The 72,089-nt window shown below is 36.9% G+C and overlaps 1 protein-coding gene across 2 annotated transcripts; it reads left to right on the top strand.

The window, feature by feature from the left end:
* Positions 1–52,446: 52,446 nt before the first annotated feature.
* LOC113925293 (bolA-like protein 2) lies at positions 52,447–52,734 on the top strand. Of its 2 annotated transcripts, XM_027599939.1 has the most exons (2): positions 52,447–52,500; positions 52,536–52,734. In XM_027599939.1, exons 1-2 carry the CDS (start codon positions 52,447–52,449, stop codon positions 52,644–52,646), a joined length of 165 nt encoding a protein of 54 aa, XP_027455740.1. In that variant the 3' UTR covers positions 52,647–52,734. The 2 variants fall into 2 exon arrangements, with proteins under 2 accessions (XP_027455740.1, XP_027455739.1); XM_027599938.1 differs by having other exon boundaries at positions 52,447–52,734.
* The last annotated feature ends 19,355 nt before the right edge of the window (positions 52,735–72,089 follow it).

Below are 72,089 nucleotides of genomic sequence, written 5' to 3'. Positions count from 1 at the left end.
GATTTGTAAATATTTTTTTCTCATTCTCAAGATTGTCTTTTCACTTTATTAATGGTATCGCAGCATAATATTTTTTACTTTTGATGTAGTCAAATTATTTTTTCTTTTGTTTCTTGTGCTTTTTTTGAAGATTAATCTGCTATTATTTTGTTTTTTATTATTTTAACTTTTCATTAATTAGTTAATTTATTATTTTATGTAGAGTTCCATGATTCATTGTTTGGGTATAACACCCAGTGCTCCATGCAATATGTGCCCTCCTTAATACCCATCACAGGCTATTGGTGACATATTTAAAACACCATTATTTAGGGTACCTGGGTGGCTCAGTAGGTTAAGTGTCTGCCTTCGGTTCAGGTCACGATCCTGGGGTCCTGGGATGGAGTTCCACCTTGGGCTCCCTGCTCGCAGGGAACCTGCTTCTCCCTTTCTTCCCCGCTCCTGCTCTCTCTCTCCCCCTCTCTAAATAAATAAATAAATAAATAAATAAATAAATAAATAAATAAATAAAATCTTTAATTAAAAAAAAACAAAACACTGTTGTTTACTCCAGCACTATGAAAATTAAAACTTCACTCATATGTCTTTCTCTAAGAGTTTTATAGTTTTAGCCCCTATAATTAAGTTTATGATCCATTTTTTTAGTTAATATTTTAATATTTCTTATAATGTGAGATTGGAGTTTAACTACATTGAACGTGGATATTCACTTGGCTCAGTAGCATTTGTTGAAAACACTTCTTTCCTCATTGAATTGCCTTGGAACCCTTATAGGAAATCTATTGCCCATCAATGCATGGGTTTATTTCTAGACTCTCAATTCTAAGTACCATACTGTATTAATTACTGTAGTTATGTAGCAAGTTTTGAGATCATAAAGTGTGAGACCTTCAACTTTCTTCTTCTTTTTAAAGACTTTTTGTCTGGTTGATTTTTTTTGCTGTTCTAGATCCTTTGCATTTCCATATGAATTTTGGTATTGCTGTCTCAATTTCTGCAAGAAAGGTAGTGGGTAATTTGATAGAGATTGTATTGAATTTGTAAATTAATTTATAAAGTATTGCTATCTTAACAATGCACGGGAAGTTTTTGTTTTTATTTTTTACTTTGTTTTTTATTTCTAAAGATTTTCTTCATTTATTCATGAGAGACAGAGAGAGAGAGAGGGAGGCAGAGGGAGAAGCAGGCTCTCCATGGAGCAGGGAGCCCAATGTGGGACTTGATCTCAGGACACTAGGGTCATGACCTGAGCTGAAGGCAGATGGTTAACAGACTGAGCCACCCAGGCACCCCAATGGGAAGTTTTTAAATACTAATTCAATCTTTACTTGTTATAGTCTTTCAGGTTTTTCTATTTCTTCTTGAGTTAGTTTTGGTAATTTGTGTGTTTCTAGGATTTTCTTTTCCTTTTTATTTAGAGTCTTTAATTTGCTGGCATACATTTTTATGGTATTCTCTCCATTTCTGTTAGGTTGGTAGTGATATTCCCTATTTTATCCTTGATTTTAATAATTTGTTCCTTTTCTTTCATGGCCAGTGTAGTTAAGTATTTGTCAATTTTCTTGATATTTTCAAAGAACCAAGTTTTAGTTTTGATTTTTTTCTGTTTATTTTTGCTTCTCTATTTCATTTATTTCCTCTCTAATCTTTATTTCCTTCCTTTTACTTGCTTTGGGTTTAACTTTCTCTTCTTTTTCTAGTTCTTGAAGGTGGAAGTTTAGATTTTTGAATTGAGATCTTTCTTCTTTTTTTGTTTCTCTTTTTTTAAATATAGGCATTTATAGCTCTAATATCTCCCTGGGTAGTTACATCCCTCAGTTGTTTATGTGTGTTTTCATTTTCATTTATTTCAAGGTATTTTTGAATTTCACTTGTGATTTCTTCTTTGACCCATTGGCTATTTAGGAGCAGTGTGCTGTTTAATTTCCACATATTTGTCAATTTCCAAACCTTCTTTTGGTATTTATTTATAATTTAATTCCAGTGTGCTTGGAGAACATAAGTTTTATGATTTAAATCCATTTAAATTACTGAGGTTTGTTTTATGTCGTAGCATATTGTTTATCCCAAGAATGTTCCATAGGCAATTGAGAAAGATGATGACATGTTGTATAGATACCTGCTGAGTATAGGTACTTCACAGCATTGCTCAGGTCTTCTGTTCGTTATTCATCTTCTACCTAATTGCTTTATCTATGATTGAAAGTGGGGTATTGAAGCCTTTATTATTTTTGAATTATTTATTTGTTCCTTCAATTCTGTCAGTTTTTGCTTCATGTATTTTGGTGCCCTTTGTTAGGTGCATATATGTTTATAATTATTATATATTAGTGATGAATTGACCCTCTATTCATTATGGAATACCACACTTTTTTGTTTTATTTTTGTTTTGTTTTACCATATCTTTTTTGTTTTAAAGTCTATTTTTCTGTATAGCTATTTCTGTTTTATTTTTTCCTATTTATTTATTTAATTTTATTATGTTATGTTAATCACCATACATTACATCATTAGTTTTTGATGTAGTGTTCCATGATTCATTGTTTGCATATAACACCCAGTGCTCCATGAAGAATGTGCCCTCTTTAATACCCATCACCAAGCTAACCCATCTCCCCAGCCCCCTCCCCTCTAGAACCCTCAGTTTGATTTTCAGAGTCCATAGTCTCTCATGGTTCGTCTCCCCCTACAATTTCCCCCCCTTCATTGTTCCCCTCCTGCTATCTTCTTCTTCTTCTTCTTTTTTTTTAACATATAATGTATTATTTGTTTCAGAGGTACAGGTCTGTGATTCAACGGTCTTACACAATTCACAGAGCTCACCATAGCACAAACCCTCTCCAATGTCTATTACCCAGCCACCCCATCCCTCTCAACCCCCACCACTCCAGCAACCCTCAGTTCGTTTCCTGAGATTAAGAATTCCTTATATCAGTGAGGTCATATGATACATGTCTTTCTCTAATTGACTTATTTCACTCAGCATAATACCCTCCAGTTCCATCCACGTCATTGCAAATGGCAAGAGCTCATTCCTTTTGATGGCTGCATAATATTCCATTGTGTGTGTGTGTGTGTGTGTGTGTGTGTGTGTGTGTGTGTGTGTGTGTGTATACCACATCTTCTTTATCCATTCATCTGTTGACAGACATCTTGGCTCTTTCCACAGTTTGGCTATTGTGGATATTGCTGCTATAAACGTTGGGGTGCACATACCCCTTCGGATCCCTACATTTGTATCTTTGGGGTAAATACCCAGTAGTGCAATTGCTGGGTCATAAGGTAGCTCTATTTTCAACTTTTTGAGGAACCTCCACACTGTTTTCCAGAGTGGCTGCACCAGCTTACATTCCCACAGGAGTGTTGGAGGGTTCCTCTTTCTCCACATCCCCGCCAACATCTGTCATTTCCTGACTTGTTAAATTTAGCCATTCTGACTGGTGTGAGGTGATATCTCATTGAGGTTTTGATTTTGATTTGGATTTCCCTGATGCTGAGTGATGTTGAGCACTTTTTCATGTCTGTTGGCCATTTGGATGTCTTCTTTGGAAAAATGTCTGTTCATGTCTTCTGCCCATTTCTTGATTGGATTATTTGTTCTTTGGGTGTTGAGTTTGATAAGTTCTTTATAGATTTTGGATACTAGCCCTTTATCTGATATGTCATTTGCAAATATCGTCTCCCATTCTATTGGTTGTCTTTTGGTTTTGTGGACGATTTCTTTCGCCTTTTATCTTGATGAAGTCCCAATAGTTCATTTTTGCCCTTGCTTCCCCTGCCTTTGGTGATGTTTCTAGGAAGAAGTTTCTGCGGCTGAGGTCGAAGAGGTTGCTGCCTGTGTTCTCCTTTAGGATTTTGTTGGATTCCTGTTTCACAATGAAGGTCTTTCATCCATTTTGAGTCTTTTTCTGTGTGTGGTGTAAGGAAATGGTCCAGTTTCATTCTTCTGCATGTGGCTGTCCAATTTTCCCAACACCATTTGTTGAAGAGACTGTCTTTTTTCCATTGGACATTCTTTCCTGCTTTGTTGAAGTATAGTTGGCCATAGAGTTGAGGGTCCATTTCTGGGCTCTCTATTCTGTTCCATTGATCTATGTGTCTGTTTTTGTGCCAGTACCATACTGTCTTGATGATGACAGCTTTGTAATAGAGCTTGAAGTTCGGAATTGTGATGCCTCCAGCTTTGCTTTTCTTTTTCAACATTCCTCTGGCTATTCGGGGTCTTTTTTGGTTCCATACAAATTTTAGGATTATTTGTTCCATTTCTTTGAAAAAAGTGGATGGTATTTTGATAGGGATTGCATTGAATGTGTAGATTGCTGTAGGTAACATTGACGTCGTCACAATATTTGTTCTTCCAATCCATGAGCATGGAATGTTTTTCCATTTCTTTGTGTCTTCCTCAATTTCTTTCATGAGTATTTTATAGTTTTCTGAGTACAGATCCTTTGCCTCTTTGGTTAGATTTATTCCTAGGTATCTTATGGTTTTGGGGGCGATTGTAAATGGGATCGACTCCTTAATTTCTCTTTCTTCTGTCTTGTTGTTGGTGTATAGGAATGCCACTGATTTCTGTGCATTGATTTTATATCCTGCCACTTTACTGAATTCCTGTATGAGTTCAAGCAGTTTTGGGGTGGAGTTTTTTGGGTTTTCCACATAAAGTATCATATTAGCTGCAAAGAGTGAGAGTTTGACTTCTTTGCCGATTTGGATGCCTTTTTTTTTTTTTTTTTGTTCTCTGATTGTCTGATTGTTGTGGCTAATACTATGTTGAATAGCAGTGGTGATCGTGGACATCCCTTCTGTGTTCCTGACCTTAGTGGGAAAGCTCTCAGTTTTTCCCCATTGAGAATGATGTTCGCTGTGGGTTTTTCATATATAGCTTTTATGATTTTGAGGTATGTGCCCTCTATCCCTATACTCTGAAGAGTTTTGATCAAGAAAGGATGCTGTACTTTGCCAAATGCTTTTTCTGCATCTATTGAGAGGATCATATGGTTCTTGTTCTTTCATTTATTAATGTATTGTATCACATTGATTGATTTGTGGATGTTGAACCAGCCTTGCAGCCCAGGGATAAATCCCACTTGGTCGTGATGAATAATCCTTTTAATGTACTGTTGGATCCTATTGGCTAGTATATTGGTGAGAATTTTTGCCTCTATGTTCATCAGGGATATTGGTCTGTAATTCTCCTTTTTGATGGGGTCCCTGTCTGGTTTGGGGGTTGAGGTAATGGGTGGCCTCATAAAACGAGTTTGGACGTTTTCCTTCCATTTCTATTTTTTGGAACAGTTTCAGGAGAATAGGTATTAATTCTTCTTTGAATGTTTGGTAGAATTCCCCTGGGAAGCCATCTGGCCCTGGGCTCTTATTTATTGGGAGATTTTTGATGACTGCTTCAATTTCCTTAGTGGTTATAGGTCTGTTCAGGTTTTCTATTTCTTCCTGGTTCAGTTTTGGTGGTTGATACATCTCTAGGAATGCATCCGTTTCTTCCAGATTATCTAATTATCTGACATATAGTTGCTCATAATATGTTCTTACAATTGTTTGTATTTCTTTGGTGTTGATTGTAATCTCTCCTCTTTCATTCATGATTTTATTTATTTGGGTCATTTCTCTTTTCTTTTTGAAAAGTTTGGCCAGGAGTTTATCAATCTTGTTAATTCTTTCAAAGAACCAGCTCCTAGTTATGTTGATCTGTTCTACTGTTCTTCTGGTTTCTAGTTCATTGATTTCTGCTCTGATCTTTATTGTTTCTCTTCTCCTGCTGGGCTTAAGCTTTATTTGCTGTGTTTTCTCCAGCTTCTTTAGGTGTAGGGTTAGGTTGTGTATTTGAGACCTTTCTTGTTTCTTGAGAAAGGCTTGTATTGTTATATACATTCCTCTTGGGACTGCCTTTGCTGCATCCTAAAGATTTGGAACATTTGTATTTTCATTTTCATTTGTTTCCATGAATTTTTAAAATTCTTCTTTAATTTCCTGGTTGACCTATTCACTCTTTAGTAGGATGCTCCTTAGCCTCCACGTATTTGAGTTCTTTCCAACTTTCCTCTTGTGATTGAGTTCTAGTTTCAAAGCACTGTGGTCTGAAAATATGCAGGGAATGATCCCAATCTTTTGGTACCAGTTGAAACCTGATTTGTGACGTAGGATGTGATCTATATTGGAGAATGTTCCTGGGGCACTAGAGAAGAATGTGTATTCTGTTGCTTTGGGATGGAATGTTCTGAATATATCTGTGAAGTCCATTTGTTCCAGTGTGTCATTTAAAGTCTTTATTTCCTTGTTGATCTTTTGCTTAGATGATCTGTCCATTTCAGTCAGGGGGTTGTTAAAGTCCCCCACTATTACTGTATTGTGGATGTGTTTCTTTGCTTTTGTTATTAATTGGCTTATATAATTGGTTGCTCCCATGTTCGGGGCATAGATATTTACAATTGTTAGATCTTCTTGTTGGATAGACCCTTTAAGTAGGATATAGTGTCCTTCCTCATCTCTTATTACAGTCTTTGGCTTAAAATATAATTTGTCTGATATAAGGATTGCCACCCCAGCTTTCTTTTGGTGTCCATTAGCAAGGTAAATGGTTTTCCACCCCCTCACTTTCAATCTGGGGGTGTCTTTGGGTCTAAAATGAGTCTCTTGCAGACAGCATATCGATGGGTCTTGTTTTTTTACCCAATCTGATAGCCTGTGTCTTTTGATTGGGGCATTTAGCCCATTTACATTCAGGGTAACTATTGAAAGATAGGAATTTAGTGCCGTTGTATTGCCTGTAAAGTGATTGTGACTGTATATTGTCTGTGTTCCTTTCTGGTCTATGCTGCTTTTAGGCTCTCTCTTTGCTTAGAGGCTCCCTTTCAATATTTCTTGTAGGGCTGGTTTTGTGTTTGCAAATTCCTTTAGTTTTTATTTGTCCTGGAAGCTTTTTATCTCTCCTTCTATTTTCAATGACAACCTAGCTGGATATAGTATTCTTGGCTGCATATTTTTCTCATTTAGTGCTCTAAAGATATCATGCCAGTCCTTTCTGGCCTGCCAGGTCTCTGTGGATAGGTCTGTTGCCAATGTAATGTTTCTACCATTGTAGGTTACAGATCTCTTCTCCCAAGCTGCTTTCAGGATTCTGTCTTTGTCTCTGAGACGCATACATTTTACTATTAGATGTCAGGGTGTTGACCTATTTTTATTGATTTTGAGAGGGGTTCTCTGTGCCTCCTGGATTTTGATGCCTTTTTCCTTCCCCAAATTATGGAAGTTCTCTGCTATAATTTGCTCCAATATACCTTCTGCCCCCGTCTCTCTTCTTCTCCTGTGATCCCAATTATTCTAATGTTGTTTTATCTTATGGTTTCCCTTATCTCTGGAATTCTGCTGTCATGATCCAGGAGTTGTTTATCTCTTTTTCTCAGCTTCTTTATTTTCCACCGTTTGGTCTTCTATATCAGTAATTCTCTCTTCTGCCTCATTTGTCCTAGCAGTTAGAGCCTCCATTTTTTTATTGCACCTCATTAATAGCCTTTTTGATTTCTTTGACTTGGTTAGATTTTAGTTCTTTTATTTCTCCAGAAAGGGTTTCTCTAATAATTTCCATGCTTTTTTCAAGCCCAGCTATTATCTTTAGAATCATCATTCTGAATTCTAGTTCTGACATCTTAGTAGTGTCCGAATTGATTAGGTCCCTGGCAGTTGGTACTGCCTCTTTTTCTTTTTGTTGAGGTGATTTTTTCCATCTTGTCATTTTATCCAGAGGAGAATAGATGAAAGAGAGAACAAAATGCTAATAGGGTAACAACGTCCCCAGAAAACATACACTAAACAAATCAGAAAAGACCTGAAACCGGGGGAAAAGAAAGGGAAAGAAAGAAAAAAGAAAAAGAAAAGAAAAAGATAAAAGCAAACAAACAAAAAAAACTAAACAAAACAGAATATGATCAAATATGATCAGGCTGGTGCATTGATCAGTGCCACACACTAGATTTTGGGTGTATTTTGGTCTGTTAGAAGAAAGCGCCTCCCAAAATTTTGAGAAAGAAAAACTCATATATGTACAAAACTAAGGGTTAATAAGATGAAGGGATGGAATATGACTGTAAAAATGAAAAATATAAAAGGTTTTATAAAAGGAATTGATAAGAAGTTGGTTGAAAAAAGAAAGAAGAGGATTTAAAAGAAAAAGGGAGAGAATGTGATCAGGCAGGAGACTAGAACAAAGCCATACACTAGAGATTTAGGGTATATTTTGATCTGTTAGAAGAAACTGTAACCCAAAATTTTAAAGAGAGAACAACTTATATATGTATACCAAAAATAAGGGTAACTACTATGAAGGGATAGAATATGACTCTAAAAATGAAAAATAAAAAAGATTTTTTTAAAAAAAGGATCGATAGGGGCGCCTGGGTGGCTTAGTTGGTTAAGCGACTGCCTTCGGCTCAGGTCATGATCCTGGAGTCCCAGGATCGAGTCCCGCATCGGGCTCCCTGCTCAGCGGGGAGTCTGCTTCTCCCTCTGACCCTCTTCCCTCTCGTGCTCTCTATCTCTCATTCTCTCTCTCTCAAATAAATAAATAAAATTAAAAAAAAGGATTGATAAAATGTTGGTTGAAAAAGGGAAAAAGAAAAATTAAAAAAAAAAAGATGGTTAAAAAAAATTAACTTTGAAAGACTAAAGAATCATAGTAAAAAAGCCATGAATTCTATGTGCAGTATTCCCCTAGTGCTGGAGTTCTGCCGTTCTCATTGATCGGTAAACTTGGTCTTGGATGGCTGTTGTGGCTGATCTTCTGGGTGAGGGGCCTGTTGCCATGGTTTCCGGACCCTATGACTGAGCATTTCTATCTCTGGCACCCAACCCCGTTTGGAGTCTCCAAACCCAGCAGATCCCTGTGGTGCTTCCTGCACCACTCCTCCCGGGGGAGGAAGGGGAGTCTCCCTGGATCTGCCGCTTGTTGGGGCCCTGCTGGAGGAGCAGTGGACCGACTGTGCTGCGGATCATGGGTTATGGCAACCCCCGAGCTGAGAGCCCACTCCTCGGCTCCGTCTCTGCAGCCGGCTTCCCTGCTCCTATACCTGGGAGCTCTGATGCACTCAGGAACCCCCAGTCTTCCTGTGGTCTTCCTGTGACCCTGAGGGTCCTGAGACCACACTGTCCCAGAGAGGGTTCCACCCCCCCCCCCGCTTAGCCACTGGAACGATGTGCCTCAGTGGAGCAGACTTCTAAAAGTTCTGATTTTGTGCTCTGCAGCTCTATCACTTGCTGGTAGCAGCTGACAGGGCTCCCTTCCCCCTGCGGTCTAGCTTCCCGAATATCACCTCAGATTCACTTCTCCGCATGTCCTACCTTCTAGAAAGTGGTCACTTTTCTGTTCAGAGAGTTGCTGCTATTCTTTTCTTCAATCTCCTGTTGAGTTCGTAGGTGTTCAGAATCATTTGATCCCTATCCAGGTGAATTCCTGGGACCAGACAAAGTCCAGGTCTCATACTCCTCTGCCATTTTACTCCTCCCCCCTATTTCTGTTCTATTTTGGTTGCTGTTTTCCTCATGTGTCTTTTCCTATCCTTTTACTTTCAAACTTTTCATTTATTTGAGTCAAGAGTTGTCTTCTATTAACAGCATATAGTTGGAATAGATTTATTTTCAATCTGATAATCTCTGATTTTTTATCAGATTTTTTAATTCATTCACATTTAATGTTATTATTGATATGATTGGATTTATATCTTTTTTTGTGTTCTATATGTCTCATATCTTTCTTGTTTTGATACTTCTCTATTGCCTCCTTTATTATCTTTTTTTAAAGATTTTACTCATTTATGTCAGAGAGAGAGAGAGAGAGAGCACAAGCACGGGGGAGTGTCAGGCAGAGGCAGAGGGAGGAGCAGGCTCCCTGCTGAGCAAGGAGCCTGATGGGGGACTCAATCCCAGGACCCTGAGGTCATGACCTGAGCTGAAGGCAGACACTTAACCAGCTGAGCCACCCAGGCATCTCTGACTTCTTTATTATTAAGTGGATACTTCTAGCATGTAATTTTAATTTCTTTAATTATTTTTATATTTTTGAACTGTCTTCTTTGTGATTGTTCTAGGGATTACAACATACATAACAATTTACCAGAGTCTACTTCAGATTTGAAATGCTATTCCAATGAAAGATAGGAACTTTCTCTGTTATATCTCCACTTTCTTCCCCTCCTTTCTTGATACTATTTTTGTTATAAATATTGTGTTACATACAGTAAAACACAACCATAAATTGTTATTTTTACATTATGTAAGCTTATGTCTCCTAAAGAAGCTGAGAGAAGAAAGGAGTATAAGTATGTATTTATAGAATTTGTTATATTAACATTTTAATTTCCCATTTTTCATTCTCTTTATTTCTCCCCCTGGATTCCAGTTATTTCCTTATTCTATTACAGCTTTGTTTCCACCTTACTTCCTACTGCATTTGTTGTCTATATTTCAATTTTGTTTTTTTTAAGTCCAACAACACAATAATATTCATATTGTTTTATGCAGTTATGTTAAAATCAGTTAAGAGAAGAATAGAGAAAAAATATGCAATTATATTGTCTTTTAAAATTACCTGTATAATTATCTTTACTGACACTTTTTTTTTCAATGTGAATCTTAATTACTGCCTGGTATCATTTGCTTTTAGCCAAAATTTCCATCAGTATTTCTTGGAAGGCAGGTCTGCTAACAACATATTCTTTCAGCTTTGGTTTATAGGGGAATTATTTTATTTCACTTACACTGTCAAAAGAGTTTGGTTATATGTCAAATTCTTGGTTAATTGTTTTTGTTTTTAATTTCAGCACTTAGAACATGTCATCTCACTGGATTCTGTCCTCCATTTTTTCTAAAGAAAAATCAGCAGTTAATCTTATTGAAGGGGGGTGGTCTTTTATAAATGATGAAACATTTTTCTCTTACTGATTCTAAGATTTTCCCTTTATCTTTGGCTTTCAACATTTTGGCTGTGATAAGTCTGGGTGTGGGTGTCCTTATATTTATCATGCTTATAGTTCTTTGGGTTTCTTGGATATGTAGATTAGTGTTTTTAATTAGCTATGGGGAGTTTTCAGTCATTATTTCTTCACATATTTTTCCCCCTTTCTCCTTTCCTTCTGATAATCTAATTACATTTATGGTGTCGTACTTGTGTGCCACATTTTTCTGAGGCTCTGCTCATTTTTCTTTATTATTTTTACTCACTGCTCTTAAATTGCATCATCTCTATTTATCAATCTTCATGTTTGCTGATTCTTTCTGTTAAAACCTCAAATCTACTGTTGAGTTCCTCTAATAAATATTTTATTTTGGTTATTGTACTTTCCACTCTAGAATTTCTACATGAGTGGTTGTTAACCAAAAGGAAACTTGACATTACATATTTATTTCCATTTAGAAAATTATTCATATTTGATAAGAAATGACACTTTAATTACATGATCATATATATGGAGAATGAAAATGTTTTCAGTCAATAGCCAAATTATGGAACCAACCCAAATGTCTATTGATAAATGAAAATAGAAAGAAGGTGTGGTATATGGTATATATAATGGAATATTATTCAGTCAGAAAAACAAATGAAATCTTGCCATTTGCAACAACATGGATGGATCTAGAGAGTATAATGCTGAGTGAAATAAGTCAGCAAAAGAAAAATACCATATGATTTCAGTCCTATGTGTAATTTAAGAACCAAAACAAATGAACAAAGGGGAAAAAAAGAGACAAACAAAAAAAGACTCTTAACTATAGAGAACAGATGATTACCAGAGGGAAGGTGGAGGGGGTAGGATATGGGTGAAATAGATGAAGGGGATTAAAAGTACATTTATCTTGATGAGCACTGAGTAATATATGGAATTGTTGAATCACTATATTGTACACCTGAAACTAATATAACACTATATGTTAACTGCACTGGAATTAAAATTAAAAAAAATATTTGAAATAATGAAATGAGGTATTTCTATTCACTCCTCTCATTGTATTTGTTTTCCTGTGTGTGTGTGTGTGTGTGTGTGACATATCTAGCTGTTTTAATAATAGTTGGCTATAGCATTTGTTAAATTTGATAGAATTATTAAGAATGATTTAACTAATAGACAAAATGTTTTTACATTATTATAAATGGTTCATGACATATACATATTTCTTTCTAATTTGTTAATATTCTTCAGCAAAATTGTAGGTCTTCTGCAATATTACTTTGTTTTAATTAAAGGCAAATACTCCCATTTTAATTAAAATTCTGAAGCAAAAGATTTGAAGAAAAACTTCCTGTCACCGTAAATAGAATGAGGATCATGTAACATTACATAAGCAATCATAACTCATAGCCATTACCACAGAATTATCCTATATAATCATAAATTATTTTTATAAGTCTCAATAACAACATACAGGTATTTTATACTAACTACTTTTGATGCATTGCTTTCTGTGCTTACAAAATCTGCTGTGCAGAAATCTCAAGGGAGAACATTATTATATATAGATCATGTATCTAGTGGTTAAAAATATTGATTAAAAAAGAGGAAACTTCTATTTCTTTATAAAGCTGCAGTTTATACTCTAATTTTTAATAATCTCTTCTGAATTGTTCATAGTTTCCACTGAAATACACAAAAGATTTAAGTGATAAGTAAATGTTAATTGACAATTTATAATATATTGTTTTTTTTAAAGATTTTATTTATTCATTTGAGAGAGAGAATGAGAGAGAGAGAGAGAGCACATGAGAGGGAGGAGGGTCAGAGGGAGAAGCAGACTCCCTGCTGAGCAGGGAGCCTGATGCGGGACTCAGTCCTGGGACTCCAGGATCATGACCTGAGCTGAAGGCAGTCGCTTAACCAACTGAGCCACCCAGGCGCCCAATTTATAATATATTGTAAAAAATCACAACTATCATGTATTTGTTTTATTGACATTTTCAGATATTGAAAATATAAATATCTGCAATTAAGACTTTTTTCAAAGGCATACTTAATATATACCAAATAAACTTCTTCTTTAATCTGGAACATTTTTAGCTTTTAACATTTGTTCTTTTCTATACTTCTTTCTTAATGAGTTTACTGTAGTACCTGAAACTTAAAAAAAAATCTCAGAATAAATGTTTATTAGAGCTAACTCCCTAATTAATGTCAAATAACTGGTATAAAACTGAGAGAAAGATTCTTACAGCTCTCTTCCCTGGGGCCATGTAACAGGTGGTGAATGGCATGAAAAATGAACTATCATAACGTGATTTTCTGCTTTTATTTATATCTGTAATAGCAGTGTGACCTTGGAAATGATCAACCTCCTTAGAATTCTCTTAACCTCATCTGCCAAAGAAGGGAGAGGTCTCGACTTGATAATTCCTATAGTCGCTTTTCATCTCAAATATAAGGTGCCTCAACAAACTACTCAGTTGTGAGTGAGCATGTGTGTCTGTCTCTGTGTGCATATTTGTGTATCATGGCATATGCGTGTATGTGCGTCTATATTTACATGTGTAAGCAGACACAGTAAAAAGCATTCTCTACTTGATTACGGTAAAAAGCAACTGTACTCGAAATTGTTCCTGTTGTCCTGATTTCTCTGTAAGCATTTCTTAAACTGTATGACAAGAGTCTTGAAGGAAAGGGAAAGACTATACTTCTGGAGTTGGAGATGTATATTTACTGTATATTCCCTACACTAAGGACTATATCGGTATTTCACTGTGTTGCATCACTGAATATCACAGGAGCCCCAAGAGGAAGGTTTTCTGATCCTCACTTTACAGATGAGGGAGCTGAGTTTCACTGAGATCAGGTAAGTTGACCAAGGTCATATAATTAAGTGATAGAGAACAAGTGAAGAGGGGAACAGAAAATGATAGATGGGAGAGGCATCATCTGGATGTCAAAGAGGTAATGGGGAATAGAAGGTAATGGGGAATAGAAGCAAGGCAGAGTGACCTAACCAGGTGTTTAATTAAAAATCTGATTAGTTGGAAAAGTTAAATCCATCAAAAGGAAAGTGGCCCGGTGTGGTCTACAGTTTTCCCAATGGTAACTGCAACTCAGCAGATCTGCCAGCCTCCCCCGAAGGAAAGAAAACTGGATTAGGAAGGCAAAAAGATACTGGTGTTCTGGACTTGTTCAGCACTTATTAATAGCATTCACTAATTCTTACTAAGTTTTAATATGTCTGGCACTGTTCTGTATTCTTAAACACTAACTCAACTCCAGTAACAACCATATGAGGTTATTTTGCATAGAAGGAAACTAATCATAGAGATTTCTGGTAACTTACTCACTCTTACATGCCCCATCAGTGATGGAGCTGGGATGAGAGTTCTGGCATTTTCTCTGTAGAATGGCACTGTGTAGGATGACAGACAATAGCCCCATATACCTACTGAGCACTCGAAATGGAGTGAATCTGAACTACAGTGAGCATTAAAAGTGTAATATAAACACTAAATTTTGAAGACTTAATATAAAAAAAATGCTTAACAATTGGTTACATATTAAAGCAGTCCTACTTTGTCTAAATTGGGTTAAATGAGATATATTACTGTTTATTTTTTCTTTTGTAAAATGTGGCTACTTTAAAAGTTTAAAATGACCTCTGTGGCTAGCATTCTATTTTTTTTTTTTTTTTTTTTTGGACAATGTTGCTCTAGAAACTGATGTCTTTATCACCATCCAATACTCCCTCCTTTTATCTGTGTGTAATAAGATAGATTTATGTTTCTGTTGTTGTTTTAGTTCAGTGAATGAACTTCCAGATACACTTGGTGAAAGTGAGATCAGTTCACACTTTTAACTATGCAAATGTAAGGCAACTGGGCCTTCTTTGAGCTAGAGTTTGTTTAAAAAATGGAATGGTTTGGGGGTGCCTGGGCGGCTCAGTCAGTTTTGTGTCCAACTCTTGATCTTGGCTCAGGTTTAGCCCCGTGTCAGGGTCCCCACTCAGTGGGGAATCTGCTTGGGGTTCTCTCTCTTTCTCCCTCTGCTCCCTGACACCCCCACTGGCGCCCTCTCTCTTAAACAAATACATAAATAAAATCTTAAAAAAAGGAATGGTTTAGCAAAACCTGCTCGATTGAGATAAAGAGTTAGCTGTTAGGTGAAAAGTAATAAATTTGCATAAGGAACTCGGGACATTTGGGGAGGCAAGCAACCACTATCTCAGCCTCCATAGTCCAGGAGTCTAATTGAGCGAATCCGTTGGGGGTAAGAGAAAATGGTAAAGATTATGGCCTGAAGTAGGGAGAGGAATAGACCTTGAAATTGAGTGACCTTGAGGAACTGGGAAGACTCGACTCACGAAAAGAACTAAGATCTTGTGTAAGGTAATTGTTTTGAGCATAGGCTATTGCTTTTAAGATGTAGCCAACTTTGAGGCACCCTGGGGGACAACAGATGAGAAGGTGAATGTGAGGAACTCTGAGCTGGGTTTTTGCTCCTCACTGTGGGGACCACTGCAATGCACTATCAGCAGGGAGTTGGAGGAGAAAGGCATCACTCAAGATACCAAGCACTCCTTCTGCCCTTCTTCCTTGGGAGCAGTCCGAGCGTGTGGCAGGATGAAGCGAGGGCAGCAGTGAACTGAACAGATTTCAGTGTTCTCTCTGTTCCACTTTTGGACTCTGTCCCTGAGGCTTCTGGTTATTTTTTCAGGGGAGGCCCCTGCAGGTGTTCCAATCCCCTCTTGTTTACCCTGTTAATGAGGGAAGGATCCCACACCCTAAATAGTACAAGATGGCTAAACACACGACACCTGACACAGGATAGGTGCCCAGACAACTTATTAATCATGCGCAGTCTCAGCCCAGGGGAGAAGGATACTGTACACCATGCAGGGCTATGTAGGGACTACACTGGGGAACAGGGTAAACAAATAGCAGCTGTGGGAGGCAGACTTTGTGGTAACAAGAGGATGAGGTGCCCCTGGTTTCTGCTGAAAGATACAGTTACCTTGTTTGAATAATTTCTTGCACTGGCAGGAAAGCAAAACCTGCCGGGCTGAGAACCAGGTAGGGTTACGGCTGATACAGGAACTGGCCTTTCCCACTGTTGGGGCAGCATATCTGGCCGGAGCTGGAACACTCATAGTTAGGCTCTGGGGCCCTGTGACACTCAACGATGTCAGGGTAGCAACATTTAATTTTAGGCTTTATAATACAGCTGGAAAATTTTAGGCTCCTGTGATTGGCCAGGTGAGCACTAGAGCAATTAATTGGAAGAGGTATGAGTTGTGACTGTGTTTAGATACATGGCAAAGATAGTTCTATTTTCTACAATATGGTGCAATTTTTCCATTTTGCTCTAGAGCATGTGAAAGAGCTTCAGAAATCACAATCTGCTAAACAATTGTATTTTTGTGGAGAAATGTGTTGGAATGCCATTTTGGATTGTTTTCACTCGAATTGTTCAAGCTTGAAATGGCATTCCAGAATCTCATTTTAAAATAAGAATAAATTCAGATGTTATATAAAGAAATACATGCTACATAAAAATGAGGGTTATTATTTGAATCAAATACAATATTTATATGCATTTGCACAGTTTATCTTCCTCGTTTACTTAGGGACCATTTGGTTCCCCAAACAAAAAGTCAGATTAGTTTATATGAAAGACGTAATTGTATTGGAAGGAAACAAGGGTATTTTCTAAAGGTAATAAGTAAGAAGTGTAATGAAGTCCAATGAAAAAAACAAAGAGTGGGAACTCTAAGTACAAACCTCAGAAGTGACGATTTAGCAGAAACTTGAAGAAAGTGAAATAGAATTAAGATTTATTCCTTAATTATTTACTCTCATGTGATAATTTGTGCTTTTTCTAGCAATTAAACTTATGGTTGTTAATATTGAATTAAAAATGTCTGTTTCAGAAGTGTTGGTGTGGAGGTGGATTTGGAGGATGTGGAGAAAAAGGAACACTCATGTACTGTTGGTGGGACTATAAATTAGTGCAGCCACTGTGGAAAATGGTGTGAAGGTTCCTCAAAAAATTAAAATAGAACTACCATATGATCCAGCAATTCCATTCCTGGGTACTTATCCAAAGAAAATGAAAACACTAATTTGAAAGGTATCTGTACCCCTATATTCATTGCAGTATTATTTATGATAGTCAAGACATGGAAACAACCTAAGTGTCCATCAATTGATGAATGGATAAAGAAGTGGTCTAAGTACAATGGGATATTATTCAGCCATAAAAAATAATGAAATCTGGCCACTTATCACAAGATGGATGGGCCTTGAGGGCATTATTCTAAGTGAAATAAGTCAGGCAGAGAAAGACAAAACCATACAATCTTATTTATAGGTGGAATCTAAGAAAAAAAAGATAAAGGAACTCATTGATGGTTGCTAGAGGTAAAGGCTGGGGGGGTGGTGGGTGAAACCATAAAAGGAGGTCAAATGGTACAAAATTACAGTTATAAAATAAGTCCGGGGAATGTAATGTACAGTATAGTGACTATGGTAAATAGTAGTGTGTATTGTATATTTGAGAGCTGGTAAGAGAGTAGATCTTAAAAGTTCTCATCACAAGAAAAAAAAATCTACCCTTTTGTGGTGATGGGTGTTAACTAGACTTATTGTGATCCTTTGGCATTATATACGAATATTGATTCACTATGTTGTATACCTGAAACTAATATGTTATATGTCAGTTGTATCTCATTACAAAAATCTGTTTTAGTGCAGGGTTGAAGCTTCATGAGAGCAACTTTTCATTACTATTGCAGCTCCACCATCTGCCTTGGGGCCAGGCATAGGATAGGTACGTGCTAAAATCTCCAGCATATGGATATGCAATAATTTGTTTATTCATTCCCCAACAGGTGGATCTTTCATTGTAATTTGTACTTTTTGAAAGTTCTCAGGTAGTTTTAAGCAGCTTACCTGACATCTTTTCATGAAATAGCAATTGAGACGAATTAAGAGGAGAAGTGAGAATAAAACAGGGTTAAAGAAAGAGAAGATGGAGAGGGCAGTTAAAGGATTAGGCGTATGTGATTTAGGCACATCTTATCTTTGTATATTGTAGTGCAGCGTTAAAAGCATTGTCAACATATGCTAATGAGGTGCTGACTGTATATCCAGCCAAATCCTAGGCATAACAGAAACAGTGAATAAAAAAGAAGAAATGGTGTCTCCTTGGACCAGAGAGATCTTTGGTTCTGCTGACTTCACAGTAGGGTAGTCAAAGAAGTATTTGTAGTGCTATTGAACAGGTAAAAAACTGACAAATTAATAGCAGATGAGCAGGTTTAGAATCTAGCCCTCCTGACTCCCAGTACAGGTTCTTTTTCCCCCTTCACATTACACTGTCTCACAGGAGACCCATAGTTGAGCAGCATCACTTGTATGTACACAGTCAACCACATGTTTAACATTCAGACCAATGAAACTGAGCAACTATCAATAATAGTTTATTTTGGTGGGATACCTCGAATTGAGGAGAGTTGTAAGAAGAAACAAGTGGGTAGCATGTGTTTCCCAGTACAAAGAAGCTTCCTATACTCCAGAACAGCCAGCAAATAGGACCTCTTAACTATCCTTTCTGCTGGAGCAACCGTTCTCACCTCGATGAAATAAACAAGAATGAAACTGCAAGCGATAGCAGTTGGGACGCCATGCTGGGGTGTTTACCGTCATTAAGGCTCAAACACAAGGGCTATAATTATTGTGAGCATTATGTGAAGAGAACAGATCTACTTGTTGAGACCCTAAGAAGTTTCTTCCACTCCATCAAATTGAGTTCAGACTAAGGTCACTTCTCAGATAAGAGAACTTTGGATAAACTGAGGAAAGACTCAATACTGAAATTTTTTATGCCAGTATAAACTCGATGATATATTTAGTGGTTTACATAGCTCAGCGTCTGTTCGTGGTCTGATGACCCTCACAAGATATTGGTAAAATTACGTTGCCTGTGTCTAGATTTGTTTCCACTGAAATATGACAGCTAATGCAAGAAGATTTTTTTCCCTGTAAATCACTAAATGACAGTTTTTTCCCTTCCTATTGATACAGACTATGCCCTTTCAAATGATTCTCATCAATTTTGATCTTAAGCTAGTTTCACACTTTCCTCCTAGATTGGTTAAGCAGATACTGCTATCCTGATTTTACAAATGAGCTAAGTGGGTATCAGAAGTTGAAACTCTTCAAATAAGTGGTGTAAGAGTAGAGAAGACAAACAGTGGGTCTGTCTCCACAGTCAGTAATCTCTCCTTTACCCTAGAAAATCTGGTAGCTGGCTCACAAACTCTTGCTTATCGCATTCTAACTCCTAATCCTTCGTGGCAATGTAGTGTGTGGGCTGTTCGAAATCAATTTGCTAAGAAATGGCCATTTGTTGAGCCCTTACTGCATGCTGCACATAGTGTCAAGCATATTAAAGGCATAATTAATCTTCACAGACACCTTTTGACTTAAGTGTTCTTATCCCTATTTTATAAATAAATAAAAGTGGGGCTTAACGAAGTGAAATAACTAGCCTAGGATACATGGCTACCCTCAAAGGAATGCTAGAAAATCTTCAGCTTCTCGGGAGAGAAAGACTAAGCCCTCACTGTATTCTTTAAGAGTAAGGCTAATTTTAAATTTTTAGTCCTGCTGCTATTTGGAGAGTGGGAATTATGGAGAGGAAGGAGGAAAGAAAGAAGTCTGAGAGTTAAGGCAACCTTGCCGACACTCTACTTCCAGGTAGGCTGTTAGCTAATTGAATGGAAAAGCCATGCCTGATACATATTTTAATTCCTATTTATTGAAAGATTTAAGAAGAATATGCTTCTTAAATATTTTTGGAGAGAATACTTTCTGAAAAAGGATTCTGAACAAGTTGCTTATGTGTCATCAACCTCTTCAGGGATCCGCCTGCATCCTCTTGGCTCTCATCCATCCTGAGCACAGCTTCGTCTTCTATGATGAATTCCTGCAGTTCTCTGTCTCACAGCTCTCTCCTGCCACAGGCATGGCTCTGTGCAAGGCAGCCTGAGAATACCAGAGGCTTGAGAGCTTCCAGAGCCATGACAGATGGGAGTTGTTGGAAAAATACCCCACGGGTGGGACAACTCCAAGGAACTCTAGCGTTACTGGGAGGTCCCTGGTTGGGCTGAGTTCCAGGTGCCTATATTCACAACCTGCTCATTACCATAACTCCGTTCAGCTTCCACTGCACTCCTTTCCTGTCCCAATTCACCACAACTGATCTGTGCTTCTTGGAATTACTTTGCAAATAAACTCCTTGCACTATGATCCTCATTTTGGGGAACCTGAACTAAGACATCTTCCTCAGAGTTTTAAAATAAGCCATACAAAAGGCTGTATGCCTAATAGGTAATAATAGCTAGCATTCATTCACGAGCATTTAGTATGTGCAAGACCTAGATCATTTAAGTTTTACCATCCTGCCAGGTAGGGACTAGCCAACATTGCCATTTTACAAATGAGAACACTGAGGTACTGCAAGATTAAGGAACATGTTTCAAATCACAGATCTTAATGGTCAGTGTTAAGACTGAAACCCAAAAAGCCAATTAGCTCTTTGGTCTTAGAAAATGTCTTTCCCTGATCATGACCAAACGTGATTGATTTCCTATCAGAATACTTGCTAAAGATATTACTTGGGAGACTTGAGTATTGATACTTGGGGATTATCTTTTGCTTAAATGATGCCGATTACTCAATGTATGCGATCATAACATTTATTACAAAAGCAACTTGCATGTCAGAATGTTGCCAAATATCTGGCCAACCTGCACTGTGAACAACTAGGTTGTATCATTTTGGCTTCCCCCAAAAGTACAATGGGACATGAATGATTACAGCTGATGTAAGACAGAGGGATCTGTCTTTATTTCTTAGAGGCTTTTCAGTTCTATAATTATCAGTTTTGTCCCCTTCTTTTCTTCCTGTTCTTCATTTTTCCCTCCTTTGTTTCTCCCTCTGCTCCTAGTCCTCCTGCTTCTCTCTTATATGCTTTGGTTTTTTAATGGCCCCAAAGAACTTTTTTTTTTTTTTTAATTTGAAGCATTGAGATTTTAATGGTTAAAATCCGACAATTAATTATAAAACCAAGGAAAGAGTTGGATAGCTATTAATCACCATTGATTCAGATTGCAAAAAGGACTGCTGTACACCGTGGTTTTATTGAATGATGTGCCTGAATTGGTTTTTCTTTTATTTTGCTAAAGTAAGTAGAAAGGAAATGCATCATTAGCTACAAGAAAATCATATAAGCACAAAATGATAAACTAGTCGACTGTAGACAAACACTGCACATTGAAAATATTACATTTTCAGAGCCAGCAGGAAAGATGTTTTTGTAAATGCCAGAAAGTCAAATGTGAATATAAGCCAAATAAGTATAAAAATTGTGGGGTTGAAGGTAAGAGAAGCAGTGTGACAGCACTCTTAAAATAGTGAATATCTATTCCTAGAAATAAATGTTTTGAAATTTCAGTGAGTGCAATATTAAGTGAAAGATTTTTATTAAAATAGTAGCTATTTAAATATTATACATATTATTAAAACACAGAGGTTATGAAGAAGTTAATGTATTCCTAGATTTAAAATAGGTCCACTTGAGAATTAAAATGTAACCCATCATAGAACAAAGAACCCTGCTCTTCAATCTGGACTGTTGAACTTTCCCTAAGTACCTAAGCATTCTGAAAAGTGTTTCTACACTGTTTCCTTATTCAATAACCATTCTTATGTTAATGAAACTGTGAGATATTTTTAATGAAATGTCATTTATAGGGAATTTCTCATCACATGAAGTAAAATTATGTAATTGTTTATTACACCTCAAGATTAATTTGTCTCTACATGTATATTTTTGTTTTTTTGTTTTTGTTTGTTGGAAGAATATTTCTATATTACTTGTTGATATTTTCAAGTTTCCCAATATAGGGAATCTTATTTTCAAGTTTCCCAGTATAGACACTGATATGTCACAGTTGGGGGTTTGTAGAGGATCCACATTCATCCTTGCGGTATTTCAGCCTTCTTGGTTAAATTTCTTTGGAGATGGAATAGAGTGGCTTAAAAGATATCTTCTAATTACAAAAGAGAAAAATAACCTTCCACCACATGGTTAAGTGTAGTTGGTATCCCTGAAACCTTGACTGGGAAATTGACTCTTGGGTTCCTAGTTGAGGTTTGCCTTAGAAAGGGATCATATATATTTATATTATACACACATATAAATACATATATTTATAATATATATTCTATATACACATTAAGAATCATACTATATATACTATATATTGCATGTATAGAGACATATAGTCTGTTCTTTTTCATTCAGAGGTATACTTTATGGAGTCTACTACATTTTCAGTTTGCATAGTCTCTCAAACAGTTTTCCAAAGGATTTATTTTTCTGTGTCTTCATTCTTCTTTGATTTCTTCTCTTCTCAGAGAAACTTCCTCTTAAGACCCTTAGCATTTTTTTTTTTTTTTTTTGAGAGAAAGAAAGAGAACATGGGTGAGGTTTGGGGAGGGGCAAAGGGACAGGGAGAGAGAGAATCTTAAGCAGGCTCCATGCCAAGCATGGAGACGGATGTGGGGCTCAGTCCCACAACCCTGAGATCATGACCTGAGCTGAAATCAAGAGTTGGTTGCTTATCTGACTGAGCCACCCAGGTGCCCCAGGATTTATTTTTTTAATTAATTAATTTATTTGAGAGACAGAGAGAAGGAGAGAGAGAGAGCAGGGGAGAGGCAGAGGGAGAGGGAGACTATTTCAAGCAGACTCCCTACTGAGCATGGAGTCCCATGCAGGACTTGATGCCACAACCCTTAGATCATGACCTGAGCAGAAATCAAGAGTCAGATGCTTAACTGATAGAGCTACCAGGTGCCCGATCTTAGATATTTTTTACATGATATTATATTTCTTTGTGAACCTGTATCAATGTTTCTATAAGACATTTGTCCTTATATATTCCACAGCATGTTAGCAGTTTCTTGTAAATATTAAAAGCACTCAATGAATGTATGTTTAAATAATGAAAAAGCAAAAGATTTGCTGAATGGGTTACATAGTTCAGAGTACATAGAGTGGGGTCCCAGTCCTTGCTCTGCCACAGTGTCTGTTGACTGATGACAAGTCACTGCATTTCTCTGGGCTAGACTTTCCTCATTTATAAAATAAAGTTCTGGGACTAAATCCCCTCTAAGGACCTTTTTTAGCCCTGCCTTCCTATGAATTTATGAGATAGGGAAAGCCAGAATAATGAAAGTGCAGGGAGGGGGAGAGGTTATTACTATAAGCAGTCTGGCACCCTGGATAAACAAATCTTGCCTCTTGTTAGAATTCTCTGGAACAAACTCCATTTCTGCTGAGATGGCAACCATTGTGACACAGGAAGTTATTTTCACTGATTTATTTGTTGCTTTGTTTTACTTATTTTAAGATCTCTGATTATAAAAAAAAATGTATGCTTGTATGTTTATTATCTTAAATATGGAGAAAAGAGGGAACAAAGGAAAAATAAATTATTCATAATTTTATCATAAGATATAGCCATAATATTTTGGAGAATTTGACCTTTACAGTATACTTCTACAGTTCTTTATAAAGTCAAGATCATATTTTATACATCTATGTATATATCTAATATCCATCTATTTTTCTATCAATACAAATAAATGTATTATGTATATATACATGTTTGATATAGGATCTTATTTATTCATTTAAATATATCCCAAAGCCATCATAGTGCATTGGGATGGTTCGAATTTTTAACTGTTAGCATCTTTTAACTTCCTTTTCCCTCCTTTTGCTAATGAGGAATCCATTCCACATAGTTCATACTGTAAGTCTGAGCATATGACCAAACCATGGCCAATCATTTGGCCATTACATTTCTGTTCACAGTAGTGTAGGAAAAAGAAAAAGAACCAAGACAACTGGGATGGATGAGTATTTCTCTGGGCTCTTGGTGAAAACACTGAAAGAAAGTTACCATAATTTCATTGGAATTAGTGCCATAAGATTGATGTAAGCCAATTTGCCAATGCCACCATTGCCAGAAGAAATAGCAGAGCTAAGAGACAGTATAAATTCAGGGAAGGTTTAATATATCCTGTGGTTCTCTGGTTCAATTAATGTTGAAATCCAGTATGAGTTTGAACTTCCAACTTCTGCAAGTCTGTATTATCAAAATACTGTGCAGAAAACTTGAGAGTTTGACATCAATAAATAATCTTTGAGACATATATGTCAGGGCCTGTTGATTGCAACATAAAGCATCTTCATTTTTGTAATCTGTTATCTTTTTAAATTTTTTGGAGGGATAAACCTTCCCTTGTCCCTGGGTTGGACAACTCCATGATTCTTATGCTTACTTGGCCATCATATAAAGCCATCCAGTCAGTAATTAAAATGTCCAGACCTAAGTAATTGTCAAAACATCATCCCCTAATCTGCTTGCTTGGTGTAGACAAGGAAGCATCAGACTCAATGAAAGACACATGAATGGCTTCTTCTCTCTTTCTCCACTTCCATATTTAAATCATCCTCCAACCCCCTTCTTATAAACTAAGCATTCTAGCCTTTTGAAAGCATTCTAAACAGCACACTTCCCTCTCCTCTGGGATAAAGTGGGAGTAGGAAGAAGAAATAAAAAGATCAGGAGAGTTCTTATGTTACTGCTTCTTATTGAGCTGATGGTGAGCTGTCTAGACCTGGGCATTTAAACACTCTTGTGAGCTCTTGTGGGTTCTTTGGACCCTCACCAACACCAGCAACATCACCATTGCTGAATATTTCTGCTTTGTAGTTGCAGTGATAATGCCAACACTCTGTCACCACTGGTTGCTAATTCCTTCCACAGCTCCTAGTTATCTGCTGATATGGTCTGTTCTGCTAAACAGAATATTTCTGTAACTCATATTGGGTAATACATGATTGATAAATAGCAGAATGATATCATTATAATGCAAAAGGCTCAGGGGGTCTTATGCGATCTTTTGTTTTCTGGTGTGTTAATATTTTGGACTACCAGTATCTGCAGTTGAGTATAAAATATACTAATAAAGTTAACCACAGCAAGCTATATAAATATGCAGTCCTGAATATGATCCCCTATAATTTCACACTTCCCTCTTGGCCCAGCTTGGTCATATGCTCTGCCTTCAAGGTACTTATTGCATTATAATCTCTATTCTGTGTTCATTTTGTCCATTTCTCTATAACTCAGCAGCCTCAACCATTCCTATGTGCACCTCCACTGAGCTACTTTTATTTTTAAGACAAAATCCTTCATTTACTATAGTTTTTATTTATTCAGAATTTAAAATGTCTTTTGGCATGTTAGCATTATCTAGCTCTTTTGGAATCTGGTGTGTGTATGTGTATGGATTTTCAGGGGTTTTTATTTTAATGATAATATTATAAAGTTGCCTAGGTTTTGAGTCATCTGCCTCTAATATCATAATCCCATAAATTCAGGTTATTTTTGCCAGTTTTTCATGATCATGTATCATTATTGGAAAATGCCTATATTCTGGTCTCTTTCTTATGAAACCTGTTGTACCTGCCAGATGACCCTTTTAGGTAGGACCCACGATGATTTCATGTTGATTTGCTGCCCTCCTACTGAAGGGTGATGACATCCTTTTTTCCACAGAACTTTAGGAGAAATTTTGGGAGTGTGAATAGCCGCAAATTTAGAAAGCTCTTTTTTTGCTTAGCCATCAGAGTAGCCAGTAGTCCCATATCTCACCTATAATCTTCCAGTTGGGTAGCAGATACAGGTCCATATATTTTCCAAAGGGAATGCATATGAAGCCTCTGAGTCATATCCTTAAGGCTTCTCTCTTTCTCTTTAGTTGGAGTTAGAAGGTGGCATAACTGTTAGGAGATAGTACACATCCTCCTTGGGGCATGTATCTCCCAGCACAGTTATCTCCAAAGAATCTTCCCCAGCTTTGCTTTCTTTTGCTTTCTGATCTGAATCTGTTACATTCTTGACGTGGCATGAGACTTAAAAGCCCTCTACTCCATTCTTGGCCATGTACTCTGTTACTTCTAGACCAATTGGAAATTGCTGGTCATTGTGTAAGCTGGAACTTCCCTCTTGAGTTTCTGGTACATATATCCCTATCTATATCTGCACATATCTATAACTATTTTGAACCATATTGCAGAACAAGCTGGTAAATTAGTACATTTCATTTAACTCAAGAAATATGTAAAGCCTGAATTTCCTTCCATTTTAGAATTGCTTGTATTTTTAAGATAGAGTGATCTAATTTAAACAGCCAGACTTTTAATTTACTTGAGAAAGTGTTATTGCTCTGAAAACAAATGGAGTTACCTTAGATGACACCATGAATTCTGAACACGTGGCACAGTGTTGTAGAGTGGCCGGAAGAGGATGCATCCCATCCTTCAGAGTGTACACACTTCTTGATCACTTGGGTCAGGATAAGTGTTTCTAGAAATCATGGACTGTCTTTCTAAATATTTACCATGCAATGGTTTTTTCACATTTTTCTTCTTGCTGGGGCATTCTTCTCCTTGGAATCTATGGCTTCAGCTCATCATTCTTGGTTTCTGAAGGAGCAAATGCTGAAGAGCACCATCCATAACTGCATGGGAAGCCTGTGCTAGTTCTGAATCACTCTCTTGAAATATAAGTAACTCCAGTAGACAGAAACACCCTACCTGATTTGAAGCTTCTTCATTCACTTGTTAAAGATATTTTTTTTAAATGATAAAATCATGACTCCTATAGATATAATATGAACACATGTCAGGGAATTTATCAGAGTCATTAATTAATGAGGAAACCAGTGGTTCAAAAGATAACTCTGAGTCCCACATTTATAGTCATGTAAGCACTACTGAAACCAATTTACAAATAGTGGCAAACTTTTGAATACTTATAGGGCCATAATCAATTGCATCTTACCAGATATAACTTGCATTTATATGGATGGGAACTATTCATATCAGTATCAGTTTATTATAAATTAACATCTATCTGTAGAGAACAGTAAAATAGCCGAGCCAGAGATAAGACAAAGATGAAGAGAAACCAGATGAATGAGCTAGCCAGGGCAACCACTAAATTTTTAAGTCTTTTACCATTTTTTCCTTAGGAAAGTATATCTCAGATCCTTTGAGGCACCACTTCATATATTTGGTGAGAATGCTAAATGCTTTATATCCTACATATATGCACTGTTAGTCAAAGCTTTACCATAAATCATGACCTCTGGAGAGGATCATCTGAACTGATTCCCCAGCTGTTTTGTCTGTATCACTGAGTTCTAGTCATCTTCTTGATAGGTCCTCTGGTAAAGTAAGGGCTCTTGGAGGCCAACGACTGTGCTTTGTACGCATCAGCTTGCCTGATCCCGGGTTCACATCATGTACTTGGTTAATGTGAAATGAAGGCATCAGTAGTTTGAGACAGTTATTCTAAGGTCACTTTGTTGACATAAAAAAAAAATCATTTATTTCTTCCTCCCTTGAAAATACTTATTCAAAAGCAAGTACTAAAAAAAAAAAAAGATCTTAAGATATCTGATGCTTATTTATAGGATAAGTAAATGTTCAATTCATTTTTTGTTTCTACAAACATTTTTGCTTAGGAAAATATTGGTTGGAAGCAATTGTGCGTACTTCCAGTTATTTGTCATATTTCTTCTAGGGTTCGGAGTATTCTTTGTCGCTACCTTAGAGCACTTGGCATTTATGCTCCGAGGAGTGGCTCTGGTAATGAGAGAATATGTTTTGTGCACTCTTGGTGCTGCCAGTAATGTTTTCAAATTAAAAATTAATTTTTAAACAGTAGGCTTCTGTGACCATGACCACTGTTATTAAAATCTCTTTTTTGGCACAATATCCAGCTTTCTTTAGTAATTGTTGATGCTTTTATTTTTAAAAAGCTATATTTTATGTTACATTGGTAACTTTTCCTCAAAATTAATATTTAATCCAAAGTATATTGGAAAATAAAATAGAAATACATTAACATTACATGAGCCTGAAGTTAGTAGGATCTTAAACTTTCATTAGTATTTTGGAACAGGGTGTTTTTTTTCTTTTTTGGAAACAAAGAGTATGGTAAAAAAGTGTATTAAGGACAAATAGATCAGGACATTCTACAATATTTGGAGCCAATGATAAAAATAATCATTTAAGAATATATGTAACATCTGTTCATTTCCATAGTCAAAATAGACTTAATGTCTTAGGGATTGGCATTTATATTATTTTCACATATAATTATAATTTTTGCCTTGGAAATGTTAAGGTTTTGAAAGGGAGAAGAATATTAGAATAGTTTCTGAGTTACTTTGAAATTATTCTATATTGAAACTTTCTCTCTTTCTCATTTTTAGTTTTAGAATAGTAATACCTGGCTATTAAAAAGCAATAGTAAGAGCATGTAGCTATAGATGGTAAGTCCTTTTAATAATAAAGTCAGATTGTCAGGGGCACTTGCTGCTGTTACTTTGAATTAATTTGACTCTTTCAGTCTCCACATGGATTCATTCCCCTTTGGGAAAAAAGAAAATGTCCAATCTAAGTATGCTTCTTCCAGAGGAAAATTCCTGGCCAGTTCAGGTCAGGTCAGTTCATTAAGTATGTCTTGAGAGTGTTTTATGTATCAGATCTTATTTTTAATTATAGCACTGTACAAATGAATGGCACATTCAGTGGCATTATTCAAGGGATAGGATTCTAAGGAGCCACTTCAAGATTTTCTTGAATTGATGGGAATTTGAGTATGTGGACCCTTGGACTGAGGGTTAAACAATGAACAAGTTAACAAGGTGGAAAGGTGTGTATATGTTTGTGTACTTTCTAGTTTTTCCTAATGGCAAAAATTAAATGGTGGTGAGGAGAAGTGGTTGGTGAGCTGGAAGTGTGTGTTTCTAGCAGAAAGCTGTAGGTCCCACCTGTTTTTTTTTTTTTTTTCTTTCTTTATCTGGAGCCCACTCTGCTGGGGATGGAAGTGTTAAATTAATTATTTGACAGGAGATGTGTAGGGTGCCATGAGGATATATATAGGAGGGGCTCTTAATTTAGATGTAGAGCAGATTTCTTGGAAATGTATAATATTTCCAAAGATAAGTATGAACTAGTCATAAGGGAAGAATGTGGGAGGAAAGGTTTAGCAGAGATAGCAGAGAGGTAAAAGAAAACATGCGGTATCTAAGGAATTGTTAGAAGTTTGGTGTTTTTGAAATATGGCTTGCACCTAGAGAAATTGGCCTGACATGAGATTGGAAAGACACATGGAATCTTCATACACATGCACACATGCATACATATACACGTGTGGGCATATATGTCTATACATCATTTTAAAAATGAACTTATTTTAGGACAGTTTTACATTTATAGAATTATTGCAAAGAGAGGATAGAGTTCCCCTAGACCCCATATTTGACTTCCTCTATTATTTATAGTTTACATTAGCATTGTGTGATTGTTGTAATGAAGGAACCAATATTGATACAATATAATGAACTAAAATCCATACTTAATTCAGTTTCTACCTAATGCCCTTTTCTGTCCAAGGATCCCATCTAGGATACAATATTACACTTAGTTGTCATGCCTCCTTAGGTTCCCGTTGGCTGTGGGAGTTTTTCAAATTTTCCTTGCTTTTCATGACCTTGATAGTTTTACGGATTGTGGGGTATTTTGTAGAATGTACCTCAACTGGAATTTGTGCAATGTTTTTCTCATTAGATTGGGGCAATGTGTTTCTGGGAGAAATACCAACAAGGCAGATTGCCTTTCTTATCACTTCCCATCAAGAGCACACACCTCCAGTATAAGTTATCACTGTAGATGTTAATCTTGCTCACCTGACTTGTAGTTTTTGTCTGGTTTCTCCACTATAAATCTACTCTTTTCTTGTTCTTCCTTCTCATACTGTACTCTTTGGAAGGAGGAGTATCTACATTCGTTATTTGGAATAGTTTTGCATGAGATATTTGTCAATTCACTGCATTTATTTATAAAAGCTTTTATTACAGTCAATATGAATATTCGTATGTTTACTTTAACTGCGGGTTATAATGGTTATACTTTGCTGTTCGAATTATTCCACTTTTGGCTATTTGGAACTCCTTCAATTTTCTCCTGTGTCCCTTTAAAATGCCCTCAGCTTTTGGTTTTTATTTATTTACTTTTGACTACTTTCTTTCTGGTACTACAGATACTCTTGGTTTATCTTATACACTTTCTGCCTCATTCTTCGAATCAGCCATTTCTTCACAGAGCTCAGATTCCTTTTATTGGAGAATGCTAATAAAACAAAGATCTGGAAAAAAACAAAAACAAAACAAACAAACCAAGATCTGGCATGAGATATTTTCATTGCTACTAGGGTGGGTTTGTTTTAGGCCCTTTCAGGGGACAGAAAAAGGAAATATATGTGTGTATATTAGCCTGACTCACACATACCCATGAGTATTTCTATATGTAACCAACTATATGTATGTTAAACTAAATATGAGTTCATACTGATGTCGCCAGTTAAAATCCATTACCATTATTCTAGTCTCCTATCTTTACCTATAAGCTTATACTTCAATGCTGAGAAAATTGGGTCCCACCATCAACCATCCATTTATTTAATTGTTCAATTCAGTGTACTAATGTATAGTGGTTTCTGTTGTTAACCCATAGCCTTGTGGAGTGGCGGGAAACGTTACCAACTAGTTTTAAATTCCCAGGCTGGGGGCTTTCTGTGGAGGACCCCACTGCCTTGTTCTGCAAGTACATTTGGAGGACTGCTATTCTGCTTCTTCTGTTCAATGTAGGGCACAGAAGTCTTGGGAAGGCTGGTAGTGCATGTGCCCCAAGATCCAGCCGTTTCTTTCAGGTGCCTATCTCCCCCCCACAATTATAGGTATTGATGGAGCAAAGGAAACAGGGTCTCAGGTGCTGATCATCATTGATCATAGAATACATCCAAACCTCCATCTCATTATTTATTTTGTTTTAATCTCTGTGCATCTCAGCCATGTTGCTTTTCTAGTCACTCTTTTTTACTTGCTTTTCCTCTCCATTTTCTCTTAGGAACCACTCTTCATTATGGTTTCAATATATCTAATGTTTAAATATCTCTTCAATATAGTAACTATCTTTAAGAAAATCAAAGCCAGGAAGAGAAATGTCTTTCTGACAAAAACCTAAATTTCCCTTGAGCTGTATCTTTAAATTTGACAGATCTGATATTTTTGCAATCGAATATGAACAACACCAGTGGCTTTGTGTGTGCGTGTGTGAACACATACTTGAAAATGCATGTAGATGGGAGAAGAAGCAATGAAAATGGGAAAAAACATTGGGAAATAGTTACATTTAATAGTTGCTTTTTTCCCCCCTATTACACAAACATCTTTAATCTAGATTTTAAAAGTTCATGGGAGGACCTCTAGAATGTTCTTTAGGTTTATATTTCAGCACACAGAGACTTCTAATGACTGCAGTGCTGATCTATTCTGGGAATTCAAACTCCAATTCAGTTTGATATACAGATTAAAATGCCTAAATGCCAATGTTCTCGCTTCATTATTTCCTGTATGGACTTCTAAAATCAAATTTTCACAACTGTGTTAAATAATAAATAAATTCTTAAAGCTTTATGTTACCTCTATAGCATTTAAAATAGACGCAGACATACTTCTAGAGAAGTGCTCTGGTCAAGAGTATAGTATAGGATCCAGAGTAAATCAAAATGATTTATTTTTAATCTATGAAGCTTATAATTTCTTTCTGGAACATAAAGAAATGAGCCGCAAGGAAATTGAGAAAGGAGAACATCAAAAAACCCACAAAACACAAATCTCAGCACACTGGTTGCTGCTGATGCTAGGGAATGAACCTTAGCCTTCCGCTTCCAGAAGCAAGGCTCTTTGCCTAGTAACTCTTTGTTTCTAAATAACTCCCACGGTATTTTTATGTGATATATGTGTATGTAAGCTTGAGAAAGAACATGTTTGTGCCTGAGTGCATGTGTAAACATACAATTTAAAAGCAAACATTTATCTAGCCATTACAATGTGCTTGGTGGGTTTTTTAGTGCATTGCATGTGTTTACTTATTTTTCCAGTAATCCTAGCAATATCACTAATGTTGTCATTCCATTTTTATAATTTAGACACCTGAAGTTAAGTGTAACTTAACTTCACTGTTAAGTAACTCACTGAAGTTTCCTTAGAAATAAATTCAGGGCGTCTGGGTGGCTCAGTCGGTTAAGCATCTGCCTTAGGCTCAGCTCATGATCCCAGGGTCCTGGGATGGAGTCCCAAATCTGGCTCTCTGCTCAGTGGGAAGTCCGCTTCTCCCTCTGCCCCTCCCACCCCCGCTCACACTCGCTCTCCCTCTCTCAAATAATAAATAAGTAAAATCTTAAAAAAAAAGAATAAACAATTCAATTCTAGTTAAATTCAGCATTTAAATCTAGCTTAATCTGGCTCCAGAGTCCATGTTCTTCATCGCTTCTCTATGTGGCTCACCATGCTGGGATCACTGCGTTATTTTATTATTATCTGTATCGGTAACAGCACAAAATAAATATAACATTTTATGTTTCCCACCATCAGTGTTTTCCATAGTGAAGTAGCGATTTTAAGATAGAATGACAGAAGAGTGTTTCGCTCCTTTTCAAAATACTTTTTCTATAGTCTGTTTTACTTTGTTTCTCAAAGTTATGAAATAATATCAGAATAAGGCATCCACATGATACTAATATTCAGTTCAATGGATGCATATTACATTAATATATATTATGTTATATATAATATTATGTGCTATTGTTTTGGAGAGAGAACAGACAGGGATAACAAGGTTTGCTTAGTAACATGACAGATTGATTTGAGTAACACAGTACTGAGCTTTGTTCACCTGCACAACCTTGGGATGGCTTCCATAGTTTCTGTTAATTCATCATCCAAACTGCAATCACAAAGCTAAACTCCAAAGTAGTCAAAAATTATTCACAATGGATATAATGTGAGAAGAAAGCATATTTCTTAATTCCAGGATGTCAGTGTGTCTTCTGGGATAAATGGTATTTTGAATCCTTCCCCTCCCATCCACAGATTGGGTTTGTTATCAGTTATATTGATGGGTTGTCCTCAGATGGTTGAAGACTGGGGCTGCAGGGATGATTGAAATTTGTAGGCGGAGAGACAACTGCAGTCCCCGGAGGTGTTAGAAGTCTGCAGTGTTTGGGAGGTCTGGTGCTGCCATTTATATTTCTTTTCCCTGGAACTCTTTCTTCATAACAGATTTTGAACTAAAAATAAAGAAAATCTCCCATACTCTGTTAGAAGTTTATTTTTTCAAAGAAATCTTGCCACCTCCTTTGAGAAAATTTCTAATGAATTTTACACCCTTTTCTCCTTTTATTATTTCTACCAATCTGGCTACATTTTCCTTTTAAAATAAGAACATTAAGGTCAACATTGCCTTCTATTTGACAATTAGCTTGTTTGTTTTCTTTCTACTGATTCTCTAGAAACTTTGAGTTTTTGGAGTTAATATTCATTAACTATATGGTACGATTTAACTTTTCATTTCTATTTGCTGTTTAGTAAAAACTCAAGTTGAATCACTCAATATATTATGGTGTGTATGTGTGTTGTGTGTTTGTGAAGCACAAATAGTGGAACATTTCTGTTGGTAAATAATGTAAGCCAATGTGCTACAAATACAAAATGCTTACATTTATTTTGCCGGAGACAAGATGCTTTTTTTCACTGGAAGTGCATATCAAAATACCTGCAAAACATTTTTCAGATATATATCCTTTGTCAATCTTTAGTACAGTTCATACTGAAGAAGACTATCTGGAGGGTGGAATTACAAAATGCTTTCTCAGAAAGAGGAGAGATCCAAATTAAAACTGTATCTGAAAACTTGTCTGGTTATATGCAAAGCTAATTCAATCTGAAAATATATTTTTATATATTTGAAAATACATTTTTATCAGAGATTTATTGTGATGATATATGACTAATGTGTGGCTTCAACATAATCCAAGTTCAGGCCCTTATACCCAGATATTCTGCAGTTGGAATTTAATATTAACAAGCAGAAGAGTTAAATGAAAGAAAAAAGCATGCTAATGAAGTATGCCTGACTTTGGGGTTTAAATGAATACATTTTATATTTATTTGGGCATTTTGAAAGTTAATAGTAATTTTTTGAATGCTAGGCTAATATCTTTTGAAATAAAGAGAAATTTCTACAACATTTCTGAAGAGGCTACATTCTGAAGAGGCTTTGGACATAATTTCTTGGGCAAAATATTTTTAGACATAAGATTATATTACCATCCAGAGGAAATCATGGAATCTTAAGTCAGAAAGGATCTTGGAAGTCACCTGGTAAACCTTCAACTGAATTAGAAATTACCTTTGTTAAATGCCTGCCCACATGGCAGGCAATAGTTGCTCTTTGGACACGTCCATGAAAGGTGTTTTGACCTCTCATAGAGTGGTTCAAGTTGTCACTGAGCTGAAACCTCCCTGCCAGTAATTTCAGTGGATGAAAATTCCACTCTTAAGTTCTGTTCTTCCTTTTGAACTTAACAGAATAAGGCTCATTCCTCATTGACCTAATGTCTTTTTTCGGGGATAGCCGACCTGTCCACATGATCTTTTCTTTTCTGCCCTAAATAAACCTAGCTTAGTCATTCAGATAAAAGAATACTGAAAAGACTATTAGTCTCTACTATTCAGAATTCTCGTTCTCCAACTTCTTGCCTATTTAGGCCCCTCTCTCCATCATTTCTTCTCTTCCCTCAGTTCTGTGAGATACTATGTCTTATTCTGTAGATTTCTTTTTCTTTTTTTTCTTTTAATATTTATTTACTTATTTTGAGAGAGCGAGAGCAAGAGCATGGGAGGGAGGGGCGGGGGGAGAGGGAGAGAGATTCTCAAGTGGACTCCCCACTGAGAGGGGAGCCCAACTTGGGGCTCAATCCCCAGACCCTGAGATCATGACTCGACTGGGGCCAAAATCAAGAGTCAGATGCTTAACTGACTGAGCCACCCAGACACCCTGTAGATTCTGCTGAAATTTGCTAGAATTGAATTTGTTGTTTGGGACCAGTGAACTTGATTATAAAAGAGCTATCATCATTACCATCATCGCCAATTCTATATTGCTTTGAAAATTATACACATTTTGCATCACACTCTTAAATCTATTAATTTTTATCTTTAAAAACATAGTTTTGGATTTCTTTCCATTGCAAAATCCAGAGAAATGACTTTTTCCTCCAAATGTTTGACCACCCCCAATGAAAACTGTTATTCATAGGGGTAAGGATACTATCATTCAGCTAGCATGGTTGTGGCCTCTGCAGAAAGAGGCATGAGAAAAGTAGTGAAAAATGAGCTTTTAACAGGTAGTCAGAGAAAGTGGATTTGATTTCATTCCTATTTTGGTTGAGATGTATGATTTAATTGTTAGTAAAAAATAATACCTTGGATTTTAGTAGCTAAAACGTGGCTTTGTTTTTATGTTTTTCTTAACTAGAAAACACCACTCTTTAAGCCTCAAATGCTATTTGAGGAACTCATCAGTAAAATTCATTAAATAATTCATTCTGGCAACGTGCCTGGCAACTAACTTAGATGAATGACAGCTTCAAGTATTTCTTATTATTGCCAGATTGTCTCATCTTCAGAAATACCACATGCTGGCTTACACCTGAGGAAGGACGGTCTTAATTTATATACATCAACAATTTTAATACAGTAACCTTTTCAGTATCCACTAAGACATATAAGAAATAGTTAGGCCTGCCTGGCAGGCACATTCAACCTTGCAAGCCTGACTGAGCTCAGCAGGGTTCCAATGGAATGATTCAAGGCAGGAGATGAAAAACAGAAAAAAAAATGAAGATTTAGTTAGAAACGACATGATCATGAACATTTGGGCACTGCTGAGTATGAACAATCCTTTGATCAGTTTGTTCTTTATTTCCTGAAGAAAGGGCACCTGAGGCACCTGTCTAGCAGTGGTATTTTACCCATTTGGAAGGAGTTAGGAAAAGCTTTGTCATAGCTCTGGTTTTGTTTTCCTTAACAAGTTTAGTGATACTCACATTAGTGAAGCAAGTATAATTGACCACACAAGTGCAGTTACAGTACACTCGCTTTTGTCTTTTAATTTTAATGTTGATGTGGATTATATAGCAAACAGATATTTATTGGGATCATGTATCTTTCATTTTCTCAGTGGGCCAAAAATGACATATAATTTATTTTGTTTTCATTAAATGTTTTCAACAAGCCCAAAAGAAGGGAGTTGATCATTGTCTTTAAAAAAGATGTTTTCCCGGGTTGGTAGGTATGCATATACATATAGATACACATACACACACATTCTAAATATAACTGATAGGATGACAAAAGATGCAGCAAAATGCTAACAGTTACTGTATCTGTGCAAAGGGGATACAGATTTCTGTATTCTTGAAACTTTTCTGAAAATTTGAAATTGTTTTATTTTTCACTTTTTATTTCAAACAATGCATTTCAGATGCATGCCAAAAAATTCCCGTACTTTTTATTAAACCATCCCAAATTCAGGAGTTTTCAAAACAGCTTACCTCTTTAAATAAGACACATTTGAGAATAGTTTGCATAATCGTGGCCCTTTGTCTCAACATTGTAACATGAATTTTTTTAGGAATAAGGATTTTCTCTTATTAACAACGGTACAGTATGGTTATCCAGTGCAAATAATTGAACATTGATACTTTATTCTAGGAATCATGTTCTGATTTTGTCTCAGTGCTGTCCTTTATGGCACTGTTTGTTTGTTTGTTTTTCCTTCCAGGAAGGGGTTCAGGATCACTCATTGCCTTTAGCTGACATGACTCTCGAGTCTCCTTCAATCTGGAAAAGTTCCGAAGTCTCTATTTACCTTTCATGACATTGACAGTTTTGAAACATCCAGGCCAGTTATTATAGAGAACATTTCTCAATTTGGGTTTGTCTGATGTTTCCTCATGATTTGATTCAGGTTATGCATTCCTGACAGAAAAATAACAAAAGTGATGAGACCTTCCCCAGACAACAGATCTGCTGGGAATACTATCTAATACTTGGTTTTATTTTTATTGTTTTCTATTGTGGTGCATAAATTTTCTCCCCCAAACCTAGTGGAATTTAAAAAAGTAAACACAAGAGGTGAGGCCGCTGGAACCGGATTTTTAATGGTGCCTCATAGGAAGTACTCTCAGTGGAAAAGATATTTTCAGCTTGGATTCTGATTGGTGTATCACTTTCCCCGCAGAGGATATTCCAAGTACCTCTCTACCCCAGGCGCATACCTTTCTCCTAGCAGTGATACAAAATTGATCAAATGATGCCAAAATCCTGAACATCGAGATGGCAGATCAGTGTCTTCAGAGGAGAAAAAGATCGTAAGGAAATGTCCATGCAGTGTCCAGGACAGGGATGTCAGAGAGATGCACCTCTCCAGAGTGGCAAGTAAGAACAGCAAGCATGTTTGACAGGCATAAATCTACTGATGGCTAAAATCTGAATGGTGAACAGAGAAATGTGGGTATCATTTCCATTTGACCTACACTGTCTTGACTACAGCCTGGTGCTTTCTGACTTGCCGGTGTTTTCCAGCCTCTGGCCTCTGAAGGTGAACTGAAGCAGGACAGATTTGACCCAGGAGTCTAACTCAACACTGACCCTTAACACTAGCTCTTGCTTTAGCTCGAGCTCAAGCTCTAACTCAATCTAACTCAAATTTCCTCTTATTCTTCCCCCTTCTTACTCCTCTGATGGAAAGAGTACAAGTCAGTCCATAATTCATGACCTCCCTCTGTATCTTCACCGAGTTCTGCATCATCTGTGAAGTTGTTTCCTTTTTCCACCTTAACTCCTTCATGCCCCACTGCCTCCTTTGCTAAATGTCACCCCTGTCATCACTTCCTACTGAGCACACCATAGATACCCTTTTGCCCCGCCATGCATGGAAAATGGCCCTCATTAATTCCTTAATGAGATGGTAATTGACAATACATGATCAGAAAACATACTGCTCCACTTCTATAGTTTGTGGTAAGTAGTCCTGCAGTGTGCCAATCCTTTATGTCATCTTCCCCAAACCTCTAGGAAAAGAACGTGCTGAAATTAGATACCTGAAATGAGAGAAATTCTTTAGTGCTTATAATATGCAAAATAGGGTAAACAGAAATCGCTGAATAATGTCCTCATTTCTACTGAGTTGTGCTACATGTTGCAGTTAAATGTGAATGGCGTGAAAACAACACCAACAACTCCTCTCTATGGTTCAACTGCTTAAAATAAACTGAACAGATATTAGAACTATTAAACACATACAAGACCAAAATAGTTAAGTGACACTCTGTTTCTCTACCATAATGTTGTCAAGCTTTATTGGGGCTGAGCCTGTACTATTACTAGTAATATTTGTCTTCCTCAGTCTCATATTATCAAAGAGGCTTTAAGACTAAGATATACCAAAGAGTAATTAAAAATATATATGACTTTATAGGAAATGGAAGATTATGATAACTTGAAAGCTGCCTCTAAAGAAAGTTGGCAATATTTATGACAGTTGGGTTAAATCTTGCGTTATTATTATTGAAATAAGTGTTGTCATACAGATTTGAGGGCACAGGCTATAGGTAAAGTTTCAGATAACTTGGATAACAGTGAATCTGTGGCCCCCAGGATGGTATTTTGTATGATGCCAGAACAGGGGAGGTGGTGTGCATCCTTTTAGGATACCATGAGAAAAAAGTCTTCCCATACCCATCCTTGCTTTTAATGCCTTCAACATCTCATGCCAATGCTTTAGAGGGAACAATGACGTTAAGAGGGTGGTTTACCCATTACTGATGGCATATACTGCTCTGATAATCAGGCAGTACACTTGGAATAAGACAAGTGGTGGTGTTACTTTGTGGCTGCTACCTGAGTGACCTTGAGGAAGGCATTTAAAAGCACCAAAAATTGGGTTGCCTGGATGGCACAGTTGGTTAAGCATCCAACTCTTGTTTTCAGCTAGGTCCTGATCTCAGGGTCGTGAGATCAAGCCCTGTGTCAGGCTCTGTGCTCTCTCTCCCTCTCCTTCTGCTCATGCTCTCTCTCTCAAATAAATACATACATAAATCTTTAAGAAAGACATGTATCATATGACCTCACTGATATGAAGAATTCTTAATCTCAGGAAACAAACTGAGGGTTGCTGGAGTGGTGGGGGTGGGGGTGGGAGGGATGGGGTGGCTGGGGGATGGACATTGGGGAGGGTATGTGCTATGGTGAGCGCTGTGAATTGTGCAAGACTGTTGAATCACAGCTCTGTACCTCTGAAACAAATAATACATTATATGTTAATAAAAAGAAGATAGTAGGAAGGGAAAAATGAAGGGGGGGAAATTGGAGGGGGAGACGAACCATGAGAAACTATGGACTACGAGAAAAAAAGGCACCAAAAGTCTGTCCTCAAATTTCCTCAGCTCTAACCTAAGGAAGTTGGGCCACGAACACAGGCTATGATATAATATGATTCAGGGAAACTGTTTGCAGGAGCAATTGCTCGTGCCCTCTTCCTCAGAGTCTCTGGTTGAGAAATTGGTCATAGAGTAACAGTGGAGGCGTGATTTTCCCTTTGAAGGATTATCATCTGGGTCACCTAATTTCTTGAACTCAGCTATTTTGTCAGAAATTCTGCCAGATACATACACTATTACTACTACCACTGCTAGTACTACTGAACACTACTAATAATAAATATAAAAATAATAAAAATAAAATAAATATAAATATAATAAAAATAAAATAAATATAAAAATAATAAAAATAAAAAAAATAAAAACTGCAAATATCACAACCTACAAACTGAAAGTGGAGTAATTACTCCTCAAAGACACTTTCTGTATAATCCTACAATTCTGAGGCAAATTTGTTCTTTCCATCTGCTATATTCTGCAAGGCTAATATGTTTAAAAAGGTCCACTGCCTGAGAATATTAAGTGATATTTATATCAGCTCTGAGAACTTGCCTACCATTTGGGGGAGGTAATTATGCACATCAAGTCAGTGGTGATAGTGACAAAACTTGGGCACATTTCAAAAAGTTGCATCAAAGGCTCATTTTGGTTCCTTATGAAACTATATTTTTCATGTCGGACTGTTCAATCAGGAAAAAAACATTATACATCATGTGGACTTGCTTTATCATCTGCAGATTGGTCCTCTAATGGAAATCTCAAGTGTTACTGATGTGAGAAATGTGGCCCAGCTGGAAAGGGCGAGGAGGACACATAAAAAGAGAAAGTGAAAATAATATAAATGATTAATAAATGAATCTGGGTGACTTTGGATCAGAATCACTGACATTAGAACTTCACTCTCTGTTCCTATTTCATGGTATTGCTGCCCATTCTGACCACAGTTTCTCTACCTTTCTCTTATGTGAATTCCTTGAAATTAGCAAAGACAGGCTGGCATAAAAGTTCCTCCAAAAAAGAAATCTAATATTTAAAAAAATCAGTGTATGTCTTAATTTTGTATTAATTTCTTAGAGTGGCTGTAACAAAGTACCACACAGAGCATGGGGTGTTCTCCCTGTGCGCCTGTCTGTCCAAACTGTGCTTTCCTGTAAGGAAAATCTATATGAGTATAGATAGGTATAGATCATCTAGATCAGTGGGCCGCCCTACTCCAGTATGATCTCATCCTAATTTAAATAATTACATCTGCGCAATGATCCTATTTACATATAAGGTCAAATTCTGAGATACTGGAGGTTAGGACTAGAACATATAAATTTTAGGGAGTGGGACACAATTTAATCCCAAATGTTACATATTAGAAAATGATGACAAATTTGGCCACCTCTTTTGCTGTGTCTCCTCTCCAAGATATAGTGACACCTCACATTTCTGATTGTACTGTTTACTTTTGCTCGCTAAGATTTTCTGTTTTGCTTTATTGTTGTTACTAATCTCTAGTATCTGGTACAGTTGCTGATGTATAGTATACCTGTGAAATTGAACTGAAATAGTTTATGCTGTTGAAATATATCTATTTGCTCTATTTTTCCATTTCAAAGACCATCTCACCTTGTCCCTGGTATATGAATCCTTTGCCTCCCTTCCATGAGTCTAATTTCCATGCTGGTAAATGAAAAACCTATATTGTTGGCAGAACCAGCATCTAAATATTCAAAAGTCTGGGCAATTTTTAAAAAGCATGTAAAATTGTTCCTATTTTATGATATAATCCCCATTTCCCTAAACATTTATAAATCAAGACTAAATATTCCCTCTGACATAAATAATTCCATGACCACATTGATCATAGTAAATAGACTTATACTTTATTTTAAAGGATTTTAAGTCTGAAATAGATTTTTCTTTTAACCTTGTGATTTAGAGCAAGAAATTTTGTAGACTATTAGTTCTTCATGGATTCTTGTCAATCACTCATTTAGTGTGAAATAGCACGGAAATAATTGCAACCCTCATCTGGTTGTAAGGACTGGTAACTTATATGACTCTCAATTTGAAATCAATACACTATTGATGCTTTGCAATGTAATGGTTTGTAGAGATCCTAAACTGGAAGGTTAAATGTAAAATCCATTGATAGGAAAATGAACTGAAGTCGCCCTATATTTATTGAGGTGCTCAAAGCAATAAATGAGAATTCACTCTTCAAAAAAATTTCTTGATATTGTGGTCAATAATATTTTCCAACTATATAATTTCAAATGGTCAAGGCAGTGTCAGGATGCCTTTGAATGAAATGAGGCTTCTCTGTTTGCTTTCCAAATGACTGTACTGCCTGTAGCCAGTCCGTGGTGATTCAGACTTGTCTTAGCAACAAACCAACGAGCCCATGAACACCTCGGTGTGGGACACACAGCATGGGTGCATGCCTGGTCTGTCAGATCACTCGTGAAACAAATACTGCTAGTGCCATTTTTCATTTCTGCCGCAGCTTTTATCCAAGAAATCTGGAAAGCATAAGGATTTCAACAAAGGTACTAAAAGAAAGTGGGTGCACCTGTTTATGCTCTTAGAGAAAGCGTATATGAAACCCTGCGATTTTCTCTAATTCCTGATTATTTCATATTTCATTTATATGTCAACTACTAAGAATCCTCTGTGGTTAAAATATAGATGTGACAACTCTTTCCTCATTAATACCCTGGATACCCTATACCTATGTAAATAAACAAATCTAAAACAAAACAAAAAACTGAACTGAGTTAGTTGTAAAATTTCAACAGAAGTGTGTAATCTTAGGATTTACCTTAAGCCCTAACCCATTTCTGATTTTGGAGCTCATACTCAGTTTGTCTGACTTTTATTCATGATTTGGCATGTTTTGTTTGTTCCACATATAGTTCATAGTATTTTCAATTCTGTAGAAGATACAGATTCATGTTATTTATATACGAACCTCAGTATCCTCATCTTTACGATGTGAATCAGTCTTTCATACCCTATGGGGTTGTTTGAGGATAATACAGAAAAATGTACAAAAAATGCCCAGGTCTGTCAATTAATAGGTATTTAATACATTGTTGCCAAATCCAATTACCATTTTCTGGGCACTGCAGATAAAATATACCTGCACTGAAGTTAAAAATATATGAATTATTTTATTTTCTGAAAAACTCTTTATATGCCTCCCAGTTACTTGGACAAAATTGTTAAAACAAATTAAGGACAGTGATTCTAGTGTATTACTATATAAATAGTAACCATTTATAGTTACACGAATGATTTTCTTCAGCCCTTTAATGAAACTGAAATCTAGAAAACAAGTAAGATTCAGTTATCATTCCTTCTCCCTGGTTTCTTCGTTTATTAAAAGTGGCATTCAGAATTGTTCCCTCATTCATGAAAGCAGAATTATGTGAAATATTTTTTGTTCTTTTCCCCAAAATTGTACTATAATATATCTTGTGGGAATTAAAAAATGGATGATATAATCTGGGGTGGTGATACTGAATCTTCTCTTGCTTACTGTCATTCATATTTAATATTCTCTTCTGCCATGTAGTATTATCAACAAAATAAAAAACATTAAATCTGAAAGAGACTTAAGAAATCCTACAGACTACCCACCTCATTAAAGAGGTAGCAACTCAGGCTCAAGAGAGGTGAAATGACTTTTACAAGGTTATCAATGGCAAAGTCATGTATGGAATCCAATGTTAAGTTCAGGTCCATTTTTCCTCCCCTGTTAGCTAAATCGTTTTATAATTTTCAAATATGAAGGACAGTTTAATTAAAGTTCTACGAAACTCATCTAAACACTATATCCTATCACTTCAGGCAAATTATAGACTTTCAACTTATGTTTTACTTATTTACACACAAAAAAATTCATCGGCCTCTTGTTAGCCTTGAAGAAAGAGAAAGAAATCATGAGATGCCGTCCTTGCCCTTGAACAGTTAGAGACAAGACAGGCATGTAAATGTCATGATGATTATGGGAGATAAAGGCTATGTAATAAAGGCAATTTCAACATATTTTGAAAGGAACAAAAATTATACATGAAATAATAAAGGAAAACATAAGAACCGTCCTGTAAATTTCTCCAATAGAATGAATTTGAGCTGAGTCAATCTCTTGATATGGGTTATATTAGTTGGAAATGCATTAAGGAGAAAGGAGCTGATGTAGGGGCTTTCAGAAGTTTAAATTGTGGGGCGCCTGGGTGGCTCAGTTGGTTAAGCACCCAATCCTTGATTTCAGCTCAGGTCATGATCTCAGGGTTGTGAGATCCAGCCCTGTGTTGGGCTCTGCGTTCAGCATGGAGTCTGCTTCTCCCTCTCCCTCTGCTCCTCACCCCCCCACCCCAGGCTCTCTCTCTCTCTCTCTCTCTCTCTCTCTCTCTGTCAAATAAGTAAATAAATCAAATCTTTTTTTTTTAAGGTTTAAATTGTGACTTATGGTAATAAGTGCATTTTATACTGTGATCCAAAAACACATACGTTTTTATATATATCTGAAAGAAGTTTCATACAAATTTTATCCTAAATGAGTACAATACACTCTGATCTATCCCATTTCATTCCAAAGACCTGACTGTAAACAGTAACATTGTTTTCACAACTTGCAGTCTGAGATACACTGAACTAACATGTATTGAACATCTGTTATATATCTACCCTTTGGCCAGGCATTTCACACATGCTACCTCACGTAATTTTCTCAGGATTCGGTAAGGTAAATATTAGCACATCCTTTTAGAAATGAGTAAGCTGAGTTACCTCCTGAGGGTATTCTGTGGCAGAACTGAAATCCAAAGCTGCTTGGTCTGAGAGCAGTTTCTGCGCCTAGTAAGTGGATCTGCCTCCGGCCCTTTAAGTACTCTTGCAAACCCTCTTTTTAACCCATCCACCTGCACCTAACATTGGAGAGGATGAAGAGCATTGGAAGCAAGGCAAACTGGCATGAAGATTCAAAAAAGCCTTGCAAAGAGCAGGCAAGTTGTGAGAAGTGAAGAACAAGCTTGATCTGAATTCTTTGCACTCAGGTCCTTTGGACTTCCCACAAGAGTTTTCAGGGGACCTTTTCTTGTACTTATCAATGCTAAAGACTTCTTTTTATTCTATGTACCTTGGTTCTTTTCACTTTTACCACGAGGTCATCTGCGCTCTCTACTCCAGTGATTACAAGATTTCAGCATCTGTAAGATTTGTTTATAATTAACCTCAAGCTAACAGCATCCCCCATCCCTACTTACTCCCTTCAAAAAGAAAAAGTAAGGCGCAGGTGCTTAGGACCCAGGCAGACCTGAGTCCAAATCCTAAAATTAAAACATATTGGTTGTGTGATCTTGGTTACATCATTCCATCTTTCTGAACTTTCATGTCCTTACAAATGCACCAACCTTGAGAATAACTCTTGATAATTGAAATTAGAATGCAAACAGGCTGGCACAGAGTGAACATTCTTCTTCGGACTGTGCTGGAGGACAGTCCTCTTGTCTGTGCCCCGAATAAGCCTGCGGGGCCTCGCGAGAACCTCCATACCTCACCATGAAGATTTTCTCCAGGCCTGTGGGGACATCCCTACATGGGTACCCTCTCTTTCCTGGTTGGTCACTTATTTGTGGGGACACAAACGAAGGTCAGAGATAGCCGTGATTTTCAGTTCTGCTAACAAGGTGCCACCTGATTGCAAATATCATGAGGAGAGAAAACTATATCAACCTTTACCCTCTCATATCACCAGTCTGGTGGTTAAGTAGAGCTCAATCATTATTTTTAGAATGAATGAAAGAATGATTTGAATTACTTTCTTGCTACACTTTGCAAAGCCTGAGACTCAGAACAACCCTCCTTAATAGTAGCTAACATTTCTTGAACTCTCCCCCTGGTCCAGGCAGATGCACTATGTCATTTATTCCTGACCACAGCCCGGTCAGACAAGTGCTATCATTATTCCCATTTCTTCACAGATAAAGAAAGTCCAGATATTAAGCAACTTGCCTTTGACCACATAGCTAAGACTTGTCCAAGCTTGGTTTTTATCCTTGGGAGTCTGGCTTTAGTGACCGCACCTTTAATCACTAAACTGTATCACTGTCCTTAGAGAGATCCTGTGGAAAAATGAGTAATATCCGAGGCAGGTATGTGAGCACAATAGGATTCAGTAGCAATTATATTCCTGATACTTTATTTGGGGCTCACAAACACACAATGGATTCTAAGGTCCTAGGATAGGGGGAAAGTACCTCATGGTGCCAAGGGTTGAAGAGGAAGTGAGTTTTAACATAATGTTATCTTGTCCAGGTGTAAGTCAAAGGAGACTAGATCAATAGAAGCAACCGGGGCGCCTGGGTGGCTCAGTTGGTTAGGCGACTGCCTTCGGCTGGGGTCATGATCCTGGAGTCCAGGGATCGAGTTCCGCATCGGGCTCCCTGCTCAGCGGGGAGTCTGCTTCTCCCTCTAACCCACCCCCCTTTCATGTTCTCTCTCTCTCTCTGTCTCTCATTCTCTCTCTCAAATAAATAAATAAAATCTTAAAAAAAAAATAGAAGCAACCACAAAATGGCGGCCTATCGTTTCGAGGCTCTTGTGAAAGAAATGGATCGTGTCTAATCTAATTAGCTGGAAAAATATATTTTAAAAGAGCAGCATTTAAATGAGGAAGATATGTATATAAAGAGGTGCTAGGAAGAAACTCTAAGAAACAGAAGCAACTGTGACAATGAGGCAAGCAAAGAGAGGGGTTTTCTTATTCATCATTCAGATGTTTTAAGAGTTGATTTTTAACTAAGAAGTTCTTACCTTTTATACTATCTTAGAATATACTTCATAAGATAGCTTATTATTACAGAAATCATTCTTCATTTGATCACTCTGGGTTGGTAGTTGTTAACATTATCTGATGCTTTCTCTTTGATTTGTCACACTACCCATTGTGATATGTATTATCCCCATTGAAGGGAGGAGGACCCTGAGGCTTACTGAGGTGAAGCAACTTGTCCAATGAAAATCATTTAGGTACACATGGGGTTAGGATAGTAATGGATGGGCTTGAGCCATATGAAACTGTCAGTCCTTTGATTTATGAAAAAACATAGTTTCACCTTACAAATATGACTTCAAAGTTCCTGATATTAGACACTGTACTATACTGCCTTACTTGAAGGAAAAGAGAATGGGATTTCGGAATCACTGGAAAAAAGTACCAAATTCATTTTAATTTTTCTGATTCTTCTGTGTGTCTCTCTTCCCATTTCTCTTGAGAAATTTGACCTAGATGCTGACAAGGTGTCAGAAACTCCTGGAAAATTGAATCCTAAAAGTGGTCTCTAGTCCTGTGATCTCTGCAGTAGTTTTCCACAAGCCCATTGACCGGAATATAATATATTCCCCCTTCCCCGTTTTTTTAAATGGGAAAATGCTGAAATTATGAGCAATTTATTTTATTTTATTTTTTGGTAAAAGGTTGTGAAAGTCTTATTTTTCCAATGTGTTTCCTTATGAACAGCTTCTATTCTTGCACACTACAATTTCAATAACTTTAGAAGTCAGAAAGACCCTGAAAATTTGTTTATGACTCATAATTATAGTAATTTGCAGTGGCACTATGATTTGTCCGTTTCAGGGTGATCTAGATTCTTAAAAATTTACTTAAATAATTTTGATTCTAGATTCTACTCTCACTAACTTTTGCTTCCTTCACAAAATTTTCTAGAAGCTCTTGTGCACTTCTTAATTCTATCCTTTTATAACCAGGAGCCCTTAAAATTGATCTATTTTAGAAAGTGTTCCCATTGTACACTACACAATTTATGCATAAAAATAAATTGGTAAGATGTTAGAAAGGGTAGTGTAATTATTTAAGATGTATTGATCAAACTAGGCTTTCAATGAACTCATCTTTGCTTGAAAAACACAAGGAAAAAAGTGGATAGAGTTGTGGAAAATATAATTTTTGTAGCATATAAATAAATGATTCCACTAGGTGGCACTGTTGATTTATCTACTTGTGTGTAACACACATTTTCCTCTTCCTGAAAGCTCTCAAGAGTAGGTGAGATTTTTTTTTTTTTCCTTTTTTTAATCTAATGAAAATTCCTGCATAGGAAAAAGCTGATTTGGGCAATTCTGTACTTGAAAAATGGGTGCTTCTTGCCATTAGAAACCTTATAAATAAGCTTCTACCAAATAGGTTAGTTCTTTTGGCATACAAACAAGAAGGTTGATGACATATATAACTTCCATCTGGATTCAATAGGTTTAGAAGCAAACTGTTTTTATCCCATCTATCTCTTGCTATTCAGGGATTGTTTTAAATAGGACTTATGTCATTGAAAATCTTTCTCCTTATCATCTGCTTTCTTTGGTAATCGGAGACTCTGGCATGCCCAAGGATTCCAGATATTCAGTGGCTTTGCAATCCATGTTGAAGGGAGGCAATTTACCCTGGACTCTGCACATATTTTTCTGGGTATTCCAAGAATGTGAGGCCTTGACTACCTGGGCTATCTCTCAGGGTTGTGTTTGCAGGGAACAACCTCGGGGGATGTGGTAATGTCTCCCTCTAGAAAAGAGTAGGCTTGCTTTCATTTACTATAAAAGTGATGATTCCCCCAAGCTCAGTGTTCTTCGTCTGTAATGCAAGTATCCACTGTGGCTCTTTGGCATTGCCCCCATGAGATCTGGAGAACATATGGAATTTATGCAGACTGGCTCCCTTGCCAGGAGTATTAAAGTGTTTTGTCTCTGATCCAGGGGTCTTGTTTTTTGCTTTTTTTTTTTTTTCCTGCCAGCACCCATGAAACAGTAAATCCCAGATCTTACACACTTTCTGACAGTATTATCCTATTGTTCTCCATCCTCCTTAGAGCACAATGGATTTTGCTTCAGAATCAAATACGATTCAGATCGGAATTAAATTTGATTCGTACGACTAACAAGTCATCTAGTGGAGTCCAGCTTTCTAATCTAATATACGAAGACTTCCTGCAACTTCTCTGAGTAGTAAATTGCCTGTTCTTAGGTTTAACCTTTCAATGGCAAGGATTCACTATGCATGAAGTAGCTTATTTCAATTTGGAACAGCTCTATTAAAAAGTTACTCTTGGTGCTGAGCCTAATTCTTTTACCTGTGTCTTTCTTCCAGTAGAACTAGTTTGAAAGTGAATTCAGATATTTGTGGTCATTTTCCATGTGAGAACACAATCGTCTCCCTTGTCTAGGCTACCTGTTTCCTGTTATTTTCACTATTTCTGGTATGTGTTGGTTCTGAATTCCCTTCTTATTGTGGTTGTTCTCCATTTGTTATATACACATGTATCAATTTTTCTTTTAAATAAAGTCTTCAAAAGTGGCAAAAATAGACATTTTAGGTGAGATCTGAGTCTTCTTCATCCCAAGCATCTCTGCTTGTTCTTTTTCCTCCCGACCAAATTAAGAAAGTAAATGACTCGGGGCGCCTGGGTGGCTCAGTTGTTAAGCATCTGCCTTCAGCTCAGGTCATGATCCCAGGGTCCTGGGATCGAGCCCCGCATCGGGCTCCCTTCCTGGTGGGAAGCCTGCTTCTCCCTCTCCTACTCCTCCTGCTTGTGTTCCCTCTCTCACTGTGTCTCTCACTCTCTCTGTCAAATAAATAAATAAATAAAAGTCTTTTTTAAAAAAAGAAAGTAAATGACTCATTCTAACTCATCTTTGAATCATAGGAGCCAAGCACAATACCTAACACTTGGTGTGTTCTCATAAACAATTAATGAATAAATGACCTGTGCAGATTGGACTATCATCACTGCTACCATTCTGGATTCTAGTTTTGTGGCCTGACATTTGTTATTTTATGAATATCATTACTCTATTGAGTTATATCAAGGGGGATGGGAAGGTAAAAAAAAATAAACTCATAACCTGCCTCTGCTATTTATTAGATGTGTGACATTGAGCATGTTATCATTCACTTGCTTCAATCTCCTCATCTGGAAAATGGCAAATAGAGGACATCTATCTCATAGGGTTTTGTGAAGATTAAAGGAATTAGTATAAATCATATAAAATGTGCAGACATGTGCATGGCATAGGGTGGGACTGTGTATGTGTTGCCTACATAATTATAAGTTGCCATGGAAACAAACAATATCTCATATACGTCTAAGTGTAGGAGAAACAATGTGAAGAGTAATATGTACATGCCCAAAACAAGATAAACCCAGTGGGGTAAGGTTTCACAGAAAAGCTACCATTTTAGAAGTGCTGATAGAAGGGAAAACAATTCCCAGTGACCTAAATGAGCATAGGTATACAGTTAGGAAACTTTTTTTCTTTTCTACTGCTATTATTAATTAACATAATATGGGAAATGTATACTGTCAAGAAATATTAAAAGAAAAGCTAAAAATATCACTGCTCACAGATGGGAAACTATCATTTGTATAACACTTCACAGTTTATAAAAACAGCTTTATCCACATCATCTCATTTGATTCTCAAAACAAACAAAAGCAAAAGAACTAAGGTAAGCTCTATCTTCTTCTTTATGAGAAATAATAGAGTTTGATGTGATTGCTTAAGAAGCAATGATATTCCTATTAGCGAGATAGATAGATAAATATTACACTAAAAACAAATCTCCATTTACAACAGTAAAGTCACTAGACAGTAGAATGTGTCAGACTTCCACATATAGAAGCCCAACAAAGATGGAAAATAAAACTAAGAACACTTGAATAAATATGGAAACAATTCTAATGGCTGCATGGGAAGAATAGAAGTAAATGCTAGAAATGGTATTTTTTCCCCTATACAAATTTATACATTTAGTGCAATGCCAATAGATGCTTGAATGGTACTTGTGTTTCTATATTTGTGTTAGTTCCACATTGTTAAATACAGTGACTTTTCCTGGAATTGTTCTGCCAACAGATATTGAGAACCTATTATTGCTAAGCACTGTACTAGATACTGGGAAGTAGCTACAAAGAAGGCAGGGCTCTTATTCTCAAGGAACTCATGTTTAGTAGAGGAAGACAAAAGCTAACAAGTAAGCAATAAATTAGGTAATATCAGGTATTGATCAATACTATGTAGATGATAAAATATTCTAATATGGAAGGGAGTAATTTAAGGGGATTTGCTTTATTCACACCTGTTGCTGAAGGTCTTTCTAAGGAAGGAATATTTGATTTAAAACATGATAAAAAGAGAGAAGAATTATAGGATTCAGAGAAAGGAGTGTTCTAAGAAGAAAGAACAGCAAATACAAACACTAGGGAATAAAAATAATCTTGAAATGTTTAAGGAAACAAAATTTTAAGTATGAATTGAGTGATTATAAACAAGGTAGAGCAGAGGCAGATGATGTTGGGGAGAAAGTTAGATTATTAAGACCCTTTGGAGATCAGATAAAGAATAGTCTGTTTTAAAGTTTGTTTTTTAAGGTTTGGGTGTAATGTGGTTTGGTTTGCTCTGATTTCTGCGTGAAGGATGGAATTTGGGAAGTGGTGGGTGGTAGCTATGCATGCTGTTAGGCCAGTTGCAAGTTGATATAGTATCTCAGGAGAATGGAAAAAATGATTGGGGTTTTAGCAATGGGAACAGTGAGGGGATTAGGGTTATATAATGGAGGAAAAGCTGACCGGCTTTATACATGGGAAGGTAAGAGATGAGATGAAAAGGGAAGACTCAAGAAAGTTGTAGGTTTTTGTTCTGCCTAATTGCGAAGAATGTAGTACAATTTTTCAGAACTATCTTTTGGCAATGGATTCAGAGGGGAAAATACAGAACGATCTTAAATATAGCCAAGTAGAAACATTATGTTGGCTGCTGGATATACCAGGAGAGAGCTCAGAGGAGACATCTGATCTAGAGACATACATTTCAGGGCTATTATGATATTGATGGTATTGGAAATAGTAGAAACTTATGAGCTTCCCCAGGAAGAGAGTGTAACTAGAGAAGAAAAAAAGAATATGTGATCGAGTCCCATAGTACTGGTATTAGAGTTATTCAAGAGGAAGAACCAGTAAAAGACAACAAGAAGATAGAGCCTACAAGGGAAGAAAGATGTGGCCAGTTTAACTAAGGTATACCAGAAGCTTAGCTGAATGCTCAACCTAACCAAATGCTGCTCAGGGTTTATGTACAATGAGGACAAGAATTAACCACAGAACCTGATATAAGACCTGCTATATGATAACCTAATGTATGATATAAGGTTCTTTGTGACTGAGCATCTTAATTTTGAATGAAATATATTAGCAAGTACATTGAGTTCCATAATATGTAATTGTTTTTTTTATTTTTTATTGTTATGTTAATCACCATACATCATTAGTTTTTGATGTAGTGTTCCATGATTCATTGTTTGTGCATAACACCCAGTGCTCCACGCAGAACGTGCCCTCTTTAATACCCATATGTAATTGTTTTGTATATTAACTTAACTTCAGTACTGATTCCTAAGTATTTTGTAATCAACGAGTTTTCTAACTTTCCATTTTGTGATTAATAAGATCTCACATTTATCATTCCTCAGCTGTAATTTGCCTTTGATTTAAAATGTACTGTTATGGGGAGGCTGGGTGGCTCAGTCAGTTAAACATCTGCTTCTGCTCAGGTCATGATCCCAGGGTCCTGGGATCAAACCCCGCATCAGGTTCTCTGCTCCGTGGGAAGCCTGCTTCTCCCTCTCCCTCTGCCTGCTGCTCCCCCTGCTTATGCTCTCTCTGTCAAATAAATAAATAAAATCTTTAAAAAAAATAAAAGGTACTGTTACTGGATCATAAAGAATAACCTAAATATAGTTTCAATTCGAATTAAAATAGATCCTTGCGGGGCGTCAGTAAGGGCGGAAGCACTGTCACTGGGCTATGAGCTGAGGTTCCATCCTGGCTGGGCTGCCGCCCCTTCTGGGCTGCCACAATGGAACTCAGTGCCGAGTACCTGCGGGAGAAGCTGCAGGCAGAGCATGTGGAAGTCGAGGAAAAGACTCCCAACCGTTGTGCGTCCAGCTTCCGAGTCCTGGTGGTGTCGGCCAAGTTCGAGGGGAAGCCACTGTTTCAGAGACACCTGCTGGTGAACACGTGCCTAGCGGAAGAGCTTCTGCACATTCATGCCTTTGAGCAGAAAACCCTGACCCCTAGAACAGTGGGCCCGTGAGCAGCAGAAATAAGAGACCAAGGCCTGCACAGCCATTAAATTATGAATCAGGGCCAAAAAAAAAAAAAAAAAAAAGAAAAAGAAAAAGAAAAAGATCTTTGCCAAGCTATTTATGCTTTAGTACATTTCATTATCTGCCATTTTTTCCTTTCTCCCACCTCCATTTTTCCTTTTAGTTAAGGTGTTCTTTGGTAACATTTTTTTCATTGAATGTTTTCTAGTTTCCACTTTCTGAAAGCATTGGGGAAACCAAACACATGCACATATACACACACTACTGAAGAAGCATTTTGAACAAACGAAATATTTTGAACTGAATCTGCAAAGTCAGTAAACGGAAGTGGTACTTTTGTAAGAGAAAGGTTTTAAATATGGCAGGTACTTCAGAGAAAAGAAGTCACTTTCTTTTTTTTCCTCCATTTTCGAGAACACATATTTGGGGAATGTGTGTTTTCTAATTCAGTTATCTTTCACAATCCAAGTAATGTTGTGAATAGATATTTAGAATCTCCAAGATAATCAAGGTCCAAAAATAATGGAGGATTTAGAAACTGGTGAGTCATCTGGACTGTACAATGATGAAACATTTTCACATCTGAGAGTTGAGTGTCTGTGTTGTCCAGAGCTCTCTACGTTGTCTTCGACAGGGAGCTCTTTTCTCTGCTTTCTCTCATGCTTGGTTTCTGTTGCTCTTTCCATGGCTCTTAAAAATAACATATCCTTTTGTTGTTTGATTTCATGCTTTTAATGGAAAGCAGAGAGAAGTCTCACTTCTTCCACCCATGTTCTTTTCATCATAAATCTCCACTAATTTTTTTGGCAACATCAGGACAGAAGAAAATGTTCTAACAGTGAACCACAGGAGAATGACTTGCGAACTTCGCTAAGTCTCTAATCTCCACCTCCTTCCCTATGAAGTGGGAATAATGGTGATACCTGCTTATTATTCCTCAAGGTTTTGGTGAGAATCAATGGATATAGTGGATGTGAAAGTGCTTCATACATGGAAGAATAGGATGAATGTTAGTTACATGCATCACCTTTAGTATCTCAGCTTTATGGATAAAAAGAGTTAAAACAAAGTACATATTGACTTCATCAAGTTAATTTCTACAATGTTATCACAGTCACTTCGTTTCATGCATTCAGAAAATATTTGAAGAAAAATACAAATGGACGTCACGTTAGCGATCCCTAATTCTCTAGGTCAGTGGTATTAAACTTTAAGATGAACAGCAATTTTCTGAGGTCTTTGTTAAAAGCAGGTTCTTAAATCCAACCTGCAAAGACTTTTAATTGAGTAATTCTAGATGGAGTCAAGGAAAATGCATTTTTAATAAGACCCATAGGTGATTCTAATGTAGGTTATCTGGAACCTCCCTTTGACCACATATTGCTGAATGACAGTGTTGTCCCAGATGTCCATGAGCTCTGGATTCAGTGGACCAGAGTTTAGAACCTTGTTTGGTCCTTTTCTAACTGAATGATACAGGGCAGACTGCTGAACCTCTTTGAGCCTCTGTGTCTCTATTAGCTTCCTAGGGTCACTACAGATTATTACAAATTGGTTGGTTTAAAACAACAGACACTTACTCTCTCATAGTTCTTGAGGCTACACGTGTGAAATCAAAGTGTTGGCAGGCCCATGCTCCCTCAGAAGACTACCTAGAAAAGTCCTTCCTTGCATCTTCTAGTTCAGCTCCTTGGTGGCTTTGGGCAATCCTTGACATTCTTTGACTGGTAACTACTTCACTCCAATCTCTGCTTCCATTTTCACATGGTGTTGTCTGTTCCTCTGTGTGTCCTCTCCTCTTCAACAAATACAGTGATCAGGTTCAGGGCCCACTCTAATTCATTATGACCTCATCTTGATTTAATTGCAACTGCGAAGACTCTACCTCCAAAAATGGTACACTGTGAGTTTCTGGGTGGACATAAATACTGAGGAGACACTACTGAACCCTCAACAGTGTCCTTACATTAAGAAGATTTATTATAATATTTGGAAGGAACTAGTTAACACGTAGTAGTAAATGTTCAGTAAATAATAGTTTCTCTTCTGTCTTTGCAGTAAGGCTCAAATATTGGGTCTTAAACACAAGTCTAAAGACTAGGGCTAACTACATTATATTTGCCTTGGGAATATTTGAAAAATACAAATTCCAGACTGCTCATTGTAGGTTATTGTTATTCACTAAATCAGGGATGAGGCCCAAGAAGCTGTATTTTTAAAAGTTTACCCAGGGGATTATGATGTACACTCGGACTTTGAAACAACATTCTTTGATTAAGAATTTATTACCTCATTTATAGAACTGGAACTCAAGAATACTCCCTTTACATAAAATTTGCCTAAAGTATAAGAATATATACTTCTTAGAGCACACATTTATTTACAAATGATGATGCTAAAATTAAACCCAAATTTCACAGACAATGCAAAGGCCTTGTTTGGGAGTCACACTTTACCTTTCTGATTCCAGTTTCAAATCTCAAGGAAAGTTTTTCTTTGTTCTATTATGGGTTTAAATGGATTTAAATATCATTAGAATACAATTATAATAAGGACCAAATATTATTAGACATACTCTCCCAACCCATTATTTTCTTCACATTCTGGCTATTTTGCAGTTGACCTTATGAAGCTTCTCATTCATTTCTTCCACATCCCTTGTAAAGAAGTCATTACTTGTTAATGTTGATTATCTTCTTTAGAGTTTCAATAGGTTACAATTTACCTTTCTCTGGAAATTCTTCATGTGATTTTTGAGTCTAACACAGATTATCTTCTTACAGTAGGACGCTGAGCACAGTGGTTTCCTCACAGCTTAGTGAGACCATTGGCATCAGGAGTCTTCAGCTTTACAGGCATGAAAATCATAGTGGCAGTGAAATTAATGTGAATGAAGTTCATTTTGCTGATTATAATACTCATCTACTCCTGGGGTGCCCTGTTCTATCGTCACCATCACTTGTCACACCTACGTTGAAAGGAATGCAAAATGGTTATGTCAAAAGATAAAATTAGTCTCTTATAATAATTCACATGTTTCAAATACTTAGAACAAAAAAGAATATTCAGCTACCTTTTCTGTCACCGTTGTATATTAGCTTTGGCAACTGGATCTGATGCATTAGAACAGGATATGGATATCTGCTCTTCAGCAAGACAATACACATTTCACTCGAAGATTTGACTAGATTCTATATGCTGAACTCAGGGAGATAAGCTAACTTTCCCTGAGTTGCCAAGGGCAACTTGATTGCACATGCAATTAGGAGCTACTCTGAGAAAATAATGTCTAGACACATTCTTATATTTCATTTCAGGGAAACATTCACCTAATATCTGTTACTTCCTACTGTCAGAACACTGCTGATGAATAGTGCCTATGCCTTGAATCACCTATCTGAGCTCTATGAAGGAGTGAGCATAATAGAAGTGATAATATTTCCATGTAGCAAGAAACTTCATTTCAGCATAGAATTGTCAAGTAGCACTAATACATTTGACTTCTCATATATATATTTTTTATATTTGAAATTGTTGACACATGTTCAGGTTATGCCTTCACTTATTCCCTCAGAAATGTCATTCCACTGAAGATTTCCTCTGCCTCTCCCTCCTACTTCTGTTATATATTCAATTCTTCCAGTTACAATTGCAACTTTTTTTTGTAGTAGATGGTAATTTATGCCACTTATTATATTCTCTGTACTTAATTATGAAGAATCATAGTTACAATATGAATATGCCTGTATATAAGTGTGACTATGACTTTGACTGTGAAAGTTACAGGGAAGTAAAAGATACCAGAGATGGAGACGGTGAGCCCCCCAGGCAGGCATTTTTATGTAGCTATATCTTGGCAGTTTCCATGTCTCAACTTTTGGCATGGAGGTCTAGAGTCATTTACACTCAGAGTGAGTCAGAAACTAAAGATGACTCCTTAAAACAAAACTTACAAAAGATTGATGTATAAGCCACATATTTTATGATAAATAATTGACAAGAAATCCTAGTACTTATGCAAGCTCGTCGGGGTATAATCCAAATTCACCATTTGGAAAGTCTACACCAGAAGTCAAGTTATACTTTGGAAATTGGTAAGTGAGCCTGAGTTAGAGCAAGGGAGCAGATTGGAGGTGGATGGCACATCTGGCTCCACTGGGGTGCTCTTACCAACCATATAAGCATGATTGAGAGAGTACCTCTCCTGTAAGCAGATTGGAAACACACTGGCAATCATCTTTTTATGGCTCCTTTTTGAACCTTTCTTTTCTTTGGACTTTGGACAGACCATCCTTCTAATCCTAGTAACTGATTTCTCGGATACCCCAGGACATGTGTAAGTTTGACTTAAGGTGTCATGGGGTCTTCACTAGATTGGCTTCCTGTATTGGGTCTTAGAGACATTTTTTTTTTTTAAGATTTTATTTATTCATTTGAGAGAGAGAGAGAGAGACAGAGCACAAGCAGGGGGAGAGGCAGAGGGAGAGGGAGAAGCGGGTTTCCCACCGAGTAGAGAGCCTGATGCGGGGCTCGATCCAAGGACCCTGGGATTATGACCTGAGCTGAAGGCAGATGCTTCACTGACTGAGCCACCCAGGTGCCCCTTGCTTTGTTTTGTTTTTTTTTTTTGAAGATGGCGTTTGTAGTTATAGTGGTTCTCATGTGTCACATGCTAACTGTTGCCAATTCAGTAACTTTAGCTTATTTCAAGCTCTAGTGACACGTGATGGGAGTCCCCTTTGTGCCTATGCAATCTCATGTGACGACCCCATGTAGCTTTCCCATACCCAGTTTATGAGTAGTAGAACCTTATAATTACCAATGGGCTAAAGAGGATGAGGCCTTGCCTCTTAACCTTCACACTGCCCGATACCTGCACATAGAGAAATCTATTTCAATGAGATAGAAACTATTCATTTTAGGGGCACCTAAAATGTAGCTACACTACATTGTAGCTACACTATGAGAGTGGAGAAAAGAGACACAAATCTGAAGAAAATGCCTAACCTTTAGACAGTTACCTAAAACTTGTTATCCCTCTTTAATTTGCCAGCGTGAATAGCAATTTCTTCAGATGATTATTTAAAATCAACCTGCCTTTCAGGTCAGTCTTCAAATTTGAAGGTAGATAACTGTATAGACTATTGTATCAAGACTATAGGTCTGTGGTCTATAGAAAGATGGAGTAGTTAAGACATTCATGTGGGGAAGAATGACATCTAAACTTTTCTTCAGAGGGTGTCATTCACTGGTTACACAAACAATGCTCACCTAGGAAACAAGAAATACATACTTCAAATTATAAAGTTCAGTGACATGGTATGCAAGATGTAAGAAACAAAAATTGTTGGTTAAAATGTAATAAAACTGGGGAGCAGAGGCTACTAAGAAACAAGGGAGAAACAAAGCACCCCAAAATGAGGAAAATGAAAACCAGAGCAGGAAACATGAATGGAAGTGTGGGCTGCCCTGTGAGAGTTTGAGGAGACTAGTAACAACGGGTTTGGGTTTGGTTGGCTGGTCGGGACAGCAAATGGCACTCCAGTCAAGGGATGATTTGGAACTGACTGTATGGATTTTGCCTATGCTGTATTTTTTATTAGCGCTTATTTCTGTGCGATACTGTAAAATACACTTAAAATATGGGTTGACCGAGATAAATATCTGATAGAAGAAAAGGAAAAAAAGAATAAATGAAGGGAGGAATAAAAGAAGTTACATTTGTATATATACCTATCTATATAAGAAAAAGGTAGTGTTTAAAGTACTTTTTGAGTACTTAAGCTGTAAATTATCCTTTTTTTTTTCAGCTGGGGATTTAGTTTTCATTTAATGAGATCTTCCAAGTATCACTCCATTTTTTTCAATCTAAAAACTGACGTTTGAAGAACATGATTTATAACTTATTCAATTAATACATATTTAATTGCTTCAGACACTTCAAAATATGAAACACTCAACCTTTATAAGAAATCACTTAGGGCTCAAATTCTAGCTCACAAAATATTTTCAAAGAGGATGAAAGAAACAATGAATCACTTTTGGCCATTCCAATGAAAAATTCAGAATTAGAAACAAGGAATAAAAACACTGAAAATCTCTATTACTTCACTCATCTCTGATTTTGTTTTTGACCTTGTGAAAGCTCCCTCTGTGTTTTAGTTCTTTGCTCTTCAAAATGGAGTCTTTTTATTTTCCCCAGCAGTTTTTCAAAGAGGAGCTATCTAATGCACAGCCTTAGATAGTTTGGGGAATGAAGCAAAATATGAATTATTAAATAAATAACATCTAATGTTTATAGCCTAGAATAAAAATATTATGGGTATAAGAAAAAAAAATCTTTCTGTTCTGTTTCTAATCCTGGAGATGAAATGTTCTCTTCTGTGATTCCATTCTTCTCCTGACCCTAACAATGCAAGGAGATTTCATCAGGATGAAAACTTTATGATTATCTGCTAATAATAAGGGAGGATCAGGGTGAATATGTGATAAACACCACAGGAAACAATAATTCCTTCCTATTTTTTGTTTTTGCCTCTCCTTTATGGGCCCAATTAAAATGTTATTTAAATTTTATTGGAACAGTTGTTTATACTTTTGCTGAATGAGCATTTTAAGCTATGCAAGTAGGCAATGAGAAATAGATTGATTCTTCCACCCACTCTTAAACCTATAAACATGTTGAGAATTTTCCCAACAATAATCCAAGAGGAATGTCTGTATTGGGCGCTATTTTATCTAACAGTTAACACCATAGGAAAAAGCAACATAAAATATTAAATTACTCAGGAATTATGTCATTTATTTTAGAAAGCCAGATTTATATGCAACTAATGAATCATTGAACACTATGTCAAAAACTAATGTACTATACAGTGGCTAACTGAGCATAATTAAAAAAAAAAACATGATAAAGAATCAAAATCTAAAAAAAAAAAAAGAAAGCCATATCTTTTTCTTTTACATAAGGGATTAGCTATATCTGTCAGTCTATCCATCAATCTATATATTTATGTTCACAACTACATCTAGCTTTTTACTTCATAATCTTGGATTCTAGTTGTATTAGTCTCTGCCTTACTCACTATAAAATAGAAAACACATAAATAGGCAATTTCTTTCATTTTCACCTGGTCTGGCACAATATGGGGTTCCAGGACTTTTATTAGAAAAGGAGTTGCATAACTTTCTTCATTTCTCTTTCCTCCGGGCTACATCTTCATGGCTGTGTGCTGGAAGTCATCACAGGAATTTCCAGCTGCATTTTCTGAGCCTTTTGGGATTCCAGTCACTGGATGTGTCTTGGGTTTCTTCATTTTCTGGGGGGAGAAGCCCATAAGTGGCCTTCAGAAACAATTTTATTTTTACTCTTTTTTCACTCTGACTCATTAAAATGTGTTTCTCCTGATAAATATTATAGAAAGTGAAGTTACTTTAAAAATGAAATTTTAAATAAAAAGGAATCTTCTTTTACAATTTATGATTACAGTTACTTCTTTGGATCAACTACTATATACCTTCTCTTGTCTTCCTCTGGGTGTTAGAGGTCCCTAAGATATTTTTCCTCAATTATGCTTTAGGTGATCCTTACCTTTGAGTGAAGGTCACAGGAGGTATTCTCTCCTTCAATTAGTAATCTATCATAAGTTAGAATTTTTCTTCAAGAAATGTGCTAATGGAGTATGAAATTGTTTCTTTTGGTTTCCCATATAATTTTCAACAAAGCTTGTATTGCTGGGTGAAAGGGTATGGCTGTTCAGACCCCTCAATTTCCATAAATTTTTTTAAGGATTTTATTTACTTATTCGACAGAGAGAGAGAGTGAGAGAGGGAACACAAGCAGGGGAAAGAGAGAAGCAGACTCCCCACAGAGCAGGGAGCCCGATGCGGGGCTCGATCCCAGGACACTGGGACCATGACCTGTCGAAGGCAAAGGCTTAACGGCCCGAGCCACTCAGGTGCCCCTCTATAAATATTTTTTACTACAAATAGAACAAACTGACGGTTGCCAGAGGGAAAAGAGTTAGGGGGATGCACAAAATGGGTGAAGGGGAGGAGATAAAGGCTTCCAGTTATGGAATGACTAAGTCATGGGGATAAAAGCCACAGCACAGGGAATATAGTCAATGGTATCGTAATAGTGTTGTATGGTAACAGATGGTAGCTACACTTGTGAACATAGCTTAACCTATAGAGAAGCTGAATCACTATGTTTTATACTGAAACTAATGTAACATTGTGTGTCAACTATTCTCAAATAAAAAAAAATTAAAGTAAGTTTGATTCACTTTTATTGGATTATAGAAGTGTGGAATCTGCTCACATCATTTTAAGTCTTCAGTGCTATCAGGCAGACTTTTGCCCACATATGTGAGTTATATATTGACTCATAAGCTCTTACTCCTAGTTTCTTCTACTGAAAAGAATGCTTTAAAAACTTCTTTATTTTGGAAAATTTTCAATATATCTATAAATAGAAGAGTAAGGTAAACCTTTGTGTATACTCATCTTCTAGCTTCAACAATTGTCAACATTTGGTAGTCATGTTTCATTGACCACACCAGCCATTTTTCTTCTTTTCTTAAGCTAAAGTATTTGAAAGAAAATCCCACATATCATGTCATTCCTCCCATAATGTTATCAGCATGTGCATCTAACTCAGAACCTTTAAAAAAAAAAGCACACATCACATTATTACTCAAAGTTGAAACTAATCTTTAAAATTCTTTAATAACCATCCACATTTATATGGGCCTAATTGTCTCAAAGATGACCTTTTCTTAGGGTTCATTTGCTAATATCAAGATCCAAATAAAGCCCAGATGTTGCTTTTTTTTGATTATTTTTTATGTCATAGATTTGTTGGGGGAAATCAAGTTGTTTGTCCTTGTAGCGTGTCCTAAGTTTGGATTATTGCTTCCAGTGATGTCATTTATCTTACCCTACTATCACCCACATATCACACTGGTAGTTAGATCTAGAAGTTTAATTAGATTTAGATTCAATTGGTGGGGAGTTCAAGAATGTTTCATAGGACATCAGATCAGAAGCCACATGATCTGTGGTTGTCTCACTTTTGGTGATGCTCAAGCTGATTTGAGATAATGCCAGTGAGATCCTTCTTTCATAAAATTTCTTGTCAAATTTTATTCAGTGTTTGTAGTAGATCAAGCTCTATTGTCAAGCTCTATTATTTTATTAGGTGGTGTAAGGTGATAATTTTCTAATTCTATCATCCCTTTTGCATTTATTAGCTAGCATGCTGATTGATGATTGATTGATTGATTGATTTTTAAGTAGGCTCTCTGCCCAGTGTGAAGCCCAAGATGGAACTTCAACTCATGACCCTAAAGACCTGAGCTGAGATCAAGAGTCAGATGCTTAACTGACTGAGCCACACAGGTGCCTTTTTAAAAAATGAATTTTCACACAACTGTTTTTTTATCTTGAAATACAATTTGTGCAGAATAGACAGTATAAATGATTGATTTGTTCACTTTATTATTGAGTTTTCAAGATAATGCCCTGGTAACTTTCAATGGAGACCCATGTGTTGTGTGTTTATGTGCATTTGGGGGAGAGTAGTATTTTGAATTCACAAATATTATGTTTGATGCATTTCATTTTTTAAAAATTCAGTACTATTTTAACATTTCCTGCAGGACAGGTGTGTTGGTAATGAATTCTCTTAGTTTTTGTCTAAAAAGAAAAAAAATCTTTATTTCTCCTTTACTTTTTGCAGATAATTTTGTTGGATGTAGAATTCTAGGTTGGAGTGGACGTGTGTGTATGTTTTAACATTTTAAATATTTCACTCTGCTTTCTTCTTGCTTGCATAATTTCCTCCATAGATGAGATGTTTCCCTACCCTGGCTTCTTTCAAGATATTCTCTTTCTCTTTGTTTGCAGACTGAATATGATATACTTAGGTGTAGTTTTGTTGATATTTATTCTGCTTGGTGTTTTCTGAACTTCCTGGATTTGTGATTTGGTGTCTGTCATTAATTTTGGAAACTTCTTAATTATTATTATTTCAAATTCTCCTCTGAGACTCCAAGTATGAGTATTTTTTTCTACCTTATAAAATTGCCCACAGTTCTTGGATGTTCTGAGGTTTTGTTTGTTTGTTAATTTTTTTTTTTTTTTGGCATTTCTGTTTGGGAGGATTCTAGTAATACATCTTTAAGCCCACAGAATCTTTCCTTCGCCATGTCCAGTATACTGATGAGCCTATCAAAAGCATTCTTCATTGTTGTTGCAAGCATTTCTTTATGATTCTTTTTTTAGATTTGTTGTCTCTGTATTTAGATTACCTGTCTATTCTTGCATGGTGTCTACTTTTTCCATTAACCCATAACATATGAATCATAGTTATATTAAATCCCCCGTCTGATAATTCCATTATCTGTGTCATATTATAGTCTGGTTCTTATGCTTACTTTGTCTATTCATATTGTATTTTTATTTGCCCTTTGTTGTGCCTTATAATTTTTGTTGAAAGTTGGACATGTTGTATCACATAATAGAAACCGAGCTCTATAGGTCTTTAGTGTGAGGATTAATGTTAATCCAGTTAGGAACTGGGCTGTTTAATGTTTTCTGTTGCTAAGGTGTCAGATTTCGAATTCCTCTAGTGTCTTAATATATGCTGTTCCTCATAACCTTGAACTTTCCTATATATTCCTCCTGAGAGAGAATTTGTGTCTCTCAGCTCTTCCAGATGTAATCTGCTGCAATTATACGGGAGCCCTATTTGTGTGTTGATGAGATGGTAGAAAGAGGAAGAATTCTGTAATCTTATTATAGACATATGTCTTTCCCTGGACGTGTGTCTTTGTGCTGTGATCTTTAGAAATGTTTCTCCAGTAGTTTACTTTCCCTTCTGTTCTTTCCTCTCTTCCCTGGTTCACCTCTCATTTCCAATTTTCTTGGAGACTTCACTCCTCTTTATTATGTTTTTTTCCTGTTTATATGAGATAGGAAGTAGTGAAGTGGGGGGAATGCCCTTCCCAGCTGGGATGAAGCTCTGGTAAATTCCACAGAAAGCAGATCTTTATTATGGAGAGGGCTCTGGGCTGTTTCACGTTTACTTTTCCCCCTCTCCTTCCAGAACCAGGAGGGGACTTTTCTCAGGTGTTCACCCTAAGAACCTGGTGGGTTTCCCAAAAGTCATGCCCATGAAGTATCCTTCCTAAGACTGTGGCATCCAAGAACTTTTAATTTTCATATTAGTCCACACTCAGCTTCCAGCAATTTGTGAAAATTACCATTTAAGTCTTCCTACCAGTTCATACTCCATAGGTTTCTGTACAGGTACAAAGATCTTGGCTGTGATTTCTGGATTCACCTGTTTCTACAGATTTCAGAGTTGTAGTTTGCTTTGCAACCTCAGTTCTCTGACAAGTCCAAGAAAAGTGATTGATTTTCACCTTGTATAAATTTTTCTTCTTGTAAGAATGGAAGTGATGACTTCCAAGTTCTTCAAATGTCAGAGCTGAAACTGGAAGTCAAATTCAGTATTTTTGTTACACCCTCAAATTATTCCATCTTAGAATCATGGGAGGGTCAGCAAATTGGATTGCATAGCATTTAGATATGACCCAATTTTTTAAAAATTTTTTATTGCTATGTTAATCACCATACATTACATGATTAGTTTTGGATGTAGTGTTCCATGTTTCATTGTTTGTGCATAACACCCAGTGCTCCATGCAGAATGTGCCCTCTTTAATACCCATCACCAGGCTAACCCATCCCCCCCCAGAACCCTCAGTTTGTTTCTCAGAGTCCATTGTCTCTCATGGTTTGTCTCCCCCTCTGATTTCCCCCCCTTCATTCTTCCCTTCCTGCTATCTTCTTCTTCTTTTTTTTTTTCTTAACATATATTGCATTATTTGTTTCAGAGGTACAGATCTGTGATTCAACAGTCTTGCACAATTCACAGCACTCGCCATAGCACATACCCTCCCCAATGTCTATCACCCAGCCACCCCATCCCTCCCACCCCCCACCACTCCAACAACACTCAGTTTGTTTCCTGAGATTAAGAATTCCTCATATCAGTGAGGTCATATGATACATGTCTTTCTCTGATTGACTTATTTCACCCAGCATAACACCCTCCAGTTCTACCCATGTCGCTGCAAATGGCAAGATCTCATTCCTTTTGATGGCTGCATAATATTCCATTGTGTATACATACCACATCTTCTTTATCCATTCATCTGTCGATGGACATCTTGGCTCTTTCCACAGTTTGGCTATTGTGGACATTGCTGCTATAAACATTGGGGTGCATGTACCCCTTCGAATCCCTACATTTGTATCTATGTGATAAATACCCAGTAGTGCAATTGCTGGATCGTATGGTAGCTCTATTTTCAACTTTTTGAGGAACCTCCATACTGTTTTCCAGAGGGGTTGCACCAACTTGCATTCCCACCAACAGTGTAGGAGTGTTCCCCTTTCTTCACATCCCCGCCAACATCTGTCGTTTCCTGACTTGTTAATTTTAGCCATTCTGACTGGGGTGAGGTGGTATCTCATTGAGGTTTTGATTTGGATTTCCCTGATGCCGAGTGATGTTGAGCACTTTTTCATGTGTCTGTTGGCCATTTGGATGTCTTCTTTGGAAAAATGTCTGTTCATGTCTTCTGCCCATTTCTTGATTGGATTATTTGTTCTTTGGGTGTTGAGCTTGATAAGTTTTTATAGATTTTGGATACTAGCCCTTTATCTGATGTGTCATTTGCAAATATTTTCTCCCATTCTATCAGTTGTCTTTTGGTTTTGTTGACTGTTTCTTTTGCTGTGCAAAAGCTTTTTATCTTGATGAAATCCCAATTGTTCATTTTTGCCCTTACTCCCTTGCCTTTGGCGATGTTTCTAGGAAGAAGTTGCTGCGGCTGAGGTCGAAGAGGTTGCTGCCTGTGATCTCCTTTAGCATTTTGATGGACTCCTGTCTCACGTTTAGGTCTTTCAACCATTGGGAGTCTATTTTTGGGTGTGGTGTAAGGAAATGGTCTGGTTTCATTCTTCTGCACGTGGCTGTCCAATTTTCCCAACACCATTTGTTGAAGAGACTGTCTCTTTTCCATTGGACATTCTTTCCTGCTTTGTCAAAGATTAGTTGACCATAGAGTTGAGGGTCCATTTCTGGGCTCTCTATTCTGTTCCATTGATTGATGTGTCTGTTTTTGTGCCAGTACCATACTGTCTTGATGATGACAGCTTTGTAATAGAGCTGGAAGTCCGGAATTGTGATGCCGCCAGCTTTGCTTTTCTTTTTCAACATTCTTCTGGCTAGTCGGGGTCTCTTCTGGTTCCATACAAATTTTAGGATTATTTGTTCCATTTCTCTGAAAAAAAGTGGATGGTATTTTGATAGGGATTGCACTGAATGTGTAGATTGCTCTAGGTAGCATTGACATCTTCACAATGTTTGTTCTTCCAATCCATGAGCATGGAACGTTTTTCCATTTTTTGGGTCTTCCTCAATTTCTTTCATGAGTATTTTATAGTTTTCTGAGTACAGATCCTTTGCCTCTTTGGTTAGATTTATTCCTAGGTATCTTATGGTTTTGGGTGCACTTGTAAATGGGATCGACTCCTTAATTTGTCTCTCTTCTGTCTTGTTGTTGGTGTATAGGAATGCCACTGATTTCTGTGCATTGATTTTATGTCTTGCCACTTTACTGAATTCCTGTATGAGTTCTAGCAGTTTTGGGGTGGAGTCTTTTGGGTTTTCCACATACAGTATCATCTGCAAAGAGTGAGAGTTTGACTTCTTCTTCGCCGATTTGGATGCCTTTGATTTCTTTTTGTTGTCTGATTGCTGTGACTAGGACTTCTAATACTATGTTGAAGAGCAGTGGTGATAGTGGACATCCCTGCCACGTTCCTGACCTTAGGGGGAAAGCTCTCAGCTTTTCCCCAGTGAGAATGATATTCGCTGTAGGTTTTTCATAGATGGCTTTTATGATATTGAGGTATGTACCCTCTATTCCTATACTCTGAAGAGTTTTGATCAAGAAAGGGTGCTGTACTTTGTCAAATGTTTTTTCTGCATCTATTGAGAGGATCATATGACTCTTATTCTTTCTTTTGTTAATATATTGTATCACGTTGCTTGATTTGTGGATGTTGAACCAAACTTGCAGCCCAGGGATAAATCCCACTTGGTCATGGTGAATAATCCTTTTAATGTACTGTTGGATCCTATTGGCTAGTATTTTGGTGAGAATTTTTGCATCCATGTTCATCAAGGATATTGGTCGGTAATTCTCCTTTTTGATGGTGTCTTTGTTTGGTTTTGGGATCAAGGTAATGGTGGCCTCATAAAATGAGTTTGAAAGTTGTCCTTCCATTTCTATTTTTTGGAACAGTTTCAGGAGAATAGGTATTAATTCATTTTTAAATGTTTGGTAGAATTCCCCTGGGAAGCCATCTGGCCCTGGGCTCTTATTTGTTGGGAGATTTTTGATGACTGCTTCAATTTCCTTAGTGGTTATGGGTCTGTTTAGGTTTTCTATTTCTTCCTGGTTCAATTTTGGTAGTTGATACATCTCTAGGAATTCATCCATTTCTTCCAGGTTATCTAATTTGCTGGCATATAGTTGCTCATAATATGTTCTTATAATGGTTTGTATGCTTTGGTGTTGGTTGTGATCTCTCCTCTTTCATTCATGATTTTGTTGATTTGGGTCATTTCTCTTTTCTTTTTGATAAGTCTGGCCAGGGGTTTATCAATCTTGTTAATTCTTTCAAAGAACCAGCTCCTAGTTTTGTTGATCTGTTCTACTGCTCTTTTGGTTTCTATTTCATTGATTTCTGCTCTGATCTTTATTATTTCTCTTCTCCTGCTGGGTTTAGGCTTTATTTGCTGTGTTTTCTCCAGCTCCTTTAGGTGTAGGGTTAGTTGTGTATTTGAGACCTTTCTTGTTTCTTGAGAAAGACTTGTATTGCTATATACTTTCCTCTCCGGACTGCCTTTGCTGCATCCCAAAATTTTGAACAGTTGTGTTTTCATTTTCATTGTTTTCAATGAATTTTTTTAATTCTTCTTTAATATCCTGGTTGACCCATTTATTCTTTAGTAGGGTGCTCTTTAGCCTCCATGTATTTGAGTTCTTTCCGACTTTCCTCTTGTTATTGAGTTCTAGTTTCAAAGCATTGTGGTCTGAAAATATGCAGGGAATAATCCCAATCTTTTGGTACCAGTTGAGACCTGATTTGTGACCTAGGATGTGATCTATTCTGGAGAATGTTCCATGGGCATTAGAGAAGAATGTGTATTCCATTCCTTTGGGATGGAATGTTCTGAATATATCTGTGAAGTCCATTTGGTCCAGTGTTTCATTTAAAGTTTATTTCCTTGTTGATCTTTTGCTTAGATGATCTGTCCATTTTAGTCAGGGGTGGTGTTAAAGTCCCCCACTATTATTGTATTGTTGTCAATGTGTTTCTTTGCTTTTGGTATTAATTGCCTTATATAATTGGCTGCTCCCATATTAGGGGCATAGATATTTACAATTGTTAGATCTTCTTGTTGGATAGACCCTTTAAGTAGGATATAGTGTCCTTCCTCATCTCTTATTACAGTCTTTGTTTTAAAATCTAGTTTGTCTGATATAAGGATTGCCACCCCAGCTTTCTTTTGGTGTCCATTAGCATAGTAAATGGTTTTCCACCCCCTCACTTTCAATCTGGGGGTGTCTTTGGGTCTAAAATGAGTCTCTTGCAGACAGCATATCGATGGGTCTTGCTTTTTTATCCAATCTGATAGCCTGTGTCTTTTGATTGAGGCATTTAGCCCATTTACATTCAGGGTAACTATTGAAAGATATGAATTTAGTGCCATTGTATTACCTGTAAGATGACTGTTACTGTATATTGTCTGTATTCCTTTCTGGTCTCTGCTGCTTTTAGGCTCTCTCTTTGCTTAGAGGACCCCTTTCAATATTTCTTGGAGGGCTGGTTTCGTGTTTGCAAATTCCTTTAGTTTTTGTTTGTCCTGGAAGCTTTTTATCTCTCCTTCTATTTTCTTTTTTTAAAAAGATTTCATTTATTTATTTTACAGGGAGAGACACAGCGAGAGAGGGAACACAAGCAGGGGTGTGGGAGAGGGAGAAGCAGTCTCCCCACCGAGCAGGGAGCCCGACGTGGGGCTCGATCTCAGGACCCTGGGATCATGACCTGAGCCGAAGGCAGACGCTTAACGACTGAACCACCCAGGCGCCCCTTTCTCCTTCTATTTTCAATGACAACCTAGCTGGATATAGTATTTTTGGCTGCATATTTTTCTCATTTAGTGCTCTAAAGATATCATGCCAGTCCTTTCTGGCCTGCCAGGTCTCTGTGGATAGGTCTGTTGCCAATCTAATCTTTCTACCATTATAGGTTACATATCTCTTCTCCCGAGCTGCTTTCAAGATTTTCTCTTTGTCTCTGAGACTCGTAAGTTTTACTATTAGATGTCGGGGTGTTGACCTATTTTTATTGATTTTGAGAGGGGTTCTCTGTGCCTCCTGGATTTTGATGCCTGTTTCCTTCCCCACATTAGGGAAGTTCTCTGCTATAATTTGCTCCAATATACCTTCTGCCCCTCTCTGTCTTTCTTCTTCTTCTGGGATCCTAATTATTCTAATGTTGTTTCGTCTTATCGTATCGCTTATCTCTTGAATTCTGCCCTCGTGATCCAGTAGTTGTTTATCTCTCTGTTTCTCAGCTTCTTTATTTTCCATCATTTGGTCTTCTATATCGCTGATTCTCTCTTCTGCCTCATTTATCCTAGCTGTTAGTGCCCCCATTTTTTATTGCACCTCATTAATAGCCTTTTTGTTGTCGATTTGTTTAGATTTTAGTTCTTTTATTTCTCCAGGAAGGGTGTCTCTCATAACTTCCATGCTTTTTTCAAGCCCAGCTAGTATCTTTAAAATCATGATTCTGAACTCTAGGTCCGACATCGTACTAATGTCCGTATTGAGTAGGTCCCTGGCAGACGGTACTACCTCTTTTTCTTTTTGCTGAGGTGATTTTTTTCGTCTTGTCATTTTGTCCAGAGGAGAATAGATGAATGAGAGAACAAAATGCTAACAGGTTAACAACGTCCCCAGCAAATATACTCTAAACAAATCAGAAAACACCTAAAACCAGGGGAAAAGAAAGGGAAAGAAAGAAAAAAAAAGAGAAAAAAAAAAAGAAAAGAAAAAAGATAAAAACAAACAAAGAACAAAACAAAAATAAACAGAATATGATCAAATATGATCAGGCTAGTGCATAGATCAGTGCCACACACTAGATGTTGGGTGTATTTTGGTCTGTTAGAAGAAAATGCCTCCGAAAATTTTAAAGAAAGAAAGACTTATATATGTACAAAATAAGGGTTGATACAATGAAGGGATGGAAGATGATTTCCAGTAAGTGGTCCCTTTTCTGTTCAGAGAGTTGTTGCTATTCTTCTCTTCAATCTCCCGTTGAGTTTGTAGGTATTCAGAATGGTTTGATCCCTATTCAGCTGAATTCCTGAGACCAGACGAAATCCAGGTCTCCTACTCCTCTGCCATCTTGCTCCGCCCCCAATTTTTATTTTATTGATTCCTTGCTTTCTGGTAAAAGATATCTTAAGCTCATCTTGTATGTTGTCCTTGCCAAACTTACAATGAGCAAGTTTTTAAAGGAATCCTAAAAATAATCATTAAAACGCAAAACAAACAAATAAAAAATAAGATATCCTTGTTGAAAGTTAAGCTAAACTCTGTGGTCTTGCTGCCTTGGCATCTATATTGTTTGGCCAAGTGATCTACAGGGACCTTAAACCAATACTAGCCCCTTATATAAGTGCATGTCCTAACTAGCGGCCCACAGAGTCACAAGCATATGTAAGTTCCTAGTTTGATTTTCCAATGGCTCTTGTGATCAACAGTTTTCCCTTGCCTCCCAGAACCTTTATGCTTTATGTGTCCCTAAGATAAGATCCCTGTGGGACTTCCCAAAGCCCCACCCTTTTAATTTGAATAAACCAATCTGGCCCTAACCAAGGAGCCCCAAGACTTTCCACCCATGCACTAATAAAGGCATTTTGCACAAGGTCCTGATTTCTCTTTATGCACTCTGCTTGGACTTCCTGGTGTTGTCCCTAAAGGTGTACCATGTTTTTCCTGGAAGGACTGATGAGTACTAAACTTCTCTACTTGAATTTCTTTTGTGGTCTGTTATTGAACTGTGGCTCACCACCTGGCACCCTGTGTTCCTTTTAACAAATGTTCATTAGACAGATTTATATCAATCTTTGTGATAATTTTCCTATTAGTCTGAAGATATATGTATTTATAAAGCATAATCTATTTTTTAAATTGTTTATTGTTATGTTAATCACCATACATTACATCATTAGTTTTTAATGTAGTGTTCCATGATTCATTGTTTGTACATAATATCCAGTGCTCCATACAGAACATGCCCTCTTTAATACCCATCACCAGGCTAACCCATCCCCCCACCTTCCCCCCTCTAGAACCCTCAGATTGTTTTATAAAGCATAATCTACTAATGTGTGTTAAGCATAGTTAATATTTCTTCAATAATTCAGTAATATTTATTGAGCATCTACTCTGTGCCAGGCACTATTCTAGGTTTCTGAAGGTATTGTAGTGAACAAAATGAGATCTTTGTAGTCATGACACTTCATTTTAGAAAAGGCAGGCAACACACAATCAACTCTAATGAACAATTAAATACATAGAGTATTATAAATTGTTAGGTCCTGTGGAAAAAGAAAAAAATAGAACAGAAGAAGAGCGATCAGGAGTGTGTGAATTTGTATGGTGAATTGCAATTTTGAAAACAGTGGTCAGGGTAGTCTTATTAAGTGATAATTGAGTCAAACTTAAAATGAGTGAGGGGGTCAACCATCCTGATATCTGTGTCAGAGTGTTCTAGACATATTCCATTGCCACATATCCAACAACTACTATGTCCAATTAAACAATAATGACAACATTTCTCTACCCTTGGATTTAAGTATCCATGAGACATCACATTAGAGACATCTTTAATCTTTTGGAGACCTGAAGCACTAAGTTGAGAAATTTTGACTGTGTAGAGTTTGGTATTCTAATCTGTCTAAAGAAATCCTAATCTGTCTAAAAAGAAAAATAATTGTATTATATAAAAGTACTTCTCCAGCATTTAAGGAACGTTTTTGAAAACTTTCCAGGTAATTTTTACTGGATGTGTCTACAGTGAATTGAAAGCAATACTATGCTTTGGACCATCAGTTTCTGACTTTTCCATCTCAGTCACATTTAATTAAAGAAAATGTTCTTGTTAAGTAAAGTTCTTTCATGTACGTAAAGAAAACTGAAAGATCACTAATTGTGATCTCCAGTGTAAG

Source organism: Zalophus californianus, chromosome 2 (assembly GCF_009762305.2).
Source record: "Zalophus californianus isolate mZalCal1 chromosome 2, mZalCal1.pri.v2, whole genome shotgun sequence".
Lineage (NCBI taxonomy): Eukaryota > Metazoa > Chordata > Mammalia > Carnivora > Otariidae > Zalophus > Zalophus californianus.
The sequence above is the reverse complement of the archived record's forward strand: the minus strand, read 5'-3'. Positions and strand labels throughout refer to the sequence as shown.

What these genes read in the sequence shown, in the direction of transcription:
- LOC113925293 (XM_027599938.1), top strand. Translation starts at nt 52,447, where the DNA reads ATGGAACTCAGTGCCGAGTACCTGCGGGAGAAGCTGCAGGCAGAGCAT.